At 40.9% G+C, this 60,948-nt stretch overlaps 3 protein-coding genes across 3 annotated transcripts; all 3 read right to left on the minus strand.

Annotated features, from left to right (window-relative positions):
• Nucleotides 1-4,157: 4,157 nt before the first annotated feature.
• ass1 (argininosuccinate synthase 1) lies at nucleotides 4,158-37,897 on the minus strand. The gene is made up of 15 exons (XM_084746172.1): nucleotides 37,748-37,897; nucleotides 35,658-35,792; nucleotides 34,402-34,470; nucleotides 33,728-33,916; nucleotides 30,943-30,999; nucleotides 30,779-30,853; nucleotides 29,709-29,779; nucleotides 29,591-29,621; nucleotides 21,952-22,042; nucleotides 17,024-17,108; nucleotides 16,240-16,304; nucleotides 12,137-12,268; nucleotides 8,849-9,005; nucleotides 5,234-5,299; nucleotides 4,158-4,562 (listed from the first exon to the last, which is right to left on the minus strand). The coding sequence occupies exons 2-15, from the start codon at nucleotides 35,757-35,759 to the stop codon at nucleotides 4,514-4,516; spliced, it is 1,239 nt and encodes a 412-aa protein (XP_084602298.1). The 5' UTR covers nucleotides 35,760-35,792; nucleotides 37,748-37,897; the 3' UTR covers nucleotides 4,158-4,513.
• Nucleotides 37,898-42,705: 4,808 nt separating this feature from the next.
• On the minus strand, nucleotides 42,706-52,371 carry surf4 (surfeit 4). Its single transcript, XM_084745746.1, has 6 exons — nucleotides 52,113-52,371; nucleotides 48,629-48,815; nucleotides 46,971-47,047; nucleotides 46,837-46,880; nucleotides 45,639-45,825; nucleotides 42,706-44,054 (listed from the first exon to the last, which is right to left on the minus strand). The coding sequence occupies exons 1-6, from the start codon at nucleotides 52,158-52,160 to the stop codon at nucleotides 43,788-43,790; spliced, it is 810 nt and encodes a 269-aa protein (XP_084601872.1). The 5' UTR covers nucleotides 52,161-52,371; the 3' UTR covers nucleotides 42,706-43,787.
• Nucleotides 52,372-55,378: 3,007 nt separating this feature from the next.
• surf2 (surfeit 2) lies at nucleotides 55,379-59,955 on the minus strand. The gene is made up of 5 exons (XM_084746584.1): nucleotides 59,778-59,955; nucleotides 59,400-59,551; nucleotides 58,482-58,585; nucleotides 55,903-56,369; nucleotides 55,379-55,789 (listed from the first exon to the last, which is right to left on the minus strand). The coding sequence occupies exons 1-4, from the start codon at nucleotides 59,850-59,852 to the stop codon at nucleotides 56,116-56,118; spliced, it is 585 nt and encodes a 194-aa protein (XP_084602710.1). The 5' UTR covers nucleotides 59,853-59,955; the 3' UTR covers nucleotides 55,379-55,789; nucleotides 55,903-56,115.
• Between the last annotated feature and the right edge of the window lie 993 nt (nucleotides 59,956-60,948).

Here is a 60,948-nt window from a genome sequence, read left to right on the forward strand (position 1 = left end):
GAGCCTCGATACGACTCAGTGGGTTTATGTTACACCAACCACAGTGAAGGAGAGCCACTTCGGCCTCTAATTGGTGGTAATTAACCTCCCATAGTCATTGTTCCTGTCTCATTGTGTTTTAAGAGGAGAGGTCAGTGAACATGGGAGCCTTTTCTGCACAGACAGACAGACAGACAGACAGACAGACAGACAGACAGACAGGTAGATGAAGAGCGCAGATTGAATGACCACCACTGACGGGTAACAGACATTCTGATCTGCTTTGTTCAGTTGATTCTTTCCTCTTGTTCCCACAAATGAATATAACTGTTGCTGAGTAAAAGTGATGTTTGAGTTTGATGATGCAAAGTTATCAAGTTTTTTTTTCCTGAAAAGATGAGATAAAATATTGTGCTGATGATTTGAATTGGCAGAGCACATATGCTCAAGTTTTATACAAGTTCTTGATTCACAAGATACATAAAAATGAATAAATTTAATAAAATATAACAATAACAACTTTAAAAAAATGAAATCAGATTCAAAACTTTCAAAAATAAGCAACTTCCTGCAGAAGTGTGTTTTTAAAATTATTAAAAATCTAAACTCAACTGAAGAAAGTGAGATTCAGTTTCCACTTTAAAGGGATAGTTCACCCAAAAATGAAAATTTGGTCATTATCTTCTCAAACTCATCCTTATCAAAGGTCAGGTTTAGTTTTTTAGTCCACAAAACACTGCTGGATTTTCACAGGAAAGCAGTGTTGTAGAATCTCCCGAAAATAGAAGCGAATGGTGACCAGTTTTAAAACAAAAAAAACAAACAAAACAAAACATAAAATGCTTCCATACTGCTCGTCTGGCGTAATTCATGTCTTATAAAGCCCCAACATGCCAAGTTGACTTCATTTCCACCATGTTTTTAGCCTGAATCTTCACTGTAGATCTTTAGCTTGGAACCACGATCATGTGCACAACGTCTGAACTGCGTGCGTGACGTGTGCGTTCACAAGTGAACGGCAGGTTTACAACAGGTGAGCAGTATGTATCTTTTTTCTGTTAGAAAACTGGAAAATTAGAAAGTGGCACCAAACAAACAAGACTAGAACTGCACTTAAAATCAAGTGCCTCTACACTTTCTCGCGAACCTTCAATCATCCGTTTCCAGCATGGCCGCCCTCTCAACGCCAGCGGCCGTCTGCACTTCATCTCAAGAGGTCACAGACCCTGATCCTGAACAATGGCCTCCTTTGTACGTGTGCTGTCAGAGAGTGACAAGGACTCGAAGGTTAGTCGACCTGGACTCCTGAGGAGACGCGGTCGCACAGGAGCGTCCATTAGGGGCTCGGGCCTGTGGCGTCGCCGACTTTCATGTCGCGCTATTGTTACAGGGCTCTCCCCCGAGAGGTGGACACAGGAGTGGGTAATGAGGGGTAATTGGTCCGGGGTCAAGGATGATTAATTCCCTTGGTCAGGTGTCAGCCAGTTTTCATACCTGGCTGGCTCATAGACAGGTTGGGGAGGGGAAGGTGGATGGAATATGAGACGTGGTAGACGCGTGGGTAAGTATATGTGGATCCACATGCACGACCAGTTGATTAGAGAAGTTTGCGCTTAGGTAAAACTAAGCCGAGAGTGACACATCACATACAAAAACCATCCTAAAACAAATGCGCACAATTGTACAAGACAGCTATCACGTCAGTAAAAATTTCCCGGGATCATATCTTCCCAGAAATAATGTTGAAAGGTCACGGCGATCCTCCCCCTGCAACCACTGAAGCCAGATTGAGATTGATAGCTGTCCCCATCCCTCCTACCTCCCCTTCAGCTTGACTGACTAATCTGAATACCTCTCCATCCATCCCTTCATTCTAACCGAGCAATTTTGGACACTGATTATCTTGCAAACCTGTGTGTGCACGACAGTAAATGCAGGGGCTGGCTGGTAATTGACCAGGCAAAGACTGAGACGCCTGCCGTGTAATTGAGCGGGGGCTGAGGGGCTCTTTAAGGACTGAAAGGGTCCGAGGATCCCTCATTGCCCATTAGACCTGGCAGGGGGTCTCCTGTGCCTGCGGACTCCACCTTGAGGCCCGCACCGTACCCGCCACTTCAATGCACGACTGACATCTCTTAGCGGTGGGGATCGGGGAGATGTGTGCACGGAAACAGCTGCTGCGTCCTGCAGACCGAAGCATGATGGAGCAGAACGGAAGTGAACGGACGACGGGGAAAATAATTTGAACACCTAAAAATATATGGCCCTCAAACACAGCCTCTTCTTCCCTGAAACGTCTGAACTCTTGGATTTAGACAAGAAAATCCTCCATTTGTCTGAGTGACAACTTCAAAACTTTCTGTGACACAGGTTTGTCAGGTTCCTTTAAGTGTTCAGACAAAAACACAAACTCAAATTACTGAGGACTAAACTCTCAACAAGTGATATTCATGATGGACGGAAAAGATTATATTCATTTCCTGCACAGGGACTCATGGCTCTAACAGCTAGTGATGTTCCTAACTACTTATTTCCCCGTGGGTTAAATGGAAATTTATATTTAGACTAGTCAACTAATCTAAAAGTAAGTAAAAGCCCAGAAACAGTCAACACTGAGCGCCATTTAATGGCTGAAATTGTCTGAAAAATATGTATTTAAAAGCCGTTTCACATTTAACCACCTGACTGGAGTAACATGTAACCATAAGTATGATTAGCAGTTTCAGTTTATTCTGACACAGCCTACATACAACCTTATTCTAATTTTCTGTATCATTAAAATGACTAAACTGCTCTGGTTTTACAGGACGTCATCTTTGTCCCACTTTCCACTGTTTTGTACATTAATAAAATATTAATTACCACTAGTCTGACTGGTTAAACGTTGCACTGACTAGTTGACTAATTTCACACATCCCTACTCACAACATGGTCATTAATATTACTGTAAATTAAAGGAATAGTTTGTTTATCTGTCTGTCGTCTCAAGACTGCATCAGTACCACTCTCTTGTCTGAGCAGGAAATATACACTGGGATCAGTTAGCTTAGCTTAGCATAAAGACAGGAGAAACGGGGACACAGCTGGCCTGGTTACTAAGCTAAGCTTACTAATGTTATATTTTGTTTATGTGCTGCAGATTTGTGGTGTCTTTGCACATTTGGTATCCATGCTATTCGTTTCCACGTTATTTATTTAGACTGTTTCAGGGGCAGGGCTTGAAATGGACTTTTTTTCCCTCAGTGTCCCGCAACTTTCCCGAATTGAACTGTCCCAGACTAAACAACCATTAGCCGTAACTGCAGCTTTTTGTGACTAATAATAAACAGGTAATTTGTGCATTTAGTATCTGAGCTCTTTGGAAATTTGGTCATTGAGTCAAAAAACAGAGCTGATTTCAAAGCCGAGACACTTCCAAGTAGGTTTAAAACATTCATTACTTATCTGTGTAGCTGTCATGTAATTGTGATTTTGCAACTTTTAATTTAAAATCCGGTTTTCTCAGTTGATGATTAGTCTTTTTTTTGGTTCTGATCTGTGTTTTGTCCTCTTTATCTTTAACTTAACTCAACATTGTTGTAAATGAGGGCAGCCTAAATGATTCTTTGTGTTTGAAGTGTGCATTAAAACTGATATGAGAAAGCAGAGCACCATGGTCATCTAAACACATGAAAAGGTAATAATGAATTCACAGCGCTCTACCTTTGCCTTTGAAATGCTTCCCCCTCTTCCCTCTGTTCTCTAACCCTGAGACCCCATGCGGAGCGGGGAAATATACATATGTGGCCAATTGGTTTTCCTTCCATCTGACTTGTGCCATTCGAGCTCAGAAATGGCCTCATCACTTCTGCCTCAGTGGCCATCAGCGATCCGCCATGTTGACTTTTGCCTGTGCCAAACTAACATGCGCCGCCACCTGCCTCATCTACATTTTTGTAAATATGATACGGCGTCCTCGCTGCCCCGAAGTCCTCACGGGGCAGCGACTGTACAGCCCCAAGAGTTAAACAGGCAGGCATTAATAAATAGGCTGCCTGCCAGAGACATGAGCTATTAATCACCAACACGTTCAAACTGACGGGGGATGATTTGCATCACCGAAACGTCTGCGTGTAAACTGAAGAGAAATGTTCAATATTTACTATAATAAGTTAAGAAAGGAGGAGAGGAAGAAAAAACACAATGCATTTGATTTTATTTCTGAATCAAATAAGTCCATACTCGTAAACACATATTACTAAATGATCTTTTAAAATATACAGCAATTAACAGTTATCTGTGCACCTGATTCACACAATCTCCCTGTCATGTCATGTGATTCTGTTGATTTTTCTTCCTCCACTCGTCGCCACCTCAGAAACCAGATTTTACATGAACTGTCTAGTGTGCTCTCTAGTGTTTTAGATTACCTGAATCTGCTAAAACTAACTGCAAACAATAAGGCAAAAGGTAGGCAATGGAGGTACAAAGTCTAAACCTACTACTGTTTAAGACACAGTGAAGGGAAGAAAGATGGTCGACAGGACTGCAGCAGTTACTGCTTGGTGCTGGAGAGACCCTGCAAACGGTGGTGTTCCCTTAACCTGCAGAGAGCAGAACAAGACAGGGGGAAAAAAGGGATTTTAAACTGTGTGCACGTGGACTAAATCACTGTTTCTCACTGGTTTGTACTCTTAAAGGGATAGTTTGGATAGTTAAGTTGAGTTTAAGAGTACGCTATATTTAGAATATTTTTACTGCTGTGATTAAAAGTCCAATATAGCTCTCTCTCTGTCTCTCAACCAAACTCCTTTCACAAAAACAGCAATTTTACCTTGCAGAAAATGGGAGTTGTTGGTCGACCCTGCCTCAGTCTGACAGTCTGTTTGTGTTACTGTGTGACGTCTGTGAATCTAAACTATCGTTATTAAATGTTAAAGTCACAGAACAACACAAACAAACCAACAGATTGAGGCAACAGTAGCCCATCAGCTCCCAAATGTTGCGAGGTTAAAAATACTGATTTTGTTAATGGAGTTTGGTTGGTTTGGAGATAAAATGCAGTTTTCCCATCAGAAAAGGCTGTCTGACAGCAAAGTAAAGCAGCAACAATATTCTAAATATAGCACAGACTTAAAGTAATATAGATGTTTTTATGTGAAATAGGTTTTGCTCCGAACCGCCATCGACTGTTGGTAACACACTGTGGAAGTAACTCATACGACCAGAGTTCAAATAATCCAAACTATCCCTTTAAGGTTGAAGGGATGCTAACCTGACAGCATTAATCCTGATGAATCCAGAGGCATCACATGGGTCGTAGTCTCCCTGCACGTCCATGCTGGAGTGAAAAGAAGAGAAAGAGGCACGTGAGGAAAACGTAACTCCAGAGAAACCAAGGAACTGAAGGAAAAAGTTGCAGGACATTCTGGTAACAAAATGATTGAAATGTTTGGTATCATTGCGGTAAACATAAGAGACATGGAGCCTCATCAACTACTGGGATAACTGGATCATTGATAATCTGCTCTTTCTGAAATAATGCTCTGATCGATCTTCCTCTGAATGCTCCTCTTTAGCATTGTTTGTCCTGAATAACGGAGAATCAATACCGCGGAGCGAAAACACGTTCGTGCACACAAAAGACGCGCATGATCCATTTTAAAACAATCCCATCATATCAACTCTGAGCTAAGTGTCGAGATGATTTTGTAATCTGACGTTTCTGTCTTCCACTTTTACCCACTTCTTCTTAAAAAGACGTGAATCTATAACTTGTGGCACTATGTATTCTGTGTTGTTGTCAAGTCATCTCCTCGTGGTGCGTGCGTCTCACAAAGCGTGTCCGTGTGCTGTGTAATTACGGCAGTTTCTACCTGCAGTGCTTAATACACTCCCTCACTGAGTCCTCTCCTCCCTGCGGCACCCCCAACTCCCGATGTACAGCTTGCACTCATTCTTCAAAAGCACTTAGCAAAAGAGGAAATTGCCAACAAATGATAGGATAAACACTATAAAAAGAAAGAGCGACAACTAAATCATCAACTCTCAATACAAGGCTCCCTGCCCGGCACCTGAACACCATTATGAGTGAGTGGCTTAAAAGAATATGGCACTGTGTGTGTGTGTGTGTGTGTGTGTGTGTGTGTGTGTGTGCCTGTGTGTGTGTGCAAGCATGTGATATTTTGTGTATTCCTTTAAGAAACCCTGCAGTCTAATTGAGAGTGGAGCCAGCGGACAGCGAGGAGGGTGACATTTCTGTCTCAGATGGGTGCGGTGACGGGCTGTATTACCACTGTGTTAATGACGCCGTTTACTGTTGCCCGCCGAGAGCCAACAGGATGTCAGCGGGGGTCTCATGCCTAATCTGGTCTGTGTGTGTGTATGTGTGTGACGGTGGCAGGTCATCATGTCGTGTGTGAGTCTGCTGCTGCTTCCAGGTGTATAACTGTCAGGTACAATACATGAACGTAAGCTTACGACGGCACCGTGGAACTTTTGTTAATCCACAACAGAGCTGCAGTAATGACTATTAGAATATTATTAGTATTATCAAATAGTTTAAGACGTAATGTCCAAAATCTGCAGATGTGATTGATTATCTTCCTGTTCTGGACAAAACATGACATTTGAAGACATCGTCTCAATATCGTTTATCACTTTATAGACCAAACAACTAATCGATTCATTGAGAAAATGATCAACAAATTAACTGATAATGAAAATAATCGCTACGTGCAGCAGCTCTATTCCAAAAATAACCCCTCCATCTCACAGTGGATTTCACCACTAGCATGGCCTCTTATCACCTATCAGAATATAATCTTCGGTATTATTCTTACATATTTTGTATCACAACAATGACTGCGGCACTGATACATCGATGAGGCTGATATTATCTGTCGACTTCGGTGTTGGTGTGTGGAGCAAACCACAACAACAAACGCTGCATTTTTTAAGTAAATTTGTTTTTGTTTTTTTGAGCATTTTATGCCTTTATTATTAGACTGTGGACAGTAGAGAGCTGTTAGGAACTAAGAGGGGAGAAACAGCATTGTCAGTGCTGGTAGCCACATTTATTTCTTTTTAGCCAACATAATTTATTAAAACCACTCCTTGTTGTTTCTGCATTATGTTTTGTAATAAACTCTAAGCAACAATGAACGGTGAGCACTATTTTTGGGGAAAAAAAGGGCTGTGAGTCTGGCATCCTGCACACACACTCTCCGTGTGGTAAACCAGTAAGAAACTGGAAAAAGAGGATTAAAGGAAAAAAAAACATCATCAACAAAGTTTTTTTTGCCACTACAATAGCCAAAGTATAATTTTTAGTTATTAATTCATATCTAATTTTTGTTTGCCATGAAGTTTCCTGTGAAATAATATTATTTTATCTTCTTCATTCTGAAATATAAACATTGATACTGGCTCTATTTAATACTGCATCAGCCAGTTTTTGATACTGCTGATACTACTTTACTGCTCCAACAAGTAGACGTCATGAGTACTGTGTGTGCAGGCTGGAGATGAAAGACTTGATCTGAAAATATTTGATAATCAATCAGGTTTTTCATTCATTCTTCAGGCAAAATATCACGGCTACAGCTTTTCAAATGTGAAGATTTGATGCTTTTCTCTGTCATGTATGACAGTAACCTGAAAATCACTTTGATTAGGACTGTTGGTGGGTTAAATAATAGCAGATTGATCAAATATCACTAGTTGCAGCCCTGTGTGTGTGTGTGTGTGTGTGTGTGTGTGTGTGTGTGTGTGTGTGTGTGTGTGTAGGTAAATGTGCAACAGAGATGTGTGGATATGTGAAAACACCCACTGTCCAGCTAATCACAATTAAATATCCCCCTGACTTGCGGTGGTTTTTCGATTGGCCCATCTGAAATGAGGGACCGCTGCGCCGACACCGACCTCCGTCACGCTCGTGTGCGTCGTCCCGGCTCAGAGACGTGCCTCGGCAAGGTCAGGCGTTGAACTGAGAACACGAGCCTCCTTCATCAGTCAGAGTTTCTTAGCAACTCGCTGGGTGAAAGATCGATGAGTCGTAACTTATCTTGAGTGACTCAGCAGTGATTAAATGTTTTACTGACGACAGAATTCTCACAGAGAAAGTAACAAGCTAATACAATAAGGGTTGAAAGGGCTGAATGAATCCACGGTCTGAGTACAGTATAATCTCTGTTTATAAAATATACACTCGGCAGATTGATTTTTTTTCCCCGAGTCTTTCTCTGTTGCCAAACCAGCCTCACAAACTGAATGGCCGACTGTGTGAGACGTTTCCTCGCCTCGCTCTTTCTGACCTGCTTAACTAGCATGACGCCCACGTACTTTCCTCCTAAAAGCCGAGAGAAATCACCTCTCTCCTCTGGCTGAAAACGCCATTAGCTCCGTGACTCTAGGGTACGACCGGAGTGTGTGTGACTGCAGAGGCATATGGAGGGGTTTTTACTTTGGTCAGTGCTGAGCCTGCCCAGAGGGCATCGGGGGTCAGCCTCCTGAACAAACCCCACTGTTACCACGGGGGGCCACAGGGGCTGCGGCAGGAGGGGCTGGGGTCGGGGTCTGCCCTCCAGGAACTGAGCTCGACACTTCTCTGATGTCTTTGTGAGGCCGGGTCGGTTTAGTGTGTCGATGTGGAGGACGTAAGAGGACTCTGGGCGCGCTGACCTGAACAACGGGCTGACTGGTGAACATGTGGAACAGCTGCACTGAGCCCAGAGCAGCCAAACACAGCCGTCAAGTCAGAACAAGCACACACACACACACACACACACACACACACAACGATTCACTGACACATGGCTGCTTTTATAAGCACACCCACACATACACACACACACACACACACACTCACTTTCATTGTGTCCCCGCTTACCTGACCAGCTCCTCGTTGTAAAGGGACTTGGGAGACTCTCGTCCCAGGATGTAGACCTGACCCTTGAAGACAGACAGCTGTACTTTGCCCTCCACGTTCTCCTGGGATTTGTTTATGCAGTGTAGCACAAATTCACACTCTGGGCTGTACCAGAAACCTGAAACAGCAACATATTAACATATATTTAACATACACCTATTTAACACAAACATACTTTATATAAAAGATTTAAGAGTTTTGTTGATATTTATATCCTTTCTTCAAGGATGAGGAGTAGCCTGCTGGTGGGAAAAAGTAGGCAGTTAGGAGGATTTCTGCCACCTTCTAATCCTGCTATTCCATCATATACACTGATCTTAATTATTGCATATGTTAATGAGTGACATTAAATTATTGTTTAGGAGAAATGGGAGAAAATTTCTCAATGACAGGATAATCAAACATGTCAACCACTGATAAATAAAAATATATAAACAGTCTGGCTGACTGTACATTTTCCTCATGACATGGGTCTGTTACACTGACAACATGTTATAGTGTGTTTTCATTGCATCTTACAGATGGCTTTACGCAGTATAAATAAAGATAATTTAAAATGCATTAATTTATGAGGTAGTATTTTTAAAGTATACTTCACAATCACCATGCAAGCTGCTGCCGCCATTATTTTCTGGTGTTTTCAGAAGTAGCGCGGATGGGAAGTCCCTTCTTTGTGCAATCGATGCAGTTCTTGACAAACATGGTTTGTCATCCGTTATTTTGCAAGTTGTAACTAGATCGTAAAATGTGCAGCACAGCAAATCACAACTTGTCAACCAAACCTACTTTATCGGATTCAAAACTTAAAATAGTTGCTTTTCAAAGCAGCCTGATTGTGGAGGCCAGAATCCTCTGCAGCGGCTGTGGGTTTGATTATTATGATTAATCAGCTGTTTGACCTGCAGTCGTTGCTCATGAAAAGCTCTCTTTATATATATTTACATTTATTATTATAAGTTATTAACTGGACAATGATATATAGGATGTGGAGAAGCAGAGAACGCAGCTCCTCCTCTGCAAATCCTCCATTTGCAGCACGTCTACAGAGGGATGGTGTGATGCCCACAGTTCCCTCTTTCATAAGCTCCCATCATAAGGACCCATTTCTGTTCCAGGTGAAGTTCATACACCCCTTTCTTTTGTCCCATTTCGCCGACCTGGACCATCAGTCTCTGAGACAGATGGGCGAGGGATGTGAGTGTATATGTTCAGAGGTCAGGCACGCCCCGCTCAGCGGGGGTCCTCCTCTCATCAGCGGCTGACCTCCACCTCGTCGTCTGGCCACGTTCAAAGACACAATCCTTCCCCGCTCTCTCTCTGCCTCTGAGTTGGCACGAGGCGTCGGACATGACGACTGCACACGGGCCCCGGTTGAGTTTAGAGTCAACTAGATTTTATTCCATCTTCACGTCGGATCTTTCTACGTGCCACCATGAGATTCTCTGTACGGTGATTATCTGGTTAGAGTGAAGTAACTATGCTTAAATTGGTTAATCACTTGGTTTATTTAGTTTTAAAATAATGACGTTCCTTTCATTTGACATTTTGTTATTGCTTGTTTTATTTACTTCAAGATTCCTGCTGATGGTGGTCAGTTCTCAAAATGTCATCTTTTAATCGACTAAGCAATCAATTGATCTCTAATAGTGATGTTTTATTATTTTCCACCTGTCCAGTCTGCGCTGCATCACCAACTTTAACTGCTGCAAATTCTCTCATGATAGACTGTTTGTGTAAATAGTGACGTATTGATGCAAAACAGATGCAGGACAGGTGGATTGTTAACATAAACCCCACTGCCAGAGTTATTAATGATTTAAACCCACAATGGGTTTAATCTCTGCCCTGCTTCTGAAGGTAGCACCTTTGTGTGTGTGTGTGTGTGTGTGTGTGTGTGTGTGTGTGTGTGTGTGTGTGTGTGCTTGCTTCCTTCCTGTCTCTGGAGGGTATAACTGAAGTGGCCTAGTAGTCAGTCTCTAATGGCACTGATCCTATTATGTGGATGAAGGTGCAGGGGACTGGCGACTGAGCAGAAGGGATGATTAAGACACCTGAGCCAAGTAAAGCTCACACACACACACACACACACACACACACACACACACACACACACACACACACACACACACGCAAACACACATGCAAACACACTGAGCACAGAGACGTATGCATGCATTTAGCACGTTCGCTTCCGCAAAGCGACGTTGACGTACAGCCCGACTGATACTGGATTCTTCAGGCCAGTGGTGATATTAGTTATCGAGGAAAAAGACACAGGTTCCATAGTTTTAAAGTTTCAACAACAGTGATGGACACATATTGAGTGGGACATTTAATGTTATTTTGCGGTCCCTCCGTTTCCAGGTCAGGAGGTCATGTGGCTCAACTCTCACCAACGACACCTGCAGCTGATCAACACCCCCCTGGATCCACATATTTCATAATTCAAAATTTGTCAAAGTCTGTATTTAATGAGATTTTGTTGTTCTGTTTCTGCCATTTTTTTCCTGTTCTGTCTTCGTATTCGTATTTCCTTACATGTTCGAGGGTGTTGCACAGTGTAAAGTCTCCTGTGGCAAACTGAAATAAATCAAATTTGACTTGACTTCACGAGACATTTCCCAGTTAATCCACCAAACAGCACTGACAAGTTGATACATACTACATGATAGTTTTAATTTACCTCATTTCTGTGCTGCAGTTTCTTGTTGCTTATCTTTTGACATATGCACCTATAAGAATACATCTGCATCTGCAATAAACCGATATAAGACAGTTAATCGGCCTGATTGATTTATCAGTTTAGCTCTACATCTGACATGACAAGACAGTTTTCTAAATGTTGTAATTTGAGATGCTGCAGAGGACATTATGGTCTTTACTCAACAACTGACAAAACTGACTTCTAAGCAGCCTTATGTTCCCTGAAATCATCTCAGCCCCCGAAGCTGCTGTTCATCCGTCCAGATTGTTTAGATATGATTTTTGGGGATTTGTGTAAAGGTGTCTGCTTTCTCTCAAATAGAATCAAACTAGTGTTGTGAGCAGGTTCAAACTTTCTTTTTTGGATGGAAGGAAAATAGTTCCTACATCTCAGGCCAGAGGAAAAATATGTATTCTTGATTCTGAGGAGACCCGTTCCCTTTAAAATATCATGACTAAGCAAAATAATAAAAGGAATAAAAGCACGGAAAAACAAAACATGTAAGTGAAACTATCTAACTGAGATTTTGTATTCTAAGGACTTACCGTTGTAAACCAGTTCAGAGAACTTGATGCTCAGTCCCTGTTTGATCCGACGAACCTCTTTGTCCATGGTGAAGTTCTCGATGTCTAAATGAGCCTTCAGCAGGATTGTGCCTCCTGGGGTTTCATATATCCCTGAGAAAACGCAGAAAAAAAATCAACTAAATTAATTCATATTAGCACAAAACACAACAGCAGTTGTTTTTAAAGGAATTTACTACAGATACAATATTTGTTGCAATATTAAAAAAAATAAAATACACTTGAAAATATGCACTTTATTAAATAATAAATCTGATGTGCAGAATTTTTTGTAAGTATAAAATCCTTTTTTTCTTTAACTTAAAGTGCTTCTGTTTTCCATCTTTAATAAATAAAATTTGCCAACAACGACTTAAGCATGTGCAAAAATTTGCAATGAATGCTTGAATTATGCATCTACAAATACATATAAAACATGAAATAATTAACCATGTCAGATAACAGTAGATATTATCAGTCCTGTACATTTTTTTATTGAGACAAAATTCAATATACTGTTATATCCCTGGAATTAACAGATCCGTATGGAGAATCATGCACCTTAACCAGCCTGTATAATGTCGTCTGTCTCAAATATTCAACGTAATATCTCAGCATTCTCATGATTTTATATAGTCTACCACGCAAATGATAGAAATTGTGTGAGTGCGCATAATTCTCTCTAAAACATGCCTTAATTTTATCACAACCAGCAGCACCATCATCATCATCATCATCATCATCATCTGAGGCCTTTCACAGGAGCATAAACTACCAGCCCTGTTCATCTGAACGAACTACAAGCAAACAGCTCTATTAGCCATCAGCTGTCTGACAGACAGGCCTTCACAGCACCTCACAAAACATGGATGAGCCTGTCCTGGGTAAATGACAGGGTAGGGGGCCCCTGCCAGCCTGGAGCCTGGACCCGGGCTCTGCCTACCCTGCAATTTACCCCCTCTGGACAGGGAGGGAGGGGTGAGAGGAGAAAAGATGAGGTAGGTGACGGGAGAAATGAAGCCGTCACTCAAACGTCAGCTACAACAAAAGGAGGGCCGGAGAAACGCTACCGGACAGATCTGACAACAGAAATAGGAGCTTTATCGATGACATCCATTTTTTGCGAGAGCTGAGATTTTGAAAAATTGAGTGCCGTTTCCACATCCAGCACACGGTTCATCATTCCACCTGTCAATCTGAAAGACAGGCGCTGCTTCCTGATTCGAGCTATGCTGCCAAACAGATACTTCACCATAACCAAATGTCACTATTCGCACGGTGATCCAAAACTTTTCTCTAAGATTTAAAGGACGAATTTAATCCCATCCGATCAGGTGAGCGGTGGAGCTCAAATCTGTACGACCCCAAATACTCCTGAAAATGGAGAAGCGCCTACTTTGTGCTGGCGGCCAAAAACCGAGCTTAGCGGTGCTGCTAATTGTCTAAAGCCTCAAAAGGTTGCCACCTGAGCTAGAACGGCTTGTGGCCTTTTTGGTGATCTGGGGCCACGGAGGGCACGTAGGGACACTTCCGCTGGCTCCATCAGATAAATAAGTTAAAACTGCCCTCCAACACAACTTGGCTTAAGTGCTCCAAAAGAGAGCTAGCTTAACGGAGATAGCAAACAATGAAAGGCTATCAGGGTAAGCTCCAACAGTGGCAGTTTGGTTAAGCTTAGAGGGACAACACCCCAGTGGTTTTTTGAGGTTTTAATCTTGTATACAGGTACTGCAGGTATGCTAACCCTGCTGCAGGCCTGAAGGGGTTCAGGTCAGGAATTAATTCCTCCTGAGCTGATCCCCTCTCACCCTCGGGGCAAACTGTTAGTCCAGCATAAACAGGCGACACATGTACATAAAAGCAGATGAACGTCTTAAGATGGATAGAAAACAACACTGAGGATATTTTAATGTGAAACAGTTTGCAATTTAGCAGAGCAGGACAGATATATATCAGCTGATACCACTTTATATCATCAATATTGTTGTGTGTGTTTTCTGATATGCGCCAACATAAAAACATTCATTTTAGACAGAACATGATGCAGATTGTTTTTAATTTAATTAGAATTATCGCCTCACCCTCCCCTTCCAAGCATGTAGCAGAAACTGCCATGGCTGCAAAAACAAGAAAGGCTGCATCCTGAGCCAGAGTTCAGTTTGTCTGTTCTGGGCTACTGTAGAAACATGGCGGTGCAACATGGCGGACGCCACGGGAGAAGGTTAGCGCCCTCTGCAGACATAAACGGCTCATTCAAAGGCAACAAAAACACAACAATTCTTATTTTCAGGTGATTACACACTGATGAAAACAGACTTATGAACATTATCTTCCATTCCTGCCATTAGACCCCTGTAAATCTTACACACTGAGCGTTTAAAAAGAGCTACAAAAACTTGGACGAAACGGTGTTCAATTATTTTAAAACTTTGACAGCGACAACATCTATGTTTTTTGTTTTGTTTGTATATCTTTTTTATTGCCTCTCTTCCATATCTTTGTCACAAGATCAGCACTTTGAATATCAACTGATTTATCGATACTGGAATATTTTTATGGCACAAAATCAGCACACAACCCACAACAAAAGGTCTATTTTCATTCCAGGTCAAAGAATTCTTTATATCAGCCACCATATCTGTAATCGCTGAATTCTTCCCCTCTAAAATTGGCATCAGTCTCAAAAATCCCAGATTGGTCAAACTCTAAATTATCTACTGATAGTTAGTGTTTGAACATGAACGATAAATAATTTCAATGAGTGAAAACTCTTAAAATAAAAATAAAAATAAACAGGTCAATACATTAAAAATGTTTTTCAAGCTTTGGCCCTCTATTTCTTTTAGTGCCACTGTGTGGGAGTTTGACAGCAGAAAGGACTGGACACGAGGCCGTCTGCTCATCATCAAAAGACGCAGCCATTTCCGACTGCTTTTGACGGGTGCACCTCTTCTAACGCCATCGCCGGCGCGCAGGTCAGAGGCCTGACGGCGCCGTGACAGGTGGGAAACGTTAGTCTGGCGCTCAGGCTGTTGAATGTTTTGTAGCACAGTGACAACATTCTTGACAAACCATTTCAATCCCCTCCGCCTCCCTGACCCCCACGCAAATAAATATGACCCCACACAAATAGGTATGACACGTCCCCATTCAAACCCTCCCATCATCTATTGTGCTAACGCGGCTGCCATTCCAGAGGAGACCAACATGTACACTCGATGGTAGTTATTCAACCACTTGGACACCTCGTGCTCCACCTCTTCCTGTTGCTTCAGTGGAGGAAAAAGCTTTGATCTTTTGTTCAGCCGAGGGGAGAGAAAAGTGGGCTTCCCATTTTCCAATTTCTACCTGCCAAGTTGCGCCACAGCCACAGTCTGTTGGCCAGTCAATTTGTCAATCACAGCACATAGTGTCGTGGGGAAAGAGGAGTGCGTGTGTGAGTGTGAGTGTGTGTGTGTGCGTGCGTGTGTGTGTGTGTGGCATGCAAGGCCAGGACAACTCACTGCCCTTTTATATTAGCTGTGGTAACACATGTAGAGACCTAACAAAGGAGCTTTTCCAGTTGCCTGTCGATACCAAAGATGAAGAGACAAAAACATCCGCGTGCGACCGCAGGTGATCGTCTGTATTTGTTTGTATCCGGCGAAGCGTGCGCGGCGCTATCCCGCTCGCAGTGTGTGTGTTTTCTGCATGCGTGTGCATGCATAAGTGCAAGGAAGTAACTTCGGTGTCTATGATTCCAGGTGAACCAGAGTAAAACATTTTCCTTCGAGAAGAGTGTGTTTGCCATCCAGCCCACTTTTATGGAAGTGGAACAGCGAGTGTGACACTTAAAGCACTCACGTAAAATAACTGCAAATTGCATGAAAGCCCCAGATACACTGAAAGGAAAGCTTCTGAATGGATGTAAAATTAAAATACTGAGACGTGTTTCAGAGTGAGTGCAAATATGTCCGTCTCACCGCATTTAAAGTGTGTATCACTGTTTGTGTGAGTGAGGGAGCCTGTCACACTAATTTGACACAAATAGAAAAAATGCCATAACCAAGACAGATGAAAATAAAACATAATTTTTAATTCCTTACCTCGGGACTTCATGCCAATGAAACGGTTCTCTACGATGTCAATCCGACCCACGCCATGTTTTCCGCTAAGAGAAACACAAAGACACACACACACACACACACACATTACTTTCATCTTGAATTAGATTCATCCTCATAAAGGAGCTTTCAAGATGAAGTTCATTCATAATTACCCTGCTAGTCAAAAACTTGGAATATCCAATACAATATTAAAAGTTCCCATTAATTAGAGCAAAAAACCAAACAAACAGCAGCTCAACACACTGCCGGGAAATATTTGACATCTTTTCTCCACAGACCTGTGAGCATCGCTGGTAAAGTCAGCATTAGACGTATCATCATCTGTGGCATCTTCTTCAAATGGTCTGATCAAATATTGTGAATCTCAAAATCTATTTTAGTTTCCCCTGACAATGGAAATTAATTCCACGGCATTAAATGAGAACTGCAAATATTACAAACTAGTTTGTGATGCGTGTAATCAGGAAGCAGCGCTTAAAATTTCAGACAAATTCCCAAAAAAACATGCTCAAATCGTGCTCACAGTAAGAGGCAGAGGAGACGGATTTTTCTTAGGAATCCGTCGGCTCACTTTTAGTTTCTTTTTATTTATTTATTTATTTATTTATTTATTTATTAGGACAGGTGGACAGCAGAGAGGAAGGGGACAGAGTGGAGGAGACACGGGAGGGAAAACTGGTGGGATTCGATCCCAGAGACGCATCATTCCAGAGATAAAAAGGGTAAAACTGCTTTTCGGTTAATGCTTTACGATGATGCTTACCCAACTTCATTGAGGTACGAGAAGATTTCCAGTGGTGAGTCCTTTGAGATGCTTTCCTTCACATTGATCACCTTGACAGGCACTCCTACAGGAAAAAAAAGATTTCTTAAATTACATCCCGCTAACGTACAAATAACACAAAAATAACTTAGGACTTATAATGTACTTTACTTGTAATGCAAGTTTTAATGCAGCAATTAATGATTTCATCGTAGGTTGATTAGAAATAGGCTTGTAGAGCTGCAGCAATTAATCAATTAATCGATCAAAAAGAAAATTGGTTGCTAACTATTTTGATCACTGATGAATCACTGCAGTCATTATTCAGTCAGAAACGTCAAACATTTGATCATTACAGCTTCTTGTAAGTAAAGATTTGCTGCTTTTCTTTGTCATTTATGACAGAAAATGAGTCTTTGGACAAAAGAAGCAGTTTAAACACGTTACTTTGTGCTCTGGAAGTTGTTCTGAGCATTTTTCACAATTTTTTGATGTTGTATATATGGAACGATTAATTAATTAATCATTTAAATAAATAATTGGCAGATTAAAACAACGATGGAAATAAGTGTTGCTGTTGATTTTGAGGAAGATCATTTCCTAAACAAACTTGAATTATCATCATTTATTTGTTTTAATGCAAAAATGACATTTTTTTTTACCCTTCCTGCATATTTACTCAAACATACAAGATAAATATCATTACTGGCGTTTTGTGACAAATTTCACTTCTGGGGAAAAATATCATCCAGTAGTCGACCACAGTCACCTCTGCTGTTTGTATTTGTTGATTCTTATCATAAAGTAAACACACCATGAACTGAAAACACCACAAAAGAAGAAAACAGTTTGCTGGTTTAGAGTCGATGGGAGGATTTAGATTGGTAGCACTTATTCCTGGAAATGTGTTTTTGGCTCTCGTTCAGTTCTTCCATCTAAAACTTTTATGATGTTGGTTCTGATTTGTGATTGACAAAGAAATTACATCAGCCTTTCTATTATTACATAAATAGAGCTTTTAATGGGAAATGCAGCCTTGTTTTGTGTTTAAAGGGAAACTGAGCCTTTAAACAGAAGACCGGTTTGCAAGAAACTGCACCGGTGTGAATCATTCACGATTAGAACGGCGGCAAACGTGCCTAAATACAAACGTAACAGGAAAACAGCCTGACATTATCTGCCAGACTGGTTTCTGCTTTTTGACAAGGGTAAGTGATTTTCATTGAGGTCAGAGAATCAACAACCACAACGAAGAATGAATCCAAACATGTAACATTTATACATAATCAATCAAGAGTTTTAGGAAACGGCTTTTCAGAAACTAATGGAAAAGTGAAAAAACAGCAACAAGTTGATAAAATCTGCTGACAAGTGCTCATTATCTCGCCCGCTGAAATCAATAGTCGTCAGCTAAAAGTGAAAACCATCACAAAAGGAGGTGGTGAGAAGGGCTAATAAATTCAAAAGGCCCTGCTCGTTTGAAAGCTGTGAAATTGTGGGCAGGCCTTTACCTAATTCAATTACTCACGCAGCTTTGTTACCCATACTCTCTTTTAGCGCTTAGATTTCTTTGCGCCGCTGAGCGTTTGTGTGTTCGTGCGCATGTGCGGGAGACAAAACCACTCGCGGATTCATCGCCCATCTTCCTATTTAGGGTGTCTCAAAGAAAAGAGACACCCACGTTCACTCCGCACGCTTCCTCGCCAAAAGCCACTTAAACCAAGCACACATCCATCACTGTCACCGACCTGCTTATTCACGGCCTCCGATGAGCAACGTGGGCCAAAGGTGGAGGCGAGGAAACAAACATGACATATGGGTGTGTGTGTGTGTGTGTGTGTGTGTGTGTGTGTTGAGAGGAGAGCGTAAGCATCTTAGGAGGAAATGAGAAAAAATCTGCGCCGTCGGTCAGTCCTATACGTACTTTTGCGTGCTTGCAGTTGTCAGTCAAACGGCTTTGAAGAGAGGAGCAGCACTCGCGGCCGCCTTTCAGCCGGCGTTTACAAAGCCCTGACAGGAATGACACGTGAAGGACTTGACAAATTTTTTTAGACAAGGGCTTTGTTGATGGCCCTTTCTCATATCGCGGGAATCGTGGTGGCTCCCATGGAAGAAGAAAAAGTACCTCCCGGTGCAGGAGAGGGCAGTACGGATGATGCATTACTAAAACCGCGCGCCCCCCTCCTCCTCCTCCTCCTCCCTCCTCCCAGATACCTAATAATTAGATTAAAAGTTCAAATAAATTAAGTGTCTGAACGTGGGAGTGTAGGGGCCGGCCTTTTCGTCCCCTGCGCTCTCTTTTTTCCCCTCGCTCTCTCCATCATGCGGGTTCTATCATTCACTGAGGGGTCTTTTTCTCGCCGTGATCCCTTTCTTCAGTTTTTCGCAGCCTAACAGTGCAGACAATGGGAGCGCAGACACAGTTGTAGGAAAAATTACTGCTTTACATTTTTCCTCTCTGTCTCTTTTTCCTCACCACCTCTTTGGCATGAAAAGAGGGAGGGATGAAATTTTTTTTCTTAAAAAAAAAAAGAAAAAAAAAGAAGGGGAGAGGAATGGGGAATGCGGCGTTTGACGGGGGAAAAAGGTTCCTGTCGTTAAATATTCTTTTTTAATCAGTGAGAAAACTTTGGTGAGAAAGGCAGGGATGAAAAGGTGGGAGGGGGAATGAAATGAAACATTCTTGTGCTGATCTTGTGCTCAGAGGGAGGAGTAGGCTCGGGCCTTTGTGTGGACAACTAAAACAGCTTTTGTCATAGGGTGCTCAATAAAGGCACAGGGAATATGTGTGAAAACAGCGCAGGCCTGCAAAGAACCCGCGAAACCAGACCAGGCTTTACTACTGACGCCAACCTACTTGTTTTATAGTTAAACATTTTCTCTGGGAAAACTGGTAAAGTGAGACCTGGACACCATTTCACCACATTTTAATGTGCACTTTTTGCAGCTTTAGCGATCACAAATATTCCCACCAAATGCCAACCTTTTGAACTTCCCTTAAATCACTATTATAGCTCATAAAGCTTCCCATCATCCCTTGTGATCAGAGAAGCCAGTGTCTGTCAGCCGATTGATGTCAGCTCTCCGCAGCCTCCGCTGGTGACCGGGGATGAAGGGACATCTGTGCCGTTTGCCCCAGGCTTGGATGTTTCTTTGCCATTTTCTCTTTGCGCAAACATGTGACACTTTCCACTATTCAGCCCTGCCCTGGTGGCAATATATCTAATGAGCGTTTTTTCTGGCCCCTCGGGGCTTGGTGTATTAGCTGGACTTAATGCTTCCGGCCTGCGTGTGTGCCTCCAGGCCAAACATGGCAGCTTTGGAGAGAGTAATGCTGTGAGGGGTTAAGGATAAGTCTGGGTGGTCAGGAATGGTGATAAAGTGCAACTGGGTCAGCGTGAGAGCTGTAGCCCTGCGGCGATAACCATCAATGTTAAGTAACATGAAGAGACGTGGACACTTGAGTCGGACACTTTCCCTTATTGATGCATCAGGTCAGAACTGATATCATTCAATACAAGTAATGCTAATTAATTTATTTCTCTTTTCCAGCGCCTGATTAGCAACAAAAACTTACTGCACTTTGGTGTAATTTAAACACATGATATGTGAATTCAGACAGTCAGGATCTCTCTCGCATTAAAGCAATAACACAGCACATAGTTTGATGACATCTGACGCAGTGTGGGATCATGGGAGGAGACGAGGTAAAATTAAAGATTTACTCCAAGTTTTCCAACAAAACTATCCCCGGAATTTATAGCAACTAGCAGCTAGTAGGAAACTCACTGTTACCCTGAATAAATGATTGATTTCTCTGGGTTTGAACTTTGTTGGAAATGTTTGGGATAACGTACGCGCACAACTCAAAACAATATATAACATATAACTAATTATTTTTAGATTTTGTTTTGTGGAAATGTTACGTATTATAGCTTTAATTTGCCCTGAGAAAAAAACCTTGATGAAAACGCAGCAGAACTGGCAGGTGCGTCGCAAATCCACCAACAACTCAGACAAAAAAAATAAAAGACACTCACTGACCTCAAGGTGGCGCTGTAACAATCACGTTTTCGCAATTAACACAAAAACTTGGCTTGGCGTAGCCTCCAAATGCTTTCACCATTTTAATCTCTCAGTTCATCTGCATCTTTGCACAGTTGGTGTCTCTGTGACCCTGAATCATCCGCAGACTTCACTGACATAAAGTTATGAAGGAAATCAAGGAAATTCCAAAAAGTCCAGCCGCTTTTCAGGCCTGTGCACTGAAACCCACTGACCTCAAACTGATGCTGTGATAATCATCACTTTAATCTTTCATGTCATCTTCTTCTGGTCTTCCCCTCTAAAGATGATGATTTTCGCGATCTGCGTGGTTCCCGTTAGAACCTTCTTGCAGATCACCTTGATTTTTAATTTTGTTGTATATCATGTGCAGAAATAAAATTATAACTTTGAATTTTCATTGAGTCTAACAAATAATTACTGTTCATTTCAATAATCAATAATGCTGGTTATCAGCTTTCATGATGTATTTGGGCTGCAACAAACAAATATTTTTGTTATTGATTAATCTGCCAATTATTTAATTAATCATTTAGTATGCTCATCACAATTTCCCAGAGCACAAAGTAACGTTTTCAAATTGCTTCTTTTGTCCAAAACTGTCATAAATGAGAAAAAAGCAATAAGTCCTCACATTTAAGAAGCTGGAACCTGCAAATATTTGGCATTTTTGCTTAAAAATGACTGAAACGATTAACTGATTATCAAGATAGTTGACAATTAATCTTCTTTAGAGCACATAATTGATTAATCAACTTGCAGTTGCAGCTATAAAACACACTTTTGGCACTTTTATCATGAAAGAGTAAAGTAAAAGTTGAAGAACTGACAAGAATCAACAGGTGAAACGTGTGAGCACAAACCGTTTTTGAACTCTATCTCCAGTACATCAGGGGTGCTGGGAGAATCTTCTGGGTTCTTGGTCATCAGGTACAGGTCAGCTGGAGCATGACTCTGAAAAAATACACAAAAACACACACACTCATTCTCTCCATTTCACACACATTATTCTCCTTGATGAATAACCAGGACCTTGCGGGACCTCATCAGAGAGCAGTAACGTCGGACGGGGGAGGCCATTGTTCGAGGTGATAACAGACAACTCCAGACATGGCGGGGAGAAGAAAAGAGAGGATGATGCGTGAAAAAAAGGAGAAACCTGAAAACGCCATCAGGAGTTGAGTGAAGACACAAAAAAACAGAAAAGAAAAGAAAAAAAAAAATCAATGTTCCATTTTTCTCCTCTATTTGGTTTCATTTTCCCTGCGTGGCCCTTCACCGCAGGGGAAGGCGGGGAAAAGTGGGATGCAGCGAGAGGGAGAGCGGGAAAGGGCAAAAGAAAGAAATGACTCACATCCCTGAGAATAGTGAACACTTGACAAGTCAAAACACACCTGATACTATGACAGAAGCTATTTGAGCAACACTTACGTCCTCGATAATATTCTGCCTTTCTGTAAAAACCTGCCGATTCTCTCATGTGTCTGCGGTTCTTCCCTACCTGTCCTCACCTCCTCTAATCTTCCAGTTTTCCAGTTTTGATTTTCTGAGTGACGTTTGCCTTCTATTTTATTTTCAAATGAAGATTCTTTTTTTTTTTTTTTTTGGCTAAATGGGCATCGCACAACAAAGTCCACTCCCTAAATCCACTAAAGTTGTCCCGGGTGACAGACGTTTGTCGTTTTTTTTTTCCAGTTGGCGGGAGCCGGGTGCGATTTCAGTAAGTCACGGTTAGGACCTAAAAGAGCGTGGTGGTCTGACGTGTCTGCCCGGCGATGTGGCCCTCCAACAATTACACAGCATTAGGACAAGACGATGGCCAATGTCTCCTGAGCTGAGGCAAATTGCAGGGGGACTATGCAAAATAACTACTGGGTGCATTTAAATGGAAAGCTTTACCAGACACTAAATCATCATACAATAACTAATCGGCATCTGCTCGTCGCCTGTCAGTGAGGAGAAAACGAGCAGCGCAATCACTTTCCTTCCTTTTAACTAAACACCAAAATTGACTGGGAAGGCGCCCGTCTTCCTCTCCTTTATTTTCTGCCTCAGTGCCCTGAAAGATGCCAAATGAGAGCGAACAGGAGAGGGGCGAAATGACTACCCTAAAAAGCCTTTTGATGCATACTCTTTGAGGGGGGAAAAGATGGACTGAATTTTAAATACCATAGAACGAGAAAGTCTTCGGTCCTTTAGGTGTTACATGCTGGATGTAAACTAATTGTTGTCTTTTTCATCCCGCAAGTAAAACACAACAAAGCACATAAGAGCCATTAGCTTTACGAGTATTTTTTAGAGGTGACTTGCTAATTTACATGAAACTTATTTTATTAATTCTCATTTTTGAAGCCTTTGAGTATTTTATCATGTTTGTCTTAGTGATGTTTATTAAATTTTTCAAGATGAACGTCCTGTCACTTTTACCGCAACTCAAATTATGCATGGCTCAAAAATAAGGAGTGCACACTTGACCAGGGCAAGTAAAACGCCGTGGGCTCGCAAATCTGGCAACTCACTACCCCGACCACGAAATTAAACTATGTCATTTTTCATGCAAAAATAGCAGAAAATGTTGTTTTCATCCCCTTGTATGTGGAGATTTCTCACTTTCCTTCATTAGTTATTATATTAAACTAAATGTCTTGTTTTGTCAGTCCCAAAAACATTCTAAGACTTTGAAAAAGCAGAAAGAACTTCCACTGTTTTCTGACATTTTATCAGCCTTGCAGCCAGAGATTTAACATGACAACTGATCTTTATTATCTGATAACAACTAACTATTAAACTATTTGCACAGGGGCAAAAACTGACTTTGGGCAAGTAGATTTATGACATTAATGTTGAACCCTGTTATGAATTAATTAAATGAGCAGCTCTGGTTTTAGTCTTTCTGACAAAACTGATTGAGGTATACCTTTTTAATTCAATCTCTAGAGAAATAAATATTTTGATTTCAGGTTTTGGGTGAATTTCAATTAACGTTCTCAGTTTGAAATGATCCTGTCTGCCTAAAAAACAGAACTGAGTGCATAACTGCGCTGTAGCTTTAAGCAAGGCCTAATATAAGAACAGTTTCCACCTGATCAATTAAAAACACATTCTGAAAATGCATCCAAATTCATTCTCGTGGCTAAGCAGTACTTGAAAACTCATGCATGCTCCAACAACGAGAGCTCAAACTTAATAGCTTATTGGACACAAAGAGAAAAGGAAAAATAAGGGGAATAGGCTTGTTTCCAGTGAGCGAGAGATCAATGCATTTCAATTCAAACCCCCTGCAGGTGGACCTGTCCCAAAGCCGTGGCCCTGAAAGAGAGGAAAAGGTAGAGACAGAGAAGGCGGGGGGCAGGGGGGGTATTGGTGGGAAATGGGGCATGAAGCGCACCATCATGTAGCACAGAGCAGCTCCTTTGGCAGTCTTTGCTTCTGCCATATTGTTGTGCTAAACGTGGCCCATACAGCAAAGAAGGAGGCTGACGCATGAACTTAAAGCAAGTAAATTTCTATCTTTCCACATATTAGTTGCCTCATTGGTTTTCAATCGAAGCCAACGGAGCCAAAAGAGGGAGAGGTGGCAGGAGGGAGAGAGGAGGGGGGGGGGGAGAAGGGGAAGGGAGAGTTGAGAGGGAGATAGAAGAGAAGAGGATGGTAAAAAACATCTTTGGCGCAATGGGTTGGAAATGACGCTTAAATCACCACGTTTCAAGTCTGTCCTTCTCTTTAAAATGCAAACATGGCAAATTGAGACAAAACTAAAACAATATACACATGATGTGCTGGAGAGATATTTATATTCTTAACACCCAGGATGTTTTGGTTAATGTTAGGGCCTCAGCTGAATTTAATGAGGACGACAGACACTTCTGCATGGAGGCAAAGCTACGGCGATGCCGAGGCGGACGCGAGGTGGGAGCACTCGCTAAGTATTACAGGTCAGACCAATCAGACCCGAGGGCAGCGAAGGCACATGACAAACCCTGACCTCTTTGCTTCAAAGCACACATTCACATGCACACACACACACACACCTACGAGCCCACTTCCTCTCCCCACAGGCAGCCCTCTGTCCGATCCATCTTTCCAGGCAGCCATGCGACCGGCAGAAAACAAGTTTTCATTTCCTCTAGGTGAGCAGGGGCTTGGCGTCACGCTCCTTTACTCCCGGTCAACACGAGCGGCGGCCCATCAGCTCCCTGATCAAAGAGCGGGGAAGCTCTCTGACAGAGGCTATAATTAAGACTGAGGTGATGTTTTAATGACTCGGGACGAGTGTCAGGCTGCCTCAGGCCGGGCCCTGACTGCTCATGTGTGGAGGGACGGAGACAGAGGGAGGAGACGGCGCATTGAGCCATCTAACAACTGTCTTACCGCTAATCAAATCTGATGAATACCACAACATGAGAAATGCAGCACACTAGACAGAAATAATATCTGAGGTATCTGAGGCATTTTAGGAAGAAAGCCATTACAGACAAACGGTTCCCAAATCAGTGTTCCTATCCACCTGGAACTGAGGAAAGGAAAAATCTGAAATAAACTCTGCTAACTTTAGGATAACTCGACCCACCAGCTAGCATTGCCAGACTTCTTTAATCTGTATTAGGAGAGTCACAATTAACAAAAACTGATCAAAATGACCTTTAAATTTCAACAGGTGAAATCAAAGGCAGGATCAATGATTCCTCCACCTGACACATGTTCAAAGAAAAAAAAGAAAACACTTAAAAACTAGTTTACCAGCCATTATATCACACTTGATACCACATAAATCTTTTCAAAAAGGGATTTGAAACTGTAAATGGCATAAAACCAATTATCTGTTAATCCTGACAAATCAAGACCTGATAGTCTAATAAAAGCATCAGTCATTAGTGCTTTAAAAAAAAAAGTTTAGATTGAAAAGTCATGACCTTAAAAATTGAAAGTTAAATCTAATCGTGGGTTTCCCATCGCTGTTTTTGCTGCATTTGTTTGTTTCAACGAGAAAAAAAACAACTGTTGCAAAGTTGTTTAGCCTGGAAACATGAGAAAAGTCGTGCCAGTTGCAGGGTAACAGATATAATAAGTATAATATAATAAACGATAAGCAACACTTTCTTACTAAAATTAAGACAGGATTCTCAAAGTTAGTTAGGATTTGTTTCTGTGATGAAAAATTGGGAAAAATTCTGTCTCTTTCTTTCTTCACCTAAAACTTAAGACAGGAAGTTTCTGTAATACGACGCCCTGCCAACTAGGTCTTAATATGGTTAAAATCTTCTGTGGCGATGCACAAAATTTTACACTGCAACTCCAGTATGTATCATAATATGAAGCATTTTCTGCTAATTCAATTCAGCAACATTTATAGAGAAAATAACCAGGTGGAAAAGTGTTTTTTGGCTAATCCTGTGAATCCTGTGACCTGACAAATCAAAATCCGGTAAATCTAATAATAGCCACGAGGCAGTCCTGCTCACCGCATTCAGAATCTATAATGTCTCTCAGCGACAGATGGACAGTTGACTGTGATTTGTTCAACTTAACAGCAACCTCTACCTCCGTGCAGTCAACAGGTGCATGCTAACACTGAATGATGTGACTGTATAAACATGATAAGTGATGGCTGGAGTTGCCCTGGGCGCATGTCTTCACATCGGTTAACGCTGCCAGATGGAGGTGAGTAAATAAAAAAAAGTCTTTGTGCTACAGGGGAGGCGGTTTGGGGTTATCAGGAAGGATACAGTGTTAATCATAGAGTAACCTGAACTCTGCTGACTCTTATCTACAGGAGAACATATGAGCGACCATTTGGACATTTCCTAATCTGACCGTGTTGAGCAGAGAGGGGCCTTTGTACCGCAGGTGGGGGGGGCATGGAGGAGTTTGAATAGTCGAGGTCCACCCTGCGCCTTCAGGGCTGTAACTGGAGGAGTGATGGAGGCTGATACAGAGAGGAGATGCAAGCCGACCTCTCTCAGATGACCTTCTGGGTCGAACAGAATCTGTCATGTTGGTTTGAGCGTTTGGGTGGGAAATCCGTTTTGCTGATGTTATTACACTGGTTATTTTTACAACCGTAGTTCAGAGATAAAGGAGCAGTGCGTAGGATTTTAGCGGCATCGAGCAGTGAGCTTGCATCCCTCACCCTCACCTAGCGTGGTTGGAAATACATGGAAGGATGTATCTGGAGTTTGTGTTTGGTTTGTCCGTTCTGAGCTACTGTAGAAACGTGCCGGTGCAACACGACGACCTCCACGAAAGAGGACCTGCAGCCTCTGTTTGTATAAAAAGTTCATTCTAATGCAACAACATCACAGCGATTCTTATTTTCATGTGATTATACACTCATGAAAACATATTTATGAATATTAAATTCAATTTCCTGCCAATTAATTACCATAAATTGTACAAACCGGACCTTTAAATAGCATTAAAGTTCATCTTAATTATTGTGATGTTGTTGTTGTGATATTTAACCTCATCCTGATTAACAAACATACTCAGAGAAAGTCAAATTACCAGAAGGGTCAGGGACTGTGGCTACAGAAAATTACTCAATTATTACAGCTCGTTCAAAGTTCAAAATATCATTCCACGCCCCGGGTAATGTATTCAAATCCTTTTATCGCTTCGGACCCCTGCACCATAAATATTTCATTGAATTTAATGCCATTAATCGATTCAATATTGGAGTAAATGGTCCAACACAAAACCGCTGAATGAAATCAGTTACACAATACTGTCATCGTGCATCGCTATGCTATTGAGCCGGTTCGTCTCATTCTTTTCAAAACATTTCTCCACAGGCCGACCACTAAAGAGGCAGCGGAGGGGTGGGAAAGGGACAGAGAAGATAGAGGACTGTGAGTTACAGTGGCCCTGCCCCTGCATCTCCACTCCAGCAGCCCGGGGACCCCTCGCCTCCCTGTGACACCCCGTCCATTGGGGACTCATCTGTCTGGCGCGCTGTCTTTGTACTTTACTGTTACTGGTGACATTTTGGTGTCACGGTGTCACGATGAAATGGCTCCCCTCCCACGTTGCAGCCCGCGGCGGTGCAACCAGTGGAACAATGAGGTCCCGAGGAGTTGGGGCTGGAACTCAGGAGGCCCCAGCTGGGTGCAACGCCCTAACCCTTCCCCCTCCCCGGCTCCCATGAAATCGGGAATTAGTCGAAGCGTTGCTGACGACAAGTCAGTGTCTGTGTGTCCCAGGCTCTTCCCAGGGCCCGGCGAGGACCCGGGGTGAGGAGAGACAGAGACACAGACACAGCAACCAAGGGATGGGAGCTTTGGGGGTCACCGGGGGCAACCTGTATGTACTGCTCTGACCTCTGACCCCAGCAGAGATCAAACTCTGTCTCACCCATGGCACAGGCACTGTGGGAGAGTGAGTCGTGTTTGTCTCTGGCGGGGCTGGCATGGGTCAGCAGAAGGGACAGAAACCTCACCGCTGTGTTATTTTTACAGCAAGTCCAAATGGTTTTTGCCCGCACACACACACACACACACACACACACACACACACACACACACACACACACACACACACACACACACACACACACACACACACACACAAAAAAACGTAACGCAACACTGTGCGTGCGAGACAGGAGGACAGACGAATCGTTTACTGTAGTCAACAGTAAACTGTACCAGTTTAAAATCTATTTCTACGTAGGTGGACAAACGTTCTTCTGGGTAATTTGGTCTCAAATTGTTCTGTTCATTTTACAACATGATTAATTATTAATAATAAACATTTTAAGAACAGGTGCTGATGTGCGGATGACATCGACTGTCCAGATGTTTATGCAGAACTTTAAGACATTTTACCGAAAAGCTTTTTCGCACGAGAAAGTCCAAAACCAAGGTTCACGTTTGTGTTACGTTGTGGACATCTGACCCGGTCATTTTTGGTTTCACATTGCAATGATGTGAGTGCAACAAACTATAGATGACAAACCTACGTCCTGTTGACATCCATATACTGAGAACTGATTGGTTTGTAGACGGATGTGGGTCTGATCAGCTCCTCTCTCTCCCTCAGTTTCTTGGAAAATGATTGAAAAGTATCAGAATTTTTGAGATTTTTCCAACAGATTCAAAGTCAGTTAAACTTTTGGTCTCTTCCTCTGCCTATGTGCTCTTTTTTTAGGCTGACAATAACCTGCCAGAAGTTAACTGGTTTGTAAGAAAATGTTTTCATACTCAAAACAAACCATGGTTCAGTTTGAGAGCACCTCTTTCGGTCGTATCAAGGTTTTGCTGTTTGGACGATCTTTCACACCTGTTAGTTTGGTTTGAATCAGGCAGAAAAATCTGAACAAAACGAAATAGATGTGAAAAGGCCTTATACTTACCAGGACTTATTAATATCAGACCAGTGTTCAGTGTATATACATGAACACTGATTCATTTTTCTGCACACACATCACACTGGAAAGGGTGAAGGGCCAAAAGAAAAATTTTAAGTAAGATGTTTTTTCAAGATGCCAGTGGGAACTAGTCTTACCTTCGGATTCTCCAGGATGCCAGACTCGTAGCTGTAAAGAAACATAATTTAAAAAATGAGAGTCTATTCTGATTGAAATAATAAGGTACTAAAGGTGTATCAGACCAGTCCTACCCACCTGATGTGCATGAGGTTGGCGTCCATGCTCCAGGGCGCCCGAGGAGTGACGGGCACAGGGATGCCATGTTTCTACAGTTTGACAGAGAAAAGGGGGGTTATGTTATATACTGAGTACAGAGGTTTAAATCACAGCTGAACTCGTCTGTACGGAAAGTTCTGAATACAAAGAACCAAGCAAACTATTTCCAGTGGCTGGTTTCTGACATGCTGTGTAACCAAAACGCATCTGTTTCCTCACAATGCTTTTGTCTTTAAGAGTCTGCAGCGAAAAGAACAAAAAAGAAAACAATCAACAAAGAAAAGATGTTTTTGGTACGTTCAAAGGGAAAAAGTCGGCAATTCGGTGTTTTAAGATTGCATGATTTCACAAGTACTCCACAAGCCAGGGAGAGGGTGGCGCTGACTAAAACACCATGACCGCCCTCTAGTGGTAAAAACTGAGCTAAACCACCACCGAATGGGACCATATCAACCATCAGCCAATAAATGTGCATGTGTGCTAAATTATGTGTAAATCTTTGAATGTTCAAATTAAATTTAAATGTTACTGAGAGTGTGAGACATTAAATTATATTTGTATTCTTCTCTGAGGGCATCTCAACTCAGTGCACGGAGAGGGAATTTCATTTTTTGTTCAAATATTGTAGAGCTATTGTCAACACGTGCTTTATTGTTTTGAGGTGTTACAGCAGGACAAGAGACAGATACTGACACAAAAAGGATTAAAAACGAGGAGAGATCTGCCATAAAATCAAAGCTATATGCAGATATAAAATAATTACAGGAGAGAAATCAGTGAGTAGAACAAAAATGATGTTTCTGTTATAATGTAAGAACTATTTTTATTTTATATTTCAAGCCAAAATGTCAAGTTTTGATAAATTGCAACATCACTGTTAAATGCAGCACAAATGAGTAATTTAAACCAAACAGTGAACCCAAATGATTGATATCGATAATGAAAGTAATCTTAATTTGGCAGCCAAACTGTCATGTGCAGAAATAAAGCAGCACTCAATGCGATGAAATTCTTAGTTCGCCGTGTCTCTACCTGGTGCGATCAGTTACCTGAGCATACTCCATCAGGTCCGTCCTCCCCCGGAAGCGGTTGTAGAACTCAGGGATCCTCCACGGTGCGATGATCTGAGCGACACAGACAGACGGAGAGAGTGAGAGTGTCGTCGGCAGACAGTACAAGCCATAACCTCTGCACAGCGAGGCAGCAGACTCACCTGGACTTCAGGGTAGAGGGCGTAGCACGTGAGCTCAAAACGAATCTGGTCATTTCCCTGAAACACACAAACACAGCGGTTCAGCTCTTTATACCACACGTGAGGTGCGTTAATCTTCAGCTGCATTTATTTTAACAGATTAAAATCAGCAGTGGGGCTCCAACTGACGATTATATTCATTAATAATTAATTATTTCATCAATTAATCAAAGAATCTTTTGGCCTGTAAAGTGTCAGAAAATAATTAAAAAGGCACTTTGCTATTTCCCAAAGCCCAGGTTTGGATTGTCTGTTGACGTATTCCTACTTTTTCCTGTATAATACTTTGTCACTTTCTTCATTAGAAATTTCAAAACAAATCCAGAGGGGAGTGATGTGCATCGTCTTAACTACTACAAACAGAAGCTGAAAAATGGACAGACATGAGATGTCACAAGATTGAGGTCTGAATTGTCGCTTTAATAATGTGGCATCTGTCTCCCTCTGCAGGAAAAACGTGGTCACTGCATTTCTGCATTTGATGATGAAACTCTCCTACTTTAAACAGACACTTTTAACTGTGTCAGTAGTGGAATTAAAGGACCTGTCTCCATCACAGAGACAGAGGACAGATGAAGTGAAGATGTTTTCATGGACAGTGACGTCATAAACCTGCATGTGAAGATATACGACCAACACACCTGACAGCAGGTAATAACAGATCATTAAATGAATGATTTTAGGCTTTACGCGTAAACTTTCAATTATATTATGATCTGAAATGCAGTCAAACAGGATGATGTCGACATAAGTATGAAGTTTAATTTATTTCCAAACTCAAACAGTCTTCAAACGGATGAAATATACAGTCATTAGTAAAAAAAAAACAAAAAAAAAACTTTGGTTTGGATAACAGCAGACTGACTGAACTGACTGTACCCGAAAGAAAATTCAAAATATGAGAAACTTGGTGAAAGTGACACGTTCTCCTAAATCACTCGCACACACCACTTAAGAACAAATCTGTTTGTTCAAGCGGTTCTTGCATGACGCCCATTGTCTAAACCTGTTTTCAGTTATGAAATTAACTACCTGTCACCTGGACGCCTTCCAGCTGAACATCTATGAGAAAATCTTTCACTCACAACTGGTTCTAGCCTGAAGACTGGCACAGTTAAACCTCCAATCAAGAAGCCACGTCTCGATCCAGAAGAGATCAGCAGCAGCTTTCCGCCCACATAATTAACAGTAATGTTTTCAATCTGCTTTCGTGGCCCGTCATTCCACTGAAACTGTGCTTATTGAAGTGGTTAGTGACATTTGGCAAACTACTGATTCAAATTCCACCTCTGTGCCTCTGTTCCTGGATCTCAGTGTGGCTTTTGATACCAGTTTGGCAACTCTGGCACGGCTCTACCATGGTTAAAAATTACCTATCTGGAAGAACACAGGTTCTTTCTCGTCTCACAGTTCTGTTCTTGGCACTCTCCTGTTCTCATGACCAAACTATAACTATCCAGACTACTCGGGGCCAACCTACGTCATGCTCTTGGAAAGCCAAACCAAAACAAGAATGGACAGATAAGAGCCAAGGACAAACACGGGGCACAGAGACAGACAACCTGCATCTCCCCCCCTTCACCTGACCCTCTGCTCCACATCACCCAAGGCATAAATAGCCGGTGGCATGGTCAAACACATCTTGAGATTGAAAAGTATCAGCCAGAGGCGTCTCCAAGGTCTGTCATTCCTGTTTTGACTAGCATCAGGAAAAACAATGTGTATTCAAAACGCACAGCTACGTTACCTACTCTGACTCCAGTTATGCGTCAGCCACAGACTGTCAGACAACAGCATTAGTACACTAAACTTTGCTTTATTAAATATCAGGTCTCTGGCTGGCAAGTCACTATTAATTAATGATTTTATTATCAACAAAAACCTTGATTTTATGTTTTTAACTGAAACTTGGTTAAATGAAAACAATAGTGCAGCAGTTCTTATTGAATCACCTTGCTTTGCCTGGCCTATACCCAGTTATAGAATAACTTTCCACTGCCATGCTGATGATACTCAGCTGTTTGCACCTACAGTCATGCTCAAATTATTAATAAGAAGCAAGAATTGACTTAACTTTAATTATTTTCCAGTTTTACCACACTTCAGAATAGTTTATTTTCTCCGTGTTATATCGGGATTAAAGTTTAAATGCAGTGCCGTTTTGCAGCTAATAGGGGAAGCGATCAGCAATCTACATTTTGTGGATAAAGTCATCAAATTTTGAATGGAATCAAGGCTTGTATTCAACATTTTTCAATCACTGCTCACTCATTCAGAAGGGCTCCAAAGCACAAAAAGCATCTTCCTTTGAACTGCAGGGTCTCATTTGCATTTTGAGCGACGTCAGGGGACGTGCAAATGTGCAGAAAATAGAGACAACATGCGTTTCAGATTCGCAGGAAATATTTCTTCTCATGAATAGATGAGTCAGAAGAAGAAAAGTTCAGTTTCTGAATGACAGGGGGCAGAAATGGCTTCAGGGAAATAAGATTTCTGACAAACTGTTGTTGTCTGATTTAAAAAGTTAATGTTCTACCCTGCAAGCATATAGCCAAAACTTTGCACAGTGACCTTGTTAACTGGGTTGTTTGTAGATAAGACCTTGTGGATCAAGGTCTGTAGTTCTGTATAGCTCTCCTAAATTACTCTTTTCTGTGCCAGCTCGACAACAAAAGCGAGAAACTGTGAAGAATCTTGCCAGCATTGAGTCATGTTAGCAGATTCTCGTGTCCTGTGTCTGGTTTACCTTTCCTGTGGCACCATGGGAGACAAAATTGGCACCCTCCCTGCGTGCAATCTCGACCTGCCGGCGGCCGATGCAGGGCCGTGCTACCGCGGTGCCCAGCAGGTACCGGTCCTCATAGACGGCATTGGCCTGGACTGCGGGCCAGATGAAGTCCTCCACAAACTGCACACGCAGGTCTTCGATGAAAACCTACACAGGAACAGAGATCAGGACACAGAAGAGGGCTTTGTGTTAAGACTTTGATTCTATTCAATTCTGGGACATTTTGACATGAGAAATATTTGATGAATTATTTATACTGTTCCCTTCTAGGAAAGGAAATAACTGATGATTGTTGCCACAAAAAAATCTGTTTCTTACTGTAAGTATGTGATGAGAATAAGAATAAAGAAGCTATTGATTTCCAGTCATTACGGCATGGTATGACATTGTACTTGAAGAGGCTGTAAACTCCGTTCTGGTCAGACTTTTCAGTAACACGAGTACTTTGGGGAAACTCTGACATCTGAGCTTTGACAATCCGCTGACAAAAAGCAATACATTCACAAGCTATTTATCAAACTCTGGGACCAATACTGAGGATTTGTTATCTGATCGCAAAAAGACTGATCTGTGTTCCCACACAAGCTGCAGCATGATATTTATGTATGTGGAAAAAATTCATTCTCTCTCACCTTCTTTGCACCGAGGCTTTCTGCCTTTTTCCGTGCAGCTTCAAAATCTTCATCCTGCCCAATGTTGGCCTAGGAAAAAAACAAACAAACACACACACACACACACACACACACACACACACACACACACACACACACACACAGGTAAAATTCAGTGAGGGAAATATACAGAATTCAACACAATTAAACTGTGCAGTTACTTCAGTTTAGAGCTCCTTCAGAGTAACATGCAAGCCCTCCATGTAGCTTGTAAACATGCAGACTCATGACTGTGCAAGTGTTAATTCTAACAATCCATCCACCTTGTAATTGAGATCACGTCTGTCGAGGAGATGTAAACACCTCCTCACAGCCGAGACCAACAGCACTGTTGATCTCCTGAGCTGAACACCAGGACAAGGGAACACTCTTGTACAAAAGACGTGATACTGAAACACTTCAGTGTGCTTTTATCATGCTACAATTCAATGCATACAACCAGGGAGCAAAATTCTCTGCAAAAAACAACAGCAACCTTCTGAGTGGTTGGTAAAAACATTAACTAAACATTACGCCCAGGGACAAAAGTTAATGTTGAACCCTGCATATAACAAAACCTGTCTTGCACTGCAACCACATAGCAGATGCCTTATTTAATTTTATTTTACACACAGATATTAATTCCCCAAATCAACACCTCATCATTGCCTCAATAGCATTTCAGTCAAAGCCTCACGTAGACTGGTTATTTCTGTGTAATTATCTATTTCTGCCTGACTGTTTGTTGATGAAATGTTCTTTGACAAGTTGAAGCAAGTGCATAATCTTGCAACTTGATCAAAAACAATAAATTATGCATTGGGTCAGTGCCTGCTATTCTTCTTCTGCTCCCCCTGGAGAGCCAAAGCCAAAAAGATTTGGAACACTGCACCTCGTGTGCCACCGCAGTGACCTCTAGACCGTCACCCTTCCCCCCACAACCAGCCACAAAACGACTGAATGAAAAGTTAGACAACAAGAAAATCTGCCTGCCGTGCAGTTCTGAACTGCCACAGGGCAAAAAGTAAATCCAGCCAGATTTGGCTGGCATTATGAAGGCAAATCCAGTGATTGGGAGTTAACTGACGCTGGAGCACTGACAGGTTTTTTAGGGACAGCCTATGGAAAACTCCGACATGCCTGTAGGACAAATTGCATCAGCTGTCTGAAAACAGCAAATTAACGCCAGAGATACATGACATGCAAACACAGCTGGCACGCTGGTCTCTTAAACTTACCATGTATGCAATGACATCATAGCCTTGTTCCTTCAACCAAACCAGAATACAGGACGTGTCCAGTCCGCCGCTGTAGGCCAGAACCACCGTACCTTTAGACATGATGAGGGCTGTTCAGTCCAACCGGTAGAGAAGCTGCAGAGAAGAGACAACAGAGATGCAATTACATCAATCATCAGCTTAACTGGGGAGGAAATGCCAATATATAACCTGAGAGCACTGGGGAGTCAAAACAACCTCCTGTGATGTAAAATCCACAACAACATGTGGACAAGTCTGATCTGTATCCATGGTTTTTAAAACAACAGCTTCAGGGTGTGGTCACACGTACGCAATGTCGGGGACTGGCCGTCCTCACTTATTGGTCCAGGCTGGGATTTCGCCCCCTCAAAGTTCACCAAAGTTGAAGTCGACGCGAATAACAGACGCGCAAATTCACAGCCACTCCCCCCCTCCATTTGCATATGTGTGCCTGGGCCCTCATTCATTTTAAAGTCAGCTGTTTATACTTTGGTGCAGACTGTTGAACTGACCGTGTCTCCCTAAGCTCAGAGAACTTGTGATGGCCGTTTTTTTACTATTTTCTGACAACTTAGAGGCTAAACGACAAGACGACTGTTAGACTGTTTGAAGCAAATAATCATTAGTTGCAGCCCTGGTCCTGAGACTGAGGTAACCACCTCAGTGTTGATCGTGCTGCTGGTGTTTTGTTGATTTGCATCCAGCTTATACTTTTACACTGCAATCTCTTTCTGTCAAAAGGGATGGAGCTCAAGAGATGATGGAGGAAACATGTGAGAGTAAGTTCAGGGCCGGTGCAGTGAGTCAACTTTGCCCCAACTTGTGTCTAAAAAACATGCGGGTGCGCAGCTCAGGGACCCACGAGAAGAGACAGCTGCAGCAACTTCAGCGTGAGCTTGACTCAGACCGACAAAAACACCGGCAGCACGCGATACAACCAGGCGGCCAACTGGGAAATATATATAAATATATATGTGGTGTATTTGAAAAACAATTAATACTTCTATTTGTGTTTAATCATTATTACTTTTCAGTTCCCTGGTGTCATTTTTGGAAAATAAAGTTTATTGCTGAACTGTAAAATATCCTGGCTCCATTATGTATCTTGCATGTGTGTTCCTGTATCTATATTCTGTGTACTATATTTTTTATAGAGAAAAGGGATGTAAAAAATACACAAGGCATGATACTGCTAAAATATTTACAGCAAGATTAAAAAAAGAAAAAGAACAACTTGAAAAAATGCCTTTTATTAAACACTAATTCCGCATTTTTTTAAAACTGTAAAATCAAAGGAGCCAGAAATCAGTGCGAAAAAGTATAAGCAATATTCAATATATTATTACACCCATAATAAAGTTTTTTTAACTCTCTAATTTTGTCATCAAACTGTCCTAAAATGTAATATTTAGCAGCAAACTGTGATTAAAATTTTCAAGTTTAACCAGCATGGTTTGATGAGGATGATGAAACTTCAACAGGTGGTTTCCTCACTTCCTCATGAAAACCTCTTCACAGAAGTGTGTAACGTAAACGTGGTTCGTGAGTCAAGTTGACTCAGTCAACCCAAAAATGTGAGAGGAGGAGGTGAGAGGTAATTTAAATTTTTGAGGCGTTTGCTCATCCATCACCGAGAATCCACGTGGTTAAGAGATGAAACATTTAACTAGCTACGTTAACTAGCTAACTAGGTGTGTCACAATAAACGGTTATAAGCCTCTCAGCAGGCGCACAGCAACTTAAATAAGTTATAAATTAAACATTATTAACAGTAATTGAACATCCTGACTTCATGTTTGCGCCTCTCTTGCACCTTGACTCCTAGTCTGGCTGGTGGAAAGTGCAACAAGCAGTAGGTGCATTAAATAGCTAAATACATGTATCACGTTAAATCTAGTTAGTCTTTTTGATAGCTGCGTCAGTTTTGTCGTGTACAGACGTATTTAGTGTAACACTGCCGCGACGAACCGTTGTTCCTACGCGTTATAAAGATGGAAAAAAACGTGTGAAAATCAACGACAGACAGATAGAAGCCTTAAAAAAAAAACAGAATGGGGGTTTGTACTTACCGAAGAGTGATTTATTCGTAATATAAATAACCGTTGTTGCCTCGGTGTCAGTCGGTGTTGTTGTATTACAGGAGTAGCAGCAGCCGCTGTGCGCTCTGCTCGTTCACTGGCTGCTCCACTCACCGCTGCTGCATCCGCTGCGTTCTTATTGGTCTATGCGCGGGCATTTTAAATGACGTCGCGACATCCGGACAACTCCCACACGACCCGGCGCTTTGCATCACCTCTTTCATTTATTCATTCGTTCATTCATCCACACCGAGAAAAAAAAAAGAAAAAAGTATGATGAAACATGCTGCTGTGTTGCGGGATGCAACGTGTCTGGATCTTGACCCGAATTAAACTCAGAATATTTTGGTCTATTCAGTTTTGATCACTGTGGTTTTTATCTGTTTCTAACCAGTGGTGAAAGAAATACTGAGATCCATTACATCTAATGGTAAGAGTAAAAGTTACATCCATCACATGTATCAGTAAAACTAAAAGTTACATCCAACAGAATCAAAGTTACATCTATTACATCCACAAGTAAGAGCTGATGTTACATAAATCAGTAAAAGTTACGTCTATTAGTAAAAGTTATTACGGCCATTAGAAAAAGTATAAGTTACATTGGTTAATAAAAGTAAAATCCATCAGTAATGGTAAAAATTACATCCAGTTGTAAAAGTAAAAGTTACATCAGTTCATAAAAGTTAGATCTGATCATTAGTAAAAGTTAGATCCATTAGAAAAAAAGTAAGTCACTTCCATTACAACCATTAGTAAGAGTAAAAATTATATCCATTCATAAAAGTTACATACATTAGTAAAAGTAAAAGTTACATCCATCAATTTATTGCTGGTGCCTCTATACGGCCTACTTAAGTTAATGAGACCATCAGTGTGAAGATTGGCTGAAACTATTCTGTGTTTTTAGGTCCCTTCAGGGGACCAATCACTGACTTCACTGACATCAAAAGCCACTTATTCATTCAAACAAAGTAGTGCAAATAAAACGCCGGAGTCGCTGGAGCGTTATCCACCATTCTGTCTGGGTGTTCTCCAAATCCTCTGTTTACACATTTTATTTCTCCCAAAAGGTTCCTGATATTCCACAGCAGTTTCTCACACAGATGCTCATTAGGTCAGAATCACTGATCGTAACATCAATAAAACATCAGTCAATCAGTTTGTGACTCCACAACATTTTCTAAAGCAAAGTTACAGTGAGTCATAAACAGTTAAAAAAGAAACCGGGAGAATTTTATTTAGATAGATTTTAGTTTTCATGTTATATTTTATGATTATTACAGTGGAAACACTACTTCATTTGTCCAACTTTAGCCTCCTAAATAATCAAAATATGAAAATTTCCTTGTTAGCAGTGCTAGCAGCAGCAGCTGCTGCTCTGCTTGCAGATTAACGTCCGCGTCTGTGTTGAATGTGGTCATGTTGCTCCAGTTCAGTGGTTAAATACCACTTTATTCTGTCAGGCTACATTCAACATTATTACCATTTTCTAGATTAAAACACTTCCAAAACACACTGGTTTACTCGAGTACTGTACTTAAGTACAAATTTTAGGTACTTTACTTGAGTATTTACATTTTCAGTGCTGCAGTGCTCACAGGAAGACAACTGGTACAAGAAAATATCATCACATTACTCTAAAACTTAAACTGGCTTCTCTTTGAAACCCTCTCATTGGTTTTGAAGGCACTACACGGTTCAGTCCTCTGGTATATTTACTGACCTGCTTACTGACTGTAAACCCATCAGTCCTCCCAGGTCTTCAGACGTGGCTTTCTGGTTGTACCCAGAATAAGATGAGGAGCTGCTAAAGGTGTGTTAAGTTACTGTGGACCTGCCGTCTGTAATGCTCCGCCTGATGAGCTGTGATCTATAAAAACTTATTAAAATTATAAATTATAATTTATTCTTTTATGCCTGCGTTGCATGTTCTTTTTCTTTCATTTTTACATGTCTTTTTAAAAGTAAACCACCCTGAGTTTGCTCCATAAATAAAGCTCCTTTGCCTTGATGATTTATTACCATGTACTCCATTATTAGATTTGAGATGGAGCTACTTTTAACTACTTTATAAAAAGGTTTCTAGTATACGTTGTTGGTCTGGACAAACATGGATGTAAACTCTAACCCTAACTCCGAATTTAGCCTAAGGCTCATTTGGACCCCAGATGTTTATCTCAGCAAAGTCAGACAGTTGACAGCTCGTAAGATCGACGTGGTTTGACAGTGTTTTAATCTAGAAAATAGAAATAATGTTGAATGTAGACTGTGACAGAATAAAGTGGTATACAACCACTCAACTGGAGCAACATGACCACATTCAACACAGACGTGGACGTTAATCTGCAAGCAGAGCAGCAGCTGCTGCTAGCACTGCTAACGTTAGCCATACTGTTTGTCAGGCTGGCAGGTAACTTCAGCTCCGGGTGTTTTACCCGCCGAGTTGTTGTTGTCATGTTTTGTAGGTTTATATGTAATGTTTGTATTGCACAGCGCAAAGTGGCACACATTTCAGCTGCATTTAAAGTTTGGCGATTTTAGACTGTGATTTTTGGCTTCAAGTGGCTCTTAATATGCCTGGCTGTCTAAAGGTCATGACATTCATCTACAAAGTTATCTAAAAACTAAAAACAAACAAGTAGAAATCATTAAAAAAAAAAAGGACATGTACTTTTATGGGGAATGTTCCTTGTCTGAAGCAGTTGCCAGGCAACCAGTGGCGATTCCATTAAAGTACCCCCCCAGGTGGAGAAATATTCCAGCACATAACCCCGATAAAACCTGAATTGCTATTTTAGGTACACCTTGATTTTTGCACAGACATAACAAACAAGATATACAGTTTTAAAGGAGTTAATTCTGCATTCACATGCTCCTCAGATGGTGAGGAAGAGTCAGAAAGTCGTTCCTCCGACTTTGGTGTGTTCATGAACTTTTCAGTCATTATGTGGAAACAACACTGCAACAGTAGTGCCTTTTTCTTTTTGATAATAGTTAGGATACATATTTATAGATGGCACATAGGCTGTAAATATCAACTTTCTATTAATAAATCATGTTGTTATGCTTTGCAGATCTGTGTTAAGCTACATGTAATAATTAAGCAGGAAATCTTAGTTGCCAAGGTGTCTACAGTAGCTGGGTTTGCATGGACTCCAATAACAGTCCAATCAGAGTACAAACGCCTCATGTAGAGAAGAGACTGTGCTTATTCTGCTCGATCAGGAGGAATTTTCAGTGAGGTTGATAGGAGTGGTATAAGCCTTTGATAATTGTTCAGTAGGAAAACAACAGTGTCTAATAACTACATAAAGGCTTAATCCAATTGTTTTTCTTTAGGTGGAATAAGTATATTATTTCTGCACGTTTGTGACTGATACAAATTGTTAGTTAGGAGACCTGACGCCTAGACGGTCGAAAGGCCCGATTCTACAAAACAAGCTGCTAAAAACAAGGGTTTGAAAAGACAAACAAGGCTGGAATCCACCAAACCACCGATCAAATCAAAAACCAAAAAAAGAATTAGAAAGAAACCTGTTACAAAACTGAAAGTCGGAGCAGACGGAAAAACTTTTTGCATGTCAAAAAAAGGTTTATTCTGATCGAACGCTTTGGGACATATACTGTAAATGCACATCTTATTTATCATCCATGTTAACATTAAATGTGGAATCTCTAATCAGAATTATTTAAATCAGTTTGAAGACATATTGCCCATGTAACCACAGCTGATGTTCAGCTAACATATTCTGACATTTTAAAAACGTACATATATTCAAGCATGTATGCATCCACACATTTATGTACACAAATGGACATTTGACTTGAAAGAATAGCTTCTATTATTTTGAATGTTAATCTTTTTTCACTGGAATTTGGTGGCTTGTGTCCATTTCCTCATCTGGGTCAGGTTTCTATGAAACACCTCTCTTCTTCTTCTTCTTCTTCTTTGGTCTCCAAAAACATCCTAAACCATTTCTAGAGCCTACCTGTTTAGGAAGAGCTGTATATTTAAGTTATGCTATCTTTTATTATGTTCTATGGTTAAATAGTCCTATTTGAAGGATTTCTTTCAGCAGTTTTGACTGTAAACAACACACACAAAATGATTCTTCTATCATGGCAGCAATAACAAAACAACTGCAACATGACAACAGCAACAATCATCTCCAGGTGCTCTATGTGTTTAGTTATTGTACGCAGTCGCACATTGTATTTTATTAACATGGCTGAAAATGATGAAATGCTCCTTTGCAGCAGACCTTTACCACAGTAGCCCATTAGAGGTCAGTATTTGCTCAAAGTCTTTCACCTTAGCTGTTGATTCCAACACCTGAGTATAACTTACATACAGGTGACGGTTTCATTCGGTCCAGCATTATAATTTTCTGAGAGGCTGTGATGTCCAGCAGGTCCTCACAAAACCTGTTCTGCACGTTTGTACTCCGTTGTTTGCTCCATTGGTAGAGACTTTAAATAAAAGGGAAAATTTGGCATTTTTCATGTGGATTTCCAAGCGGTGTTGATGGTAAATGTAGTCAATTGGGACGTGCTACTTTGTCATAACATGGCACCGTGAACTTTGACCCTCTTGCTCAAGCATCCATCACAAAGGATTGTGGGTCAGAACAGCCAGAAAAGCAGACTGCAAAATGTGACTGGATGCAGTCTGAACATCCTGGTATTTTTTGCATACTGCATTTGACATGCTATGCATTGGGACACACTAAAGTTTTTTCTGACATACTAAATAGTATGGTAGTGTGGGTACTGGAATGCAGTCAGTCTTACTGAGGAATTAAATTCAATTGACTACATTTACCATCAACACTGACTGGTCATCCAAATGAAAAGTGCAGAATTTTCCCTTTAATTATATAATCCACCAATGTCCTTTAACCTCTGGGAGCATCATAACAGCTATAAACCTTGACCGAGACAGTGACTTTATATTTTTGAATTTTTATTTCTTCGCCATGAACTTCCAAAATCAAAAAACAAATGATCAAAAATACAATATAAACTTCTGAAAATCAATACACTGAATATTTCTTTTAAGTTTCTTACACAGGGCAAAAAACACTGAGCAAAGACAAAGTCCAGGTGGCTAGTGACTCTGCTTAGTCCTCTTTGCTTTTCTAGATCGCAGTATATGGTGTTTCACAAACGTTGAGCCTCCCCCCCCTATTATCCCCGATCATATACAGTTCACTAGTTAGGCATTTGCCAAAGACGTACAGTACAAAGTGCCCAATAACAAGTCCTGGAGCTAACAACTGTGTTGAAATTTTCAATCAAGCACGACTGCAATCCACCACTTTGTATACAATGTACACGTCCCCCCTGGATTCGACTCCCCGTGAACAACAGTCAGTTGAGATTGAAGGTGGACAGATGAATTGAAATGCTTAAGAGGGGAGATGAAACCCGGAGAGTCGAGGTGAGTCGCTGTCAAATCAGTGCCAACGTTTTCAGGATCGATATGGTGAGAAAGTCGCGCCGAGATCCAACGGCAGAAAAAGATCAGCATCCACGGGGGGAAACACAATCTGCTGCTCTCGATCCAATTCACCAGTTTTATTCAGAAAATATGAACGTTAATCTATTATAACTTATGGCATTAACACCCATAAAATACAATAAATTCTTTTTATTCCTCCTGCACACAGAACAGATACATCTTTTCTTCCACTTATCCATGAGATGTTACCTTGCACTTTGAAATACACTGGCGTTTTTTATTCTTGTTGTCATGGAAAAAGGAGACATACAAGAAGGGTTTAGGAAAAAAAACCTGGTATTAAAGATGTTCAACTAAAAAACAAAAACAGCAGTTTGGAGGATAATAGAAAAAAAGTCCATAGATGAGTGTGTCTGTGGATTTGGCCAAATAAAAAATAAGCTAGGAAAAAAAAATTGTGTACCCTGGTGGGGGGGAACTGGAGGAGAGGGAGGGTCTTTGTGTCCCGGTCTGTGGGGGAAGTTAGTGGTGCTGTGCAATCCTTTTTATCTCACCCCCCCCCTCTGCCTACCACTCCTTCTTTTTCTCATCCATGGACACTCCGCCAGGTCCAAGTGCCACCACCAGCAGCAGACCGCCGATGACCGAGGTGGTCTGGAAGAAGTCGTACTTGAGGAAGTCGTGCATGGGCTTGTAGGCGGGGATGGTCCAGAAAGCGTTGAAGTAGACGTTGATGGCCAGGAGCCACACGACGAGGGTCAGCGCCGCTAGCTTGGTTTTGAAGCCGATGGCCACCAGGATGATGAGGGCGGTGCCGACCATGTTCTGCAGGATCTGTGGAGGAATATTAAAGTAGGTTGGTGAAGATTTGTGCTCTACAGGATGTGTTCTTCACCTCACAGGCTGACTAAAAAGCCAAGTCTGTCTTTTGAGACAAATTTTTTACGTTCTACAAATAAAACTGGCATTATATGGTTGAGAATTTACTGTCGGTGAATCTGAGAACAGAAAATCTTCAACATTCATTCATGTTCTTGCTAAGAGCTCCATGAGAAAATCGATGCCACTCTTAAGTTTGATAAATACAAAGCGACAGCCAGAAGCTGGTTAGTGGAAACAGCAAAAAGCACCTATAAAACTCTTTAATTAACATGTTATATATTCTTTACTCTTAAAAGCAAAGAGGTAAAAATGTTCTACTTTTATGGGGAAACTGTGTATTAGACTCTTTTCCTTCCCGAAGCAGTTGCCAGGCAACCAGCACAGACTCCATGAAGTTACCACGCCCGGTGAAGAAATATTCCAGTACATAACCCTCGTAAAACCCGAACTGCCATTTTGGTACGCTGTGGGTTTTTGTACAGATTAAATAAAAGAGAGATATTGTGTTAATTAGTGAGCTTTAGTTTAGTTGTAATGCTGCATTCACATGTTCCTCGGATGGTGCCATTTGCTGAGTTAGGTAATTGCCTGACTTGCTATCAGGGTCGAAGGGTTAATATGTAACAAAGATTGTGCAAAATTTAGTACCGCAGTCCAAATAATGAGTTGGAGCCATGGAGTGTTTAATAAATTAGTTGAAATCCTGTTAAACTTAAGATCTGTGTTTGAAGCAAGTCCCCGGCAGCCTCTACACAAGACGTGCAAAACATGGTAAACTGACAACAACAAGCGAGAACGAGTTCTACATCGCAAGTCGATCAGCTGTTTATATATGTCAGTTGTCTATCAGTGTAAAACTAAGCCCACTATCCAGAAAACAGAAGCCCACTGCTCTGAAAATACACAAGCTGGTGTTTGAGTTGAGTGACTGCCTGCCAATTTCACTGCTGTAAACATCCACTCCTCCTTAAAAATTATTAATGATTTCTTATGACTCCTAAACAGACACAAATTCATTTGGCAAACATTCAGCATTATTTTGAATTCTAATTAGCGTGAAACTGGCATACAAATCAGTTATTCCGGCCTGGGACAGAAACTTCACCGTGGCTATAACATTGTTATCAACATGTCATCTCTGGTGACATTTCTTGGTCATTTTATGATATATTACACTGAATATATTAAAGATTTCTCCATTAATTCTAATAAATAACTCTCTGAGTTGCATTTATGACTTGAGGAGATGTTTAAGTGAATTTTCCCAATCTGGAACGATTTCTTTGATTATTCTGGCATCACATGAATGCAGGTTAAGATTTTGCTCCCTTCAGACAGAGCCAGGCTCGCTGTTTCTCCACTTTCAGTCCTTATGCTAAGCAAGAGAGTGGCATCAATCTTGCCAGGTAACCCTCACTAAGTCTAAATCTAATTGCTTTAGATCTTGTCTGTCTGTAAGCATGGCACAGCACTGGTCTGAACTTCACCGTGAAATATCATCCTTTGTTAAACGAGGCTGCTGTTGTCAGTACTCACAGAGAAGAAGCTGGAGTCAAAGTGCAGCAGAGTCATGAACATGAGCACCAGCAGTACTCGGCCGCCCAGCTGCATGTACTGCTTTGGCGAGCTCTCTCCCATCGAGGGGACTCCAGCGAACATGCTCTTCCCTTCTGAACGAGACTCGGCCAGCAGCAGGAGCAGACCACCTCCCAGAGCGAGGTTTCTGGGAGAGGAGAGAGGACAGTTATTTTTGGACAGTGCCTGTCAGACCTGCAGTCAGTCAGGCACAAAACATGTCTGGAATACTGAGAGCGTACGGAGTCACGTTTACTGAGATTTCAATGGCCTAACTGTAATCAGCTGATCTTGATCTCATTATTCAGTATCATGAGGCTGTTTGTGGATGCAACTATGTGTTTTTTTCAATTCAATTATACTCACTCACTTAGGAATGGCGTACAATGACAAATGCCAATAACAACACTTCTTGTATTGTTTTTGGAATTTTAGATCTGAAAACTGCCATCTTATTGGGTCGTATCCGTACACTAAGTGCACATTTCCTGGTAGATGCATCCAGCTGAAGATCAAACATGATTTATCGACATACTCAGGTGGTTAAGAACTGACTTGGCTGTCGGAGCACATTTCATAAATCCACGTAGGATTTTCTTATTATCCTCTTACTGCTTTGTGTAAGAACAAATTTACAAGAAAAATAAGAACGCACGAGGGCCACTGATTGCAAAACGTCTTCTTTCAGCACTGCAGTTTACCCCGAGTTTATAGTAACAACCACCTCACACGTCGCACTGTATTTAACGGATTTCTTCGTGATTCATCGGGCCTTTTCGATGTTTAAATAAATCACAGCTCTCATCCACAGTAATTACAGTAATTGTTGTTGTTTGCTCAACAAACTAAGATGCTTTCTCATCTGCTACCACTACAAGCAAACCAAAGTTTCCATCGCTGCAGAAAAAGCACTACATGCTACTGGTTCTAATCTATGATCATAAGCAGTGAAATTCAAACCTGCACACCAAACACATTTTATGCCAAACATCTGTACATGTGCTTGCATCAGACAACTGAAACAATAATTTAGTAACCGTCAATGAACGATTATGCTTGGGAGTTGATAAAGTGGTGCGACCCAATACAAATATTTCAATAAAAAACAGAGTTATTGCACAGTATCTCTAAGAGCACTGAGTAAAAGTAAAACACTTACCTCATCAAAAATTTGAGGTCCCATAAAATGCTGTATGCAACAGTCTGATGGAGGAAAAAAAAGACGTCAGGTCAGACACAAAGACACATTGATTGTGTACATTAAGCAGGCAGTTATAACGTCATTGTTCTGACCTGTAGCGCTATGATGCCAAACAGTCCAAAGCAGGCATACTGTACAAAATTTCTACTGAGGATGAGGACACAGCCACCTGTGAGGAGACACACAACAAGGCAAAGATATGTGAGAAAAGTCGGAGTCATTTACGTTTTCATCTTTACAATGACGCACCATAATAAGCTTAGACTTTGGTAGGCAAAACATGTGGCAGGACAGGTCCATAGATTCATACTGTTCATGTCACACTCCGACTCGTCTCAGCAGAAACCATATCACTCCCATGACACATTTTCCTACTGTACTGCCATGCTTCGGTCTTTGTAGCTTCATACTCTGGTTCTTACATGACAACAGTGGAACCTGACATCCACTTGACACGTCTTCTGCTATGTTTTGTGTGATGCTTTCATCGGTGTTCAAACTTCTGCTATTACAGCCCATCTGCTTCCAAGTTCAAGAAGCCTGGGTAGTAGTATTAAAACTTCTCCAATCAAATGTCACTTGCATCTGGTCATTTATAAACCCACACCTCTTTAAAAAAAAAAAAGGCTTTTTGTACGGTTTTGCTCGCACACAGCAGCTACAACCCATGCAGTCTGTGTCTGTGTGGTGAAGTTGTGGTTTATTTGATGGAGTTTGCAGTTCAGCATGCAGATACCACCAAAATATTCAAAAATGTGATTATAAAACACACCTGTGGCATCTGATAAGAATAATTGTGGAAGGATTATTTTAGCAATGCTTCCATTCACATGATGGGTATCAAATAAAGTAGAAAAAAGGTATCAAATGAAGTAGTCCATTATCTGTATCACTTTAAGGGCATTCAGGAATGATATTAACTTTTTGAGGCAGTGAAACTTGTCAGACGAGTTAGGGTGCCCCTGGCAAATGCTGCACAACATAACCCCTTCCCTCCTTTTTGTTCTGTTATTTGACTTGTATTGTGCATTTGTAACATTTGTTCTTCTTGGTGCTTCTGTGGCACTTGGTGAGGCTGTGGAGCGTGATGAAACATTGCTGGTAAAGTTCTTCTGAGGTTAAATGTTGGAACTGTGAGGGGTTCCTACTTTGAATGACTGGTCAATCAAGGCATTCTCAGTTGGAATTATCATGGTATTCAAATTGGTATTCTTAATGTATACATTTAACTAAATAGCACAGTAATAAGTGGCAAATAACGTAAAGACACTGTAATGGTTTACCACAAAAAAAAAAAAAAAAAATCAATTTGTCCCAGATAAGCCTGTGGACAAGTGCCTCTTGTTCCTCTGCAAAAATCTTGTCAGTCTTCCCTGACTTCTCTAATCAGCAAGATGATTTATAACCCAAAGGTGAAGTACACTGCATTTGCATTTATTGCACAACTGCAGACACAGTAGTGCAGAAAAGCACTAAGCACACTTAAACTTTTCATACATTTAACTCAGACTGTTGCAAATGAACTTCCATATTGATACTGATGTGTGACAAATTTTTCACCTCATATTTTCTTAGCAATTGAGTCACTCCTCCTCCTCCTCTTCCTCACTCCTGTTGGTTAACAGAACTTACGTCACACAACACCCATTAACACTAAAAACCATGTCACTTCCTACCATGGTAAAATTAGAGTTGACTCATCTCGTGTCTTGACGTTAACCTGACGAGGCGCCGCCTCCCATTCACTTACCGAGCTGTCCTATGAGGTTAAGCAGCACAAAGCACGTAGCCAGGAAGTAGCCACAGCTCCAGGTAGACTCGATGTAGTCTCTCTGCTCATTCCACTGGAACCACATGCGGATGCCATCTTCCAGGAAGGTGCTGATGAGACACAGACGCGCCAGGTGGGGCAGGTACTGTTTGGTTACCCGCAAGAACTGGACAACAGAAGGAGAGAAAAGGATAAACGATTAACAACAAAAAAAAAAGGATGGGTTGAAGTGAAAAGAAAAACAATCAAAGGATGTGGTTTCTGAGGTGCTGCTTGACTTGCCTACAAGACACAAACTGAGGAACAACATTACTGGGTCACCGTGTTGAAACAGGTCATATAACCAAGTTTCAACAAAAGACCCTTAAAAAAACTCCGTAATATTCTGATCTGCAGCAACTCAGATCTCAGAGTCTAAACAATGAAAGAAAAGAACTGCTACTGATTATTATTTACACTGTCAATTACAGGGAGAGGAATTAACCCAGTAGTCATTTAAATGCAACTGTCACACTGAGTGAGTGTTGAAACAGTAGTCATTTAAAGCAGAATTGCTGCCTTGGAGAGACTTTGCCTGAAAGAAAATCCCAAATAAGTCCTATTGCCAAATAGTGTAGATCCTGTTGCACAGCAGGAGAAAGAACATACCAACACCCGAGGCAATTTTCACTTTTCTCTAATAAGTAAATACAATGAGTAAAGTACAAAATGTACTCCGTTTTGGCTGCTTTTTGGTTTGTTTTCTTTTTATCTTTTTCCCATTTTTAGATTAGCTGGGTCACGTAGAGTTTTACACAGCTGCCATTTACACAATATTTATTATTCATTATTTATTTCTGCTGTTACAAATCTGACACTTATTGATACTCTTATTGATATTGCTCACCATAATTTGGTGCAAAAATAAAGATATATCATGAAAAGATGTGAAAATATTCAACAGTTGTTTTCTGTACATTTATTGCTGAAGTAACAAGTTAAATTGTTTCCTGAATAATGTAATTTAGCTGCATTTTCATTAAATTTAGTACAGCAAGCCCACACTTCTGAGCATTTTGCTCTCAGCTGTTTATGTAATGTAGCATAAGTCCTGATAGCAGCATCATTTGGCCAGGACGTTAATGATACTCACCAGTCAGGAACCAGTACCAGTTTAGTACTGGATCACGATAGCCATCAGGGTTGCAACTAACAATTCATTTCATTGTCAGTTTTCTTGATTAATTGATTAGTTGTTAGTCAATAAAATGAAAAGAGTGAAAAATGTCAATCAGTGTTTCCCAAAGCCCAAGGCTACATCCTCAGATGTCTTTTGTCCACAACCTAAAGATATGTCATAGACAACTAAAAATAAACATTTTTTTCTTTAAGAATTATTCAAATCAATCAAAATAGTTGTCAATCAATAATAGCAGCTTAAATACTCTTCTCTACAGTAGCTTTACTCTATTGAATATTTAAAAATCATTAATTAACAGCTACAAAGGTATAATAATTGAACTGGACAGAAAATTGTAATTGATTTCAAAGGTGTAATAAAGCAAAACGTGTGCAGGATGGAAGTTTGTTTTGGTCCACAAAGCTCCAGACAATAACAAGCCTACGCCTCCTCAAATGTCTTGTTGTATCATTTCCAATTTAAATATATTGAATGTTTAAACAAGAAAAAAGAAACTGGCCTTGTCTCAAACAAAGTTCATGAACAGATCCTCAGATACTACAGAGTGACACAGTAGGGGAGCAGTGACCTGCCCCTTACTCCGCCCACTCAGGAGTCCACATCAGCACTGTCAGACCTCGGCAGCCTATCAGCGTCCACCAACTCCCACTACGACTGCTATGTGGGGCATGAATGGACGGACTGTGAGCCAATCCGAACAAGCCCGAGGTTGCTGCAACAGCCTCGAAATAGACCATTTTGTGGAGTAACATGTAAGTAACGTGTTAGCTCAAGTCAAGGCCCTTTAAGTGAGGGATGTGCTCTTAAAATGAGCTTAGCAGAGTTTCTTTCAGAGCAAACAAAACATTTCAAGACACCTCAGGTTTTCTTTTCCTACAGCAGCGCTTGTGATAGGAATGCATGAATCAATCAGTTGTAATTAGATTAGGGAACTAGTGCAGTTTTGGCATGTGGGGGTTGAGTTCGGTCAACACAGCTGCCACAAACACACACAAAACTGACTCTGTGACTTGATGTTTGAACTGACAGCACTCCTCCAAGGAGACAGCTAACATTAGAAGTCTGGCCTGTCCTGCAAAAACACAAGGCCATGAATCCTGCACACACACCATGAACCAGACGGCACTGACTTGTCAAAGAACAGAAAGTACAGGAGGACACAGACCTCAAATCTCTGGGGGGGCTTTTCTCTATGTCTTCATAGTAAAAATGGGTCACAGGCTGAGCTGAAATCTGATCTGACATCTCAGCTCACCTCTTGTAGATCGCTGCATTGCCTGTATAGTGAAAATCTCTCCGAAAGACATAAATAACTACAGAAAGGCAGCTACAGAATGTGTAACAAAGTGAAAGTTCACATTGTGGCTGCACAATATGATAAAATACCATACTGCAACTGTTTTTACAAAGTGCGATTGTGATATAATTCAAATGAGAATGGGAATTTAAGTGTCGCAATTTTCATTTTCACTAAAAATGTCTATCAAAACCACGATGATGTGACGCTTGTTAGAGTATGAAGCAAACAAACATCTTGAAAACAAGATTTGTAGGCCAGGGTGTCTCTGCAGCACTGCAGTACTTAATTATAATGCTGTTTTGTCAAACATTTCTCCAAAAGAAACTACACTTGGCCACACTGTTGGCCTAGTTCACGTCCAGGTTTTGAGCTCTGTGGTAGGGCAACTATGTCAAATCATTTGCATTTTAGAAAAACCAAACGCCTCCCCAACTTGGAGCTACTCTGTAACCTTAGCCACCAAATAGTGTCAAGCAATTAGGCTGCTAGAACACAATATGACTAATAATAAGTGTTAGCCAGTAACTTGGAGGCTAAGCTAGTTAAGTGATTTCACAATGCTGGCTGACACTGACTCAGCTGTGATATGTGATTACTATACTAATAAAACAAGCTAAGCTAACTGTTTAGCTGGTGTACTAAGGTTCACACGTTTACCTGTTAATAACGTTGTTTAGGTTGGTGGCTGCCAAACAGATGTCAGTGTGAATCAATAATGCTACCTAATCCATCTGGAGACACATGACAGGAGCAGACACCTCAACCGTTTCTCGTGTAAATTAAAACGCGAGTAAATCAGCTGTACCGAGGGTTCAGTTAACGTAGTGTGGACCTGTAGGAACATTAATTAAAGGCGTCACAATCATGGAGGAAACACTCGCGAGCCAACCGTTACTCCATTCTCAGTGAAACTAGTTAGCAGCTAGCATGCTAACAGCACAGCTAGCTAACGTTTCTGCCGTGCTGAAATTGAAGTTGCCTACCTGGTCTGCCACGTCTTCGGCTGTGTTCATGAGATCCTCCTGCCCCATATTTCTGTAATATTACGGTTATTAATAATTAAGGCGAAGCGCAACACAGTTTCGATGTGTTGATTTATTATTTTTTTCCCCCGCAGGCTGCGCTCGTACTGTTCCTCCCCCTGTTAACGTTATTTACTTGAAGATTTCCCGTTCGCCTGAACGAAGCAGAGAAAGGCCGCCTCTCCGCCCCACAATGCCCCGCGATTTGACGAGCGAGACAGGGCCCCCCTACATGGTACTGCAACCGCTGTATGCCACGTATACTGATCCGTGCAGGGGCTCGACGCCGCTACTCAGCGTTGTTTACCGCTTTTTACACATGTAAACAAGCACAAGTTTACACCTTACACCCGTACTCAGGTAATATTTTACCACAAACTGTGAGGTATGTTCATATTTAACACTCCAAACTCTCATTTAACTCGTGCAGCTTTTACAGATACTTGAACTGTTGTGACAGATGTGCAATATTTAGTTTAATAATAGGTCCATTATCGATCCATTATTGAATTTAAGAACTTTTTAGTAAAATTAAATTATTGCTCTCCAGTAAATGCTGATGTATACTGAAAGTGCATTCAATGTATCCTCATTATGATAATTATAATTTGAATACATACTTCATACACAAATGAATGAATGAAAAAAGAAATGTAGGAGCTGTAAGATGAAACCATGAGTGATCATGTAAAACACAGTGTCATGTAGCCTGCATATCTGTGACATAGCCTACTTTTTTTGTTTTTGTTTACTTTAGGGCAGGACACTCAGCTTACTTTTGCAAAATGACACCTGGACTGGGGCCAGCTGATAAATAAACACTATTAATAAGATTATTTATCAGATAAAATGAATTAGTGTTTAAAAGTCCGTAAATCACATAGCAAGATGGACAAAATGGATAAAATACTTGTAGGAATAAGGAAAAATATTTTTTTTAAATATCATTTACCTTTTGGTACACTTTACCACTATACTATAAATATGCTCCTGTACATATTCTCTAATATTTGCCTGTTAGATTGAGATTTCTGGATTATATAGTGCTTGCCAACTTTTGTTGTTGTACTGTACTTTGTTTTGTTTCTATTTGTTTTTGTTCTTTCTAAAAATTATTAATAAAATCTAAATATCAATAAAAAAAAAAGTCCATAACTCATCTTTGTTTGAAATGCTTTATTTTCAAATGGCCTTATGAACTAAATTAACTTGGTGCAAAGATGGACAGATCAATCAGATATTTCATTGAATTTATTTAATACCTGCAATTACAGTTGTAAATGTTTTGGTAACATTTAAAAGTTTATATAACATTAAATAGTTTTCCTACCAAGGACATAAGGAATATCATATTTAAGTTAATTTAATATGAAATACACATTTACAGGATCAGAGTTTTGTTTTCTGCACTAACTTTTGCTCCTTTTCAGCCGACATGCCTTTTGCACATCGTCACACCCCACACACCCTGTTGACTCCAAATTAAAGTGAAGATTCAGTCAAAAACATGGTGTAAATAACATTTTTTTAGTCCAGTTGGCATGTTGGGGCTTTAGGAGACTTGGATTACACCAGATGAGTAGTATGGAGACATTTAATGTTTTTATTCTGTTGTTTTTTTAACATTTGAAAACTGGTCACCGTTCACTTCCATTGTTTGTGAGATTCTGCAACACTCAAACTCCACTATCCCTTTCAGTGTTCAGAAAAACATCAGCCAGTTCTTCTTGTCATGAATTATATAAAGGCTACTGGACGCCTGAGCAAAAACATATCCCATCAAATCCCTGGAATCTGGTGAATGTGAAGGCCACAGAATAAACTTCATATAATTTTCAGACTCATGAAATCTTTCAGTGATCCGTCGTGTCCCATGCAACAAGCCATGAACGCCGCTTTCATTTGTCATCCATATGTCTACAAAGGTCAAATCACTTCATCATCAGTTTGAGCATTAATGTATCTTGACTGTTTGCCTTCAGCAAACTGTTGCTACTGGTTCTTATTTACACACAGCTGTCCTGCTTGTTTATGTGCTGCTGTGTGTTTATGACAGACCACAAGCAGCAGGTCAGCCACACCTTTCTTTACAAAGACACTACAGATGATTTTGGCCTAAGAAGCAAACAAGACGCCTCCTGTCAGCTCTTTCCATGTCTCCTAATTCCCCCAACCCTTTGTCAAGACTCCCAGAAGTCTCCTAACGTGGCTGCACATGAAACCTGCAGGGACACATTGTGCTGATACCTCCAGAAGCGCTAGACAGATAAAGTTATTATTTCTATTATGATGAACTTAGCTGCGATGAGCGGGCAGAGCTGCACGAAGCGAAATGGGATGGAGGTGTAAAAGGACCCATAGCTCACACGTGGTTTGTTAACTGTCGAGACCAAAGACCTGGGGGAGAAAAGTCTTAAAACTCTGCAACGTCTGCTCCTTGTTAGCAAAGCAGAAACAAACATGGTATTTTAACAAGCAGTGGTCCAGTCTGCACCACGCCAGCTGATGGTTTTAAATGCACAAAAAATGCAGTAACTTTGACATTCACACGGAGGTAAGAGGAAGAGGAAACAATATGATAGTAACACACAAGCAGAATGACGTCAGACTGCAGTTGCACAAGATGTTTCAGAAGTGTAAATTAGACATTAAATGAAAACAGTGCAGTGATAAACTGGAATACACAGAAAGATCTGTTATCTACAGCATCAAAGCTTCTGGACAGTCATGAAAAATAACCTGCTGCTGTTAGGTAAGGTGGTTCTTTTTCATGCTGCACCTTCAGCTACTTTCTCAGATTTAATTTGGAGACCATAGTTCACGCTTTCATTTGGTCTCACCTCAACTGTTGTAATTCTATCTATGTGGGAATCAGTCCGTCAGCCCTATCTCGCCTGCAGCCGGTTCAAAATGCAGCAGTGACGCTCTTCACTGTTACCAGGAAGAGAGATCCCATCTCCACTGCGCTGACCTCCCTCTGTACTGGTTACCAGTGAAATACAGAAGTGGTTTTAAGGTCCCTGTATTTGTTTTTAAAGCACCGCATCGACCGGTACCAGGCTAAATCTCAGAATTAGAAATGTACATCGCCCCCTGAGTAAGAAACGTAAAACAAACATGTATAAAATGCTTTTTATGAGCTACACTTTTCTTTTAAATTATTTTGGTTTATGTTCTGCAACATTTTGAGTCTGAAAAGTCAGAAGAAGAAAAAAACGGAGACAATATTTGCAAATCCAAACTGAGTTGTATTTCATATGAGCACCCTCGGTTGCAAACCAGAAAATACAGCTTATCCAGTCAAAATGATGCGTTCACTGCCACCAACACATTTCCCACATCACATGAACCGGCCCGGTTACAGCTGTGCAACATCACTACTTGGAAAACCGACCTTTCATACGTAGAAAATATGAAAAGTTGAATGGATTATCACTTCTAAATGTCGGGCTGGCTCAGACAGTAACAGTACTCCAAACTGGAAGTGCAGTGTCGCCCCCTGACAAATTAGCAGGTATAAAAATACTACACAGATATGGTTTGGCATTTTATTTTCCATTTAGCGCTTTTCCACGTTTCTTGCGCCCTGACTTCCAGTGGTTATTTCTGAATTTCTTCTGAAAACCACCGCCCTGCACCTGAAAGATAAAAAACAAATATGAAGGCATTAGTGTCAGTTTACATTTCCTTAGGGTTAGCTATTGACGTTGATGCACAAACAAAATAAATATTATTTCAGGTTTCTGCAGACCTTCTTGCGTTTCTGCTGCTCCTGCTTATCCACCTCCATTTCGTCATCTTCATCTGTTAGAAACTCATCTTCCTCCTTTTCCGCATCACCTTCCATACTTTCCTCTGCAGGGTTTTTTAACGTGAATATAGAAGCTGTGGGGACACATGATGCAAGTGTCAGAAAAGTACAAACGCAATCCTTCAACCTTCTCCTGGTTGAACAGTAAATCCACTAGGTTTTGCACAGAGTAAGTGGACAGAGATTCAGTCTACGTTGTGTGGATTCGGGATACTGACGAGGGTAGAGGTCACTCATGCTGTCCTCTGAGTCGCTGTGATCCTCGTCACTGGACGAGGGTTCCCACGAGCCGTTCCCGTGTTTCGAGCCCCTCCCGTGGCCGCCCTCGTCGCCACCGTCTCTGCTGGGCTTTTTCTGTTTGAGTCTGGCTGGAACAAATTCAACCCCTTGCTGCACACACTCCTCATCTAGAGGACGACAGAGACAGTGATGTCAGTAAGTTCGACCGTCCAACAACTCATATCTGCAGGACACATGGACATGGACGCATACTGGCCTTTTCCCAGCTCATAAATCAGGACTATGTTGCATCATTTCAAAGGGGAATACACGTCTAAATGTTACGTGAATTTAGACTGAATTTTTACCAGGTAGTTGCAGGATTTCTACATCTTTTCCAAAGCCAAACTCAAGTCCTTTTCAAGCATTTTGTTTGAATGAAAGACGGAGAGTTTGCATGTTCTTGTTACAGAGCGCCTGGTTGATGTATTTCTGCTTTTACATCAATCCCAGTTGAGAGCGGGTACTGTGATTGGTCTCCTTCTGTGAGGAACACAGTGTGTGGCCAATCGCATTTTAGAAAAGAAAACAGCTGACTTCAAGGCTCTGCTTAGCCGAAAAGTAACGAGTGACGACAACCTTCATAGAAATGTAGTGGAGTGAAAGTCAGAAGTTCCCAAAAAAAAAAAAACAAATACTCAAGTAAAGCACAGATACTCAACAAATGTACTTGAGTACAGTACTCACATACGTGTAATTAGTTACTGTTCACTCCCCATCATGCACTGCACAGCCAGATCTACGTCTCTCCACAGAAAATGAATTGGATGCGTCGACGTGACGTATCTCTGTACACCTTTAGCGTAGCCACATGTGCAGTGAACTGTCTTTACTTTGTGCTAAATCCAAAATCACTTCTGATCTCTCTGACTCCCTTCATTTCTTCATCTGAAAAGCAAACTGTTGAAGCAATTCATCCAAACACATTTCAAACCTTGAAAACATTACACTAAACCTCAAGCATTTTCAAGGATTTCCAGCACCTGTAAGAACCTTGTAGTTGATAAATCAATTAGTCAATCAAAGAAAAATCAGGTTGCCACTACTTGTTTTTTAATAATTGATTAATCATTCCAGCCATTTTTCAAGCAGAAATGTCAAACATTTAATGGTTCTAACCTCTTATATGTGAGCATTCGTGACAACTGAAGACTTGGACAAAAGAAGCCGTTCAAAGACGTGAATTTGGACTCTGGGAAAACTGCGATGAGCATTTATCACAGTTTTATTGTGTCTATTTTTATTGGGTCATTGCCATGCCAACACAAAGCTCCATGGAGAGGCATGAGGCACGGTGTAAAAAGTGAAGTAATAATATTATCAAGGCGTTCTGAAGGATCAAGGTGCAGCTGCAATCCTGATAAGAGCTGAAGCAATACGACGGTGTAAATCTGAAATACACGCTGAAGTCCATCTGCATGAATTTAAAACTTTATGTAACACTGACGAGGTAACTGCCTGGATGATGTGGGGACGGCAGTGTTTCTGGGTAGAGAAATAAGTAACAGAACATTATTGTTGCTTCTGGTGCTTCTGAGTCGATGCATTCTGCAAATTTGCGAACTCAGAGCAAAATACAAAAAAAAAGTGTTCAATGTTCAGCAGAAAAGTGATACCACAGAAATAAGCTTTAATCAGATAACTTTAATTTCCTTCCTGACTGATGCTATCACACTGAAAGGCTGTGTGACTTTGGTTGTATTAACATCCCCATTGTCAAAAAGGCACTAAGTTTAATAGTGAAAATAAGATCTTTTCCTCACAGTGTGAAGGAAACTCAAAGGATCGGGACTAAACAGCTGTGCAGCCTTAAGAAAACCACTTATCAGTGAGGATAATCAGAAAAAAAGGCTTCAGTTTGCTAGGGAGCATAAAGATTGGACTCTGGATCGATGGAAAAAGGTCATGTGGTCTGATGAGTCCAGATTTACCCTGTTCCAGAGTGATGGGGGCATCAGGGTAAGAAGTGATGCTCCCATCATGCCTAGTGCCTACTGTACAAGCCTGTGGGGGCAGTGTGATGACCGGGGGTTGCTTCAGCAAATCCTGAATTTTAAGAAGCTGGAACCAGCAAATATTTGACATCTTCGCTTGAAAAATGACTGAAACTCTTCTGGCTGTTAACTAATTTTCTTTTGATCTATTAATTGACTTATTGTTGCAGCTCAACACACTAAACTCACAGGTTAATCACCTGAAAATTAAAAATAACCGTGTGTGTAGATAAACGATGCACTGACATTTGGAGAGGGCTTTCTTGAAGCGTTTCCCGTTGACATGTCTGAGGACGTGGTGCGGCTGTCGGTTGATGTGTCTGAGAGTCAGCTTACAGAAGAGCTGATTGCTGGAAAACAGACGACACGTTACAAAGTGCAGATTAGCTTCACACGTTCAGTCCGTCTCTGAGCGACAAACTTGACAGTTCAAACAGACACTGCTGCAAGAAAGTGAAGGAAAGTATGGAGGCCCACTTCTGCCAGCGTGATCAAAAAAAAAAAAAAAAAAGATCCTGTAAGTCATTACAGTGAGAAACCTTCTCAAAATAATAAGTTAGCATCTCAAAATGACTTAGTATCTCAAATAACGACTTAGTATGTTAAAATAATGAGACAGAAATTCAAAATAATGTGTGACTTAGTATTTCAAAATTTGTTACTATAGCAAAACAATAAGGCAGAAACAACAAAATAATGACTTAGTACATCAAAATAATGTGCTAATTTCTCAAAATGACTTACTACAATAAAATGAGACAGTATCTCAAAATAATGTGTTTGTATCTCAAAATGTGTTAATGTATCAAAACAGTGAAGTAGAATCACAAAACATTAAGTTATTCTATCAAAATAATGTGCTAATTTCTCAAAATAGTGAGTCAGTATTGTAAAACAATAAGATAGTATCTCAAAATAATGAGGCAGAATCACAAAATGATAAGTTGGTATTTCAAAATAATGTGTTTATTTCTCAAAATAATGAGTTAGTAGCCTAGTCATTATTTTGAGCACGTTTCTCATTATTTTGGGAAATCAAATGATTTTTTGGGGGGATGTTTTAGTATTTTAAGAATGTTTCTCGTCAGGACTTGCAGGATCTTGTTGTTTTCATCATGTTGGTGTAAATGGGCCTCCACAGAAAGGTTGTTTTTTTTTTCTTACGGTTGTTTTGTGCTTGGCACGATGTGTGGTTCATACTGGCTGTAGTTGAACTCTGCTGCAGCGCTCAGTTTCTCAAACTTCTTCCCTTTAGTGAAGTTCTGCAGCTCCGTCAGGTTGCAGGGAAGCTCGTGGTTGTTCAGAGTGCATCTGATCTGCAAAGACAACACATTTAGGGCCACGAACGCCTCATCTGGCGGCGTTTTCCGGGTAATTTAGCTCGATGCGGCAACAAATCAGATAATCACCGACACGTTCTCGGTCTCGGTCAACATATCTGACCACCACAACACTTCGCAGCGCGTGGCTCGTGACAGAAGTTAGCATCGCGGCTAGCATCACAGTGTGTTCCGTGTCGTGCGGTGCGGTTTGCTCGCTAACCTTTTTGGCGTCTGTGAGCTGAAGAAAAGGTTGGTTTTGAAGAAAAGCTCTGAGGTCCGCAGGTAATTCATCCATAGCTTCAAAAAAAAAACACCTGAAGGCAGATCTTTCAGTGTGTGTGTGTGTGTGTGTGTGTGTGGATCAGGCCAGTCCCCTTAACACTGACCAGGAAACGTCCACACGTGAGTTCAGTGCGCAGACTCTGTTGTATGATGACTGAGCGCCATCTACTGGTCAAAGTGAGGAAGAGCAGCTCAGACGACACTGCAAAGACTCACATTTAAAATATATATTTGCATATATCTTACTTTCCCCTTTCTCTGTATGTTTTTAAATTAATAATTCAAAACAATTATTTATTAAATATTATTATTAATATTATTATTTTGTATTCAGTGTCATTTATTTATTTTTATCCCTGTATTCTTTCTTGTTGCCTCCCCTGTGGCTCTGGGTGGGCAGCCTTCCTGCACGCTCTGTTCCTGCACACATGGATCAATGGGGAAATGCAAAAGCAAAATGGAAAAGAATGAAGAAAGGTAAAAGTATAAAAAGAAATAAATGGTATTATATAAAAATAATAACAACAACAACATAAAAATAAAGTATTTCATATGCAAAATAAATGAATAATACATGAAGATGTTTTTAAATAAATAAATATAACAAATATACAGAAACAAATTAACAAATTACTGTGATTCAAATAAAAGTGCTTATAATTCTATTTTTATATTTATATTAGCTTTTCTCAATAACTTTGGCTCATTTTTTTTAAACAGTCTTATCATTCTGTAAACCAGGGACACTCAGTTTGTTTTGCCTGAGGGTCACTTTAGGGCCGGGGGGGTTTGATCAAAGTCATTCTTACTGTCTGTAACATGAAGCTGTGTTATGAATAAGTCACTGTATGAAATCATTATTTGATCATATGTATGCTCTGATAAACTGACTGTCTGATGTTTTTCATAATTCAATAAAACTCTGTTTTAATTTTGATTTTTATGTGACTGCACAGCATTTAATGTTCAGACTTTTTTTTTTTTTTTTTTTTACACTGAAACTCTTTAATGAAAACAAAATACTGCAACTGATACTTATAGAAACTCACCTTCTTCCTTCATTTTTCAGGTATCAGCATCTGTTCAACTGTAACCACAGAGCGCCATCT

The sequence above is a fragment of the Lutjanus erythropterus genome, chromosome 20, assembly GCF_056507025.1.
Source record: "Lutjanus erythropterus isolate fLutEry1 chromosome 20, fLutEry1.hap2, whole genome shotgun sequence".
In the NCBI taxonomy this organism is placed as follows: Eukaryota; Metazoa; Chordata; class Actinopteri; order Lutjaniformes; family Lutjanidae; genus Lutjanus; species Lutjanus erythropterus.

What these genes read in the sequence shown, in the direction of transcription:
- surf2 (XM_084746584.1), bottom strand. Translation starts at nt 59,852, where the DNA reads ATGGATGAATTACCTGCGGACCTCAGAGCTTTTCTTCAAAACCAACCT. An exon ending in AGCTCACAGACGCCAAAAAG is followed by an intron (nt 59,552 to 59,777) that starts GTTAGCGAGCAA and finishes TTGTCTTTGCAG; the next exon opens with ATCAGATGCACTCTGAACAA. An exon ending in CAAGAAAGCCCTCTCCAAAT is followed by an intron (nt 56,370 to 58,481) that starts GTCAGTGCATCG and finishes GTCGTCCTCTAG; the next exon opens with ATGAGGAGTGTGTGCAGCAA.
- ass1 (XM_084746172.1), bottom strand. Translation starts at nt 35,759, where the DNA reads ATGTCTAAAGGTACGGTGGTTCTGGCCTACAGCGGCGGACTGGACACG. An exon ending in ATGATGTCATTGCATACATG is followed by an intron (nt 34,471 to 35,657) that starts GTAAGTTTAAGA and finishes TTTTTTTCCTAG; the next exon opens with GCCAACATTGGGCAGGATGA. An exon ending in TACAACGAGGAGCTGGTCAG is followed by an intron (nt 5,300 to 8,848) that starts GTAAGCGGGGAC and finishes TTTTCACTCCAG; the next exon opens with CATGGACGTGCAGGGAGACT.
- surf4 (XM_084745746.1), bottom strand. Translation starts at nt 52,160, where the DNA reads ATGGGGCAGGAGGATCTCATGAACACAGCCGAAGACGTGGCAGACCAG. An exon ending in TAACCTCATAGGACAGCTCG is followed by an intron (nt 47,048 to 48,628) that starts GTAAGTGAATGG and finishes GTCTCCTCACAG; the next exon opens with GTGGCTGTGTCCTCATCCTC. An exon ending in TTGGCATCATAGCGCTACAG is followed by an intron (nt 46,881 to 46,970) that starts GTCAGAACAATG and finishes TTCCTCCATCAG; the next exon opens with ACTGTTGCATACAGCATTTT.